The 65205-nt window shown below is 54.1% G+C and overlaps 4 protein-coding genes across 7 annotated transcripts in view; 2 read left to right on the top strand and 2 right to left on the bottom strand.

Annotated features, from left to right (window-relative positions):
• Positions 1–15044, top strand: part of SERBP1 (SERPINE1 mRNA binding protein 1) — a 15669-nt gene extending 625 nt beyond the window's left edge. Inside the window, exons 2-10 of one of the 4 annotated variants that reach the window (XM_041398306.1) lie at positions 2882–3044; positions 4128–4265; positions 4411–4482; positions 5053–5127; positions 6821–6998; positions 10311–10358; positions 12685–12858; positions 13744–13782; positions 14621–15044. In XM_041398306.1, coding sequence (XP_041254240.1) covers positions 2882–3044; positions 4128–4265; positions 4411–4482; positions 5053–5127; positions 6821–6998; positions 10311–10358; positions 12685–12858; positions 13744–13782; positions 14621–14677 — 944 coding nt within the window. In that variant the 3' untranslated portion in view covers positions 14678–15044. Of the gene's footprint in view, positions 1–2881; positions 3045–4127; positions 4266–4386; positions 4483–5052; positions 5128–6820; positions 6999–10310; positions 10359–12684; positions 12859–13743; positions 13783–14620 lie in introns of all 4 variants that reach the window. The other 3 variants (XM_041398305.1, XM_041398308.1, XM_041398307.1) reach the window with 3 other exon arrangements.
• Positions 15045–19912: 4868 nt separating this feature from the next.
• On the bottom strand, positions 19913–35077 carry IL12RB2 (interleukin 12 receptor subunit beta 2). The gene is made up of 16 exons (XM_041398331.1): positions 35046–35077; positions 31886–31951; positions 30675–30983; positions 30218–30332; positions 29664–29839; positions 29341–29480; positions 28541–28685; positions 26854–26933; positions 24610–24826; positions 23560–23760; positions 22915–23016; positions 22682–22837; positions 21663–21800; positions 21300–21387; positions 20581–20671; positions 19913–20332 (listed from the first exon to the last, which is right to left on the bottom strand). The coding sequence occupies exons 2-16, from the start codon at positions 31941–31943 to the stop codon at positions 19913–19915; spliced, it is 2436 nt and encodes an 811-aa protein (XP_041254265.1). The 5' UTR covers positions 31944–31951; positions 35046–35077.
• Positions 35078–40100: 5023 nt separating this feature from the next.
• On the bottom strand, positions 40101–54199 carry IL23R (interleukin 23 receptor). The gene is made up of 13 exons (XM_041398310.1): positions 54103–54199; positions 52860–53147; positions 52662–52785; positions 51731–51909; positions 51241–51428; positions 50566–50725; positions 49362–49444; positions 48923–49136; positions 46922–47119; positions 42968–43018; positions 42358–42454; positions 41870–41960; positions 40101–40697 (listed from the first exon to the last, which is right to left on the bottom strand). Exons 1-13 carry the CDS (start codon positions 54197–54199, stop codon positions 40101–40103), a joined length of 2367 nt encoding a protein of 788 aa, XP_041254244.1.
• An 8133-nt stretch (positions 54200–62332) lies between these two features.
• Positions 62333–64365, top strand: LOC121332653 (UDP-N-acetylglucosamine/UDP-glucose/GDP-mannose transporter-like). Its single transcript, XM_041398332.1, has 4 exons — positions 62333–62527; positions 62901–62934; positions 63004–63090; positions 64240–64365. Exons 1-4 carry the CDS (start codon positions 62424–62426, stop codon positions 64309–64311), a joined length of 297 nt encoding a protein of 98 aa, XP_041254266.1. The 5' UTR covers positions 62333–62423; the 3' UTR covers positions 64312–64365.
• The last annotated feature ends 840 nt before the right edge of the window (positions 64366–65205 follow it).

Raw genomic sequence — 65205 nt, 5'->3', positions numbered from 1 at the left:
CGGCCGGCCCCACGTGCCCCGCGGCTCGGCCCGCGCAAAATGGAGTCGGGCGTGCGGGGCGGCCGGAGCTGCCTCGGTGCCGGCGGGAGGGAGAGGGGATGGGAAATGCCGGCGGTGAAGAGGATCGTGGAGGGGCTCGTGTTGGAAGGGGTCTGAAAGGGGCCATCCCGGTTCCATCCCTGCCACACGGCACCTTCCGCTGGCCCAGGCTGCTCCCAGCCCCGTCCAGCCTGGCCTTGGATACTGCCGGGGATCCAGGGGCAGCCACAGCTGCTCTGGACACCCTGTGCCACGGCCTTCCCACTCACCCTCGGAACAATTCCTGCCCAATGTCCCATCTAAACCGGCGCATGGAATCCTAGAATGGTTCCGGTTGGAAAGGCTCTTCTTGTTCACCCCCTGCCATGGGCAGGGACACCTCCCACTAGGCCAGGTTGCTCCGAGCCCCGTCCAGCCTTGTGTCTTGAACTTGACTCGTGTTTCAGGGGCTCCGATGGATTTGACAGGATATCTGGAAGTTCCTGGGCTTTCCAAGATCTCTTTGGGTCATTTTCTAGGGGAACAGCATTGATAGCCATCCTCTTGTTTTCATCTATATTTAAATAATCACTTACATGAATTCTTAGTTTCTCTAAATTTTTACGACATCTTCCATGAAAAACTTCGGAAAAGAAAACAAAAAAAAGAAAGTATAAAGAGACTGAAGAGCACGCTTTGGGAATTAGGAGGCCGGGGCCCCACATGGACAGGGAGGGATGTGGGCACATGGCGTCCCGTGCGGGCAGCAGCTCCACCGCGCCCAAACTTCAGCGCTCGGCAGGTGGGTCACAGCTCGGGTTCAAAGGAATCCTTGGGAAAAAAAAACCCATCAGTGTGGTCACAGCAGGTGACGTGGGAGCAAGGGAATAACAGGTTAACTGCAATTTTAACAAGCTTTTCACAGAGCACGGTGCTACGTGAGAGCATCTTAGTGCTTCCTCATTTATGTTACAAAGTGGTTCTGATTCTCCACTGGTTTATGCTGCTGAAGAAAGAAATAATTTTAGTATGTTATTTGTTTTGGAAAGTGGGTGTTATAAATGTTATTCGAAAGCACCTTGAGAGAAGACAAATTTAGGAACGATGTTAGAAGTGCTCTTAGCTTGTGGACCTGGTGCTCATTAAGGCCAGGAGTGTTTTCTGTCTGAGGGGTGCAGTGGTTTGCCGGCAGTCCCAGCTGGCCAGACCGGTGTCCTCTGGAAGCCTTAGGAGGTGCAGGATTGCCCCACGAGGTAGCCCGGGACATGGCAGAGCCTTTGGCACCACAGCAGGGCTTTGGGCAGCCCCTCTTCACCTTCCGATTTTCACATCTTGTTTTCAAGAGCAGTGCGAAAAATAACTATTTTCGTGGTTTGGTATGGTAGTGAAACAGAGAAAGTCTGGGCTGCTGTTGTAGCAGTGTGGTAAACAAAGTCAATTCCCAGTTTGAAAATGTCTATTTTTGTGCGTGGCTGTGTTTGCAGTTCTGGCATCATAAAGGTGCTCGATGCCAGGGTTTGTTTCCTGTGTGAATGTATTTTAAGCTATTCCACTACTCCGTAAGGCTGCAAGTGATTTGCCTGCTGAATTAGCAGTTCAAAGCTTGGTGATGCTGAGAAATAACTCGTATTTTGGGTTAGGCTTCAGCAGGAACCGGGTTTTTTCTGAGTGCAGGGCGTTGAACTCGAAATTCAAAAGCCGTGGCTGTTCCATTCCAGTTCTGCAGCATGCCTGCTCCTCTCCCTGCTTCTCCTGCTCCCACTGGAGAGTCCTTCTCCCAGTGCAGGCTGCTGGTTTAACCCCTTGTTTCCTCAGGGAGTCGGGAATGCTTGGGGAGCTCTGTGTGCCATGCAAACTTCATGTTAAACACAGCTTGGAAGGTGAGGGAGACATTGTTCATCTGGGTGTGTTGGCTTGGATATCATTACAACTGCAACTTCTGTAGCCCCACCCAAATTTGACATTGCTTGCTAGGCAGGAACTCAGTTCTTAAAAAAATAATTTAAAATCAGCTTTGACTTTAAAAGCTGGTTCGTTAATTTTGGAGCCAGTGTTTTGGCAAGAAAATGGTATAAGAAAAGTGTTTGTCCTCATCTTTTAAAGAAGAGTAAACAAGGCCTTTCACATGAGTGGAAAAGAAAACTGTGTTAGATCTTTGAGAGGGCTTGGTAGGGAAGAGAATGCCCACGGGAGGTTTTTTATTTGCAATAAAAACCCTTTTAGGAGGCCTAGGCAGGGAGGAAGAGCGCTGGGCAGCTCGGTGGCACTGTGCACTCCTAAGCTGTTTTAAGAAGTGCACCAGAGGAGAATCTTTGTCAGGGAATGTTGGACTGGGGGGATCCCTGTGGATGAGGACCCCAGCTAGTCACTGACCAGTACCTGCAGGTGACACCTGTCCAGTACAGGTGGTGGCACTGCTGCCCACAAGAGTTTCCAAGAACAGAATCACAGGATCATTTAGGGTGGAAAACACCTCCAAGATCACAAGGTCCAGCTGTTAGAACAGCACAGGATTGACTGTCTTAGGGGCAGTGAGGTGATGCTCACTTCTTTTGGGTGTTTTTCAAATGAAACCCACTTGTTTGACCTGAAAAGCACCTTTCAGTGAAAAAAAATAGTAATAAAATCCTGCTTACCTTGATCTTTGTTTGAAAGTTGACCCTATAGTTTCATTAGGAATCACCTGAGTTTTCAGTCAAACCCAATTTGAAATCCTGGGTAAAAAAGGGACTGAGAAGAGTCAGGTGGAAGTGGGGGTGCTCAGTTTGTGCAGCAATAAAACGTCTCTTCCCGCTTGTTTGGGGGCTGGTATCTGTCCCGGAGCACTCCACATTCCGTTGATGTGCCTGGCCTGATGTTGCAGGGATAAGGAGGATTGGCAGGAGGCCTGATCAGCAGCAGCAGCAGCAGCAGCAGGGCGAAGGCAAACCCATCGACAGGAGACCCGAGCGACGACCTCCCCGCGAGCGCCGCTTCGAGAAGCCCGCCGAGGAGAAGGGCGAGGGAGGAGAGTTCTCTGTGGATAAGTAAGAGTTCTGTCTTGCTGAGAAACAGCTTTCCTAGCTTTGTCAGGCAGGGCTGTCCTGCCTTCTGCCGCTCAGGTAAAAAAGCTGATTGAATCAAGATGGAATTCCTGCCGTGCGGACGACAACAATTCTCTTTTCCGTGGTTTTGTTTGCGAGCTTAAGTTACAGGCTGGGAGCGATGTGCATGAACAGGTTCATAGGTGTAACTGAATGGTGGTTTAAATCAAGATGCCACCATATTTCTCTATATCCATGGCAGATGGCTCAGGAAGGGAAGCCAAGCATAGCTGTTTCCTGCAGGATGAGATTTGTTTGCTGTTACAGCTGTGGCTTTAATTTGCACAGCTGACTTAAAGCCAGCAAAAGTTTGTCCATGTAGGTGTTTGCACCCTCGCTGGAATGGCTTCAGGCCTGGAAGTGGTGGAGCCATCTTAGATCTATGTGAAATTTAAACTGTCTTGAGTATTGTGAGGCAGACAAAATTTGAGTAATGTTCAAATATTAATGTTTTAACTGCCAAAGTTAAAATCCTTCTTAAAAGTAGGTTGGATAAAAGTGAGTTTAGTTGAAGTTTTAGCATCAGTTAATTGTGTAAAGGAATTAATGCCAGAAGACACAAACAAGCAACAACCCTGAGTATCTGTTTCCAGATTCTAAAATCATGGAACCACAGGATGGTTTGGGTTGGAAGGGACCTTAAAGGTGATCTGGTTCCAGCCCTTACCACGGGCAGAGACACCTTCCACTGTCCCAGGTTACTCCAAGCCCTTCCAACCTGGCCTGGCACACTTCCAGGGATGGGGGAGTGTCTTTTTTGGAATTAGAGCCTGAACCCAGCTACAAACTAATTACCAAAGGAAAAACAAGTAAATAAAGTTCTCAGAGAGGACAAGAGCCATGAAACACGCTGTACATTTTTGAAGGCGAATCACTTGACCCAGCTTACAAACAGCAATTCCCAAAGCAAAACCAAGTGAATAAAATCCCTCAGGGAGGACAAGAGCAGGAAACGCTGTGTGTTTTTGGGGCGGGTCCCCAAAAACACACAGCATTTGTGGCTGACGTGCGGCTGTTCCACGGCAGACCCATCCTGGAGCGACCCATGCGTGGACGTGGCGGCCTGGGCCGGGGCCGCGGCCGCGGGCGCGGGATGGGCCGAGGAGACGGCTTTGACTCTCGCGGCAAGCGGGAATTTGACAGACACAGCGGCAGCGATAGATCGTGAGTCTTCACCTTTTCCTGTCCCTTGTGGCTCTCCTCTACTGCTCTGCCCCCCACCCCCCGTTTCAAATTGATCTTTTGAATTTCTCTGGACACTATAATGTTAACTCAGTTTTGTTAGTTCTGTTTCACATTCACATTTCAGCGGCCTAAAGCACGAGGACAAGCGCGGCGGCAGCGGCTCGCACAACTGGGGAACCGTCAAAGACGAGCTAACGTTAGTATCCTGTCGCTGCTCAGAAAACCATTAGCACTATGTTAATCAGCCCTAATTAAGGCTTGCAGAACACCCAGATTTAGCTGCCTTTTTTGCCTTTGATCTCCATGGTTTTTGCCACGCTTCTGCAGAGTTTAAAACCCCAGCGATTTCTTGTAGCATAAGAATAGCTTCACTGTTCAACCAGGGTTCTGGGGAAGTTTGGGAGGGAGGTCTTGTGCTGGTTTGGTAACAATTCTTGGTTAAAATGAAACTGTTCTACTTTTAGTAAATTTTGACGAGGATAAGCATGCATTTGTATTACAAAAATTCAGCTGTCCCACTGAAATCTGTTTTTAATGCCCAAATCCATTTTGCGTTGGGACAGTGGGAGCCTTTCAGGAGGGGTAGTAGGAAGCATTGGGGAAAACCATTAGTGAAGTGAAAAGCATGGAGTTTAAAAGGCACAGAGAGCACGAATCCTTACTGAAACAGTAAATCCACCGCAGATCTCGATTGTTAATCTTACATAGCTTTAAAGAGGGATGAAGTTGTAAAAAAGGCCCAACTCCCAACGTTATGTAATTGCAGTGAATTGGATCAGTCAGCTGTAACCGAGGAAACGCCAGAGGGAGAGGAGCATCCGCCTGCTGATTCTGAAAACAAGTGAGTACCACCCCTCCCCGTGCTCCTGGGCTGCTTCAGAGGTGCTGCTGTATTCCCTTCAACCTCTGCTATTCCCACTTCTGTTTGGCCAAACTCACATTATCAGTACATCATCCACGGTGCTGCTGAATGAGTCTCCTTAAAAACTTTGTGTCTGGAAATTGTTGTCTTTAAACCATTCCACAGTGTCCTGCAGGCTCCTTCAGATTTATTTATTAATAATAATTTCAAATACACTTTGTGTCTTGGGATTGCAACTTCAGATTCCAAACCCAAAAGCGTCTGTGCTCAGACTAGGTAGAAAGCACCGAGCAGAAGTGCCAGTGGAAGGCAACTTTTTAAACTTAATTTTCCAGAACAGCCTTGGAGACTGTGTGACTGAACTGCAGGAGAAAGGTTGTATCTTTCATTCTCAGGCAGTTTTCAAAGTTACCTGGCTCTCTTCCCACAGTTTGGACACTGTTACAGAAAGAACCAGGCACTGGATGAATGAAAGAGTAACCAGAGAAGCAGAGGGGGCCTTACTGATACTGAGTTGATGTAAAAATACAGTACAAATTTTTATGGTAGCCTAGTGTGACTAATGTTGTATTTTAATACAACATTAAAGGAGTAGGCTTTGTAGATGACTCAAAAAATGGCAAACAGAATTTTGAAATTCTTGTTCCTAATGATTCCTAATGTGTTTGCCATGGCTCCGTTGCCTTACTGAAAAGTTTCTCTATATAAAAAAGCATCTCCACATGGGTAACTTTTTAATTGTTTGGTTCTTTGTGGATCTTTGCTCTCAGTGTTTCAGCAGAACTGTTGGATGTTTCACTGCAGTAAAATCTTTGGCTTGAACAAAACAATTTCTGATTACATCCCATGTCAAAAATCATTCTCTCCTGCACAGTGAGAAAAAGTTGAAATACAGTTATTTTGACATAAAACCTTTGCATTATGGTTCAAAATTAATGGCTGCCAAATGAAAACCTTTGAAATTGAGGCTTTCATGATCTTTTTGCTGCATACACAGCATTGGTTTCCTATAAATCAGAAATTCAGTTGCATGAACACACTGAACAATGACCAGAGGCTTCCAGTGTCTGGAATATGATCTGTTACTGAGCACCGTGGTTGTGTGTTTTATTTAAAAATAGCCTTTGGCACAAGGTACATGTGCTCTATCTCACAAATAAGGTGTGTGATGTTACTTTTTCAAATTAGCTGGAAGTAAAACTTGTTTGAATATTTGTCTTTGATTCAAAAGAGGAAGCAAATTATCCAAAGCTGCTTAAATTCTGGTTTTTAAAATACTAAAAAGCTTGAAAGCTGTGGGAAGAACGAGTTCTCACTGCCTTGACTTGAATGATACGAGAGATGTATTTCAGAAAGAGTGGAAGGAGCTCCAAACAAGTCATGCCAGAAGTTGGGCTTTCAGATTTGGAAATAAAATTGACAGTAATGTGGAGATTTGATGGCATGGGTCAGTTTTAATTGTAACATTTTGCTGTGCTCAGAGGTGGCTGGGTGTAATTTTTTTGGCACTCCCTCTAAAGGAGATGAATTTTCCTGTGGTGGAAGTGAGTGTTCGTATTTTCACCTCTTAACTGCTAAATCCTTGACAAAATTCAGTCAGCAAATGATTTTGGAATTGCATCCAGAGTGTAAACCCTTAGTTGTGACCATAATCTGCATGAATTGACCACAGAGAGAATGAGGTTGAAGAAGTCAAGGAAGAAGGCCCCAAGGAGATGACCCTGGATGAGTGGAAAGCCATTCAAAGCAAGGATCGTGCAAAAGTCGAGTTCAACATCCGCAAACCGAACGAGGGAGCTGATGGGCAGTGGAAAAAGGGATTTGTGCTCCACAAGTCAAAGAGTGAGGAGGTAAAGTGCCTTTCCGTGCTTGGAGTGTCCACTTTGTCAAGGTTTTGTTGTTGGTGAGCGTTTTTTAGAGTGGAAGCTCCATTCTGGGAGATGCTGACCTGTAGTTGGAAGTTCAGAAAGTGGGAACAGCATTTTTTTAAATTTGAACTTCATTCTTGTTCGTTTGAGCAACATTCTTTTAGCAGCATTGAACTTCTGCAGGAGCACAAGTGGCCATTCTGACTGTGGTTGGGTTCAGGAGCTGAGCTGTGCCCTCAGCTTTGTAAGAATTGCCTCTTGGTGAGAATTTTAGGGGAATGTTGTCAAGTTTGCTTTCTAAAAAAGGCAGCTTGTGTTATTTAGCATCTGTTCTGCAGTACACGGGTTCATGGTGCTTGCTAAGTGATGTCAGCTTGAAGGAAGATTGGTCATGCCTCAGAGACCTTAAACCCAAAGTGTGCATCTGAAATTCGTGGTGTGGGTGTCTCCTCACTTAGTGCTGTGACACAGACAAGCTCTTGGGAAGGCAGTTGGAATGATTTATGTGCTCCAGTGACACTCAGCTTAGCTGCTGTAGAATTGTTTTAAATTTGTAGTTTTCTCATTTCAGGCATTGCATAATGTTCATTATTCTGTTCCAAGAGTGGCAAGGGGAGATGCACCAGGGAGGGAAGTGCTGAGAGTTGGTTTTGTAATGCAGGGCTGTGCTAATCTTTGGTTCTAATCTTTGTTTTTAGCTACTCTGTAATATGTTAAGTAGCTCACTTAAGAGATTGCTGGCAGCAACTTTGTATACTGATGGTGCTGAGTCCTCTGAAGTGACTGGATAGTGTGTAATACTCTGCTTGCTCTCCTAAAATCTATTCCTGCTCTTCCACACCTTGCTGGTTTCTATCCTGGGAGCTGGGATGTAATCCAGGGTGGGGGGCACTGCTCAGTGCTGCAGTGAAAGTTCCATTTCTGTGTGACTGAGCTCCCAGCAAGGGAGGATGACTTGGTGACAGACCAGCCTGTCCTTGCTGTGTGGGGCAGGGCAGTTCTTGAAGTCACTGCATGGCTGTGTCCCCTCTGAGCTGTTCCCTGAAGTGTTCATCAGATGCTGCTTTCTCTGGCTTGGGTAGAACAGGGAATTTGAGCTGCATTTAATGTTGCTGTGTGATGAAAGAATGTATTAAGCAGAAGTATTTATGTACTTTACCAGGATTTACTGAACCTGTAGTTCTTTGAATTCCCTCAGTCTCTCTGAATCAGATTTATTTGACATTTGCTCATCTGAGGGCACTTTTTAAAATGTATGAGCATATATGATAGCAAAGGTGATGCTGTTTGTGAGAGATTTAGAGGATAGAAAGATCCTGACTGTATTTTCCTTTTGAAAACTGAATCAGTTAACTCAAAAAAAAAAAAGAAAAAAAAACCAACAAACAACCAAGCAAAAAACAATAACAAAAAATCTGAACAAAACCTGTGAATAATCAAATTACTGCCATGGAAGACCCGACATAATTAGTAGATTGTTCTGTTTAAGAGGTGAACTTCTCAAATAAACAAGTTGGATATTTTTAGCACCATCACATAAGAAGGTAACAGCCTCTTGCTGCGTAAGCATGAAAGTGAGGCATTAACAAATCTGCCTTCAAATTGAGCTGCTTTTAGCCTGCTTTATTGTCCATCCAGCAGATGTGTCTCCCCATCTCCCTCCTTCATTGTTCCCTGATCCCATGGGAAGCAGTGTGGGGATTTTCTCTCAGGATTATAGGAGAATAGCTTTATAATACAGGCGTTAGGAAAGCTTCCACTGCAGCTCCTTTGTGAGCAGCTTTAGAAGGCAACATGTTTTAAAAAACCACCAATCACCTGCTGTTTCCTCTCTTTGTCCTCTTGGATGTACTTAGGAGTCAAGAAATTAAGGTTTCTCTGATTCTTATTGCTAAGAAGGAGATGATGTGTGGAAGTGATTTGGTTTAAGTTAAATTGTGGTTTTTAGCCCCAAATCTTCTGTACTCTTAGGGCTGAAAAACCCTGTGTGCCCCAATAGATCTCTCAGAAATGTGAAGTGTTGTGATGAGCACCTGCATTCTTGTAGCTTGGGAACTCCTTGGAGAATGCCCCAGGAGTCTGGGAAAAGGGAGAATGAGGGTCTGATGCTGCTCTTCCTTGGGAAGGAGCTGTCCCCCTTGTCCTCCTGCTTGTCCTCCTGGCTGAGTGCTGAAATGCTCGGCCCTGCCTGAGGTCTGTCCTCCTGTTCCCCTTTACTCTGCAGGTACTGGGGGAATGGACTCTCAGTTCTGTCTCAGCTCTTGCTGCTGTAATCTGACATCCAGGGCCAGCAGCAGCCCTGCTCCAAGGAGCCTCTTCCCAGGACACAGGGTTATGCCGTGGAACAGAGTTCCTCTTTTTCTCTGCAGCTGCTTTAGTGCCTTGAGTCTTCTTCAGAATCCAGGACTCCTGGAAAAACGGGTACCCAGTAGATCCCTGTCCCTGCTGTGGCTCTTCAGATCTCCTCACTAATCCAGTCCCTTCCTTAGAGGAGGTTGCAGTGGGAGATTAGGAAATGTATTTTGGAAAAGAATGATTCATCTCCTCAGAGCTGGGAGGAATGACTCTTGAATGAAGGCTCTGCAGGAGGATTTCCATGAACAGTGATTCCACCATCCCAGCTCTTCCATCTCCGTGCCTGACGTGCGGCCGTGCTGGACACCAGCCTGCATGTGTGGTCTCTGCCAGGGCTTCCAGCAGCTCCTGGGCAACTTTCTGCTGTCCATCCACCTGAGCTTTTTGTGGGCATCCACATCCATCCACCTGAGCTTTTTGGGTGATGTCCATCTGAGCTTTGTTTTGGTGTCCATCCACCTGAGCTGTTTTCTGGTGTCCATCCACCTGAGCTTTTTGGGTGATGTCCGTCTGAGCTTGGTTTTGGTGTCCACCTGAGCTGTTTTCTGGTGTCCATCCACCTGAGCTTTGTTTTGGTGTCCACCTGAGCTGTTTTCTGGTGTCCATCCCTCTGAGCTTTGTTTTGGTGTCCACATGAGCTGTTTTCTGGTGTCCATCCCTCTGAGCTTTGTTTTGGTGTCCATCTGAGCTGGTTTTGGGTGTCCATCTGAGCTTTCTCTTGTCTCCACACTTGGCACATCCACCCTGTGCTGTCTCTGGCTGCTTGCACAGCTGCTCCCTCCTCCCAGCGCTGCTCCATGTGCTCAGTGCCATCTGTACCAGCAGCTCCTGTGACCTGATTACCTGTTGTTCCTGTATGTAGTTGAGTCTCATTTCTTCCTTTTGTTTTCTCCCTTTGTTCCTTTTGTCACTTTGGCGTGGACACACAACTGTCAGCAGACAAAGGCGATGACAGAAATGCAGGGGAGTCTGCTGGATTCAAATGAGGTACTGACCCTTTCTCTGTCACTGGTGATACCTGGTGTTAACATCAGCCCCTTCAGCAGGGAACGTTTGGATATTAAAACCCACCAAAAGAGAGGATTTTACTGAACGTGGAGCTTTTCTGTCCATGCCTGTTGTCTCACTGTGCGCCGTCCAGCAGCCAGCATGGTTGTAGTCCCCTTGCTCCTCATCCTGCTGATTTCAAACCTTATCATGACAGCTTCTATCATGAGTATCTATTTTTTTTGTTGCTGCTGGTTTTCCATCTCTCACTGTCTGCTTTGGCTCTCTTGGTAGTTTGTTCTTAATTTTTGACAGCCTTCCCCAAGACCCTTAAGTGCAGCACTGCCTTTGAGAAGTGATCACTTAGTAAATCAGAGCTGTTGAGTCACCAATACATAGAAATTTAATGTTTCCCAGGATTTTTCAGGATAAGCAACTTGTTCAGCATGTCTGACTTATCACCCAGTGATGGAAGAGGCTGAGGAGAATGTGCCAAGTCTTTAGCTGGAGTTTTAAATGACCTTTAATTACTTTGGATAAAGGAATCATCAGGTTACATAGGGAATTTGCAATTTGTTGGTTCAGCGGTTATACCAAAGTCAGGTTGTGGAAATGCAGTGACTTTTGGTCAACTGCAGTGATTTGTTTTTAAATAAAAACAGCTTAGGGGATGGAAGTGCACAGAAATACTGCACAAATCCACTGATCCCACCACTCAGAAAAGGGAATTATCAGATGGCTACCAGTAGCTGGAGATAGAATCTCAGTAGCCTGCAGTGATAAAAACTGCAGATAAACAATGAAATAGTAAGAAGGGAATTTAAGACATCTCTAAGAGATATTTTATAGAGTGTTGGTGTTAGGTTTGAGTAGAGCCATGTCAGGCTGAGGCGTGGCATCCTTTTCTTTTGTTGAGACAAACTTCCTAAGTTTGGCAAAGAAATTTCCGAGGGAAGGAAAAATAAAATCAGGAGTGAAGTAGGAACCAGCTGTTCTGTGGGATACATCCCAGTGGAATGTGTTGGAAATAAAGCAGCATGGAAGGGATATATTGAATCCAACTGGGAATGGAGGGAGAGGACAAAGGGGAATGGCAGGGATGGATGGGATATTGGGAAGGACCCATGGAATCCCTGGCAGCAGCTTTGGCTCTAGCCCTCTCCATCCCTTGGCAGCCTTGTGAAGGCTCCACAAATGGTAATTAAAGATCACAGGGCTTAATTGCACAATGTGTTGCCTTTGAAAGTCCGAATGTTGTGTAACTACCGCAGAAAAGTCAGTTGGAGTTGGGAAGCTTGAACCTGCACGTGGCATTTGTGCAGGAAAACAGGAAATTGATGGGTGCTGTGCCAGGAGTTGGGGGGTTCTAGGGAAGGAAAGTGTTGGATGTTGTCATGTTTCCAAAACACCGTGGTTGAGCTGTAATAGGCAGGTTTTTGCATTCTTTGTATTATCCTGGATGCCAAAAACTGGCTTGCACGTGGTAAAAAAATATTTGTGTAAAATAGGAGAAATATCTGCTTTAAAAACACCTGGTGGGGTTCAGAGTGTAACTGAAATTTTCCAAGGCTGCTGCTGTTGGTAACTCCTGGGAGCATCCCTTGCTCCTGCAAGGTTCAGGTTTCACCAAGTGCACTGGGAACAAACCAGTAAGGGAATATTATGGCAAAGGTGCTGAGATCCACATTTTCCAGTGTCACTGGTGAGACTGGTTGTGTTTTAGCTCCTCCAGCTCCTTGTGTTTGAGCTTTTTGTGCCTCATGTGCTGTTGCAGGGAATGCAGAGCAGTGAGGGATTCTCAGTGTTTGTCAAGGGCTGAAACAGAAAAAGTGTAAATCCTCAGGGAACAAAATCAGCCTGGGTGACCAAGAGTGGAAAAAGAATGGAAGGAATTGGTGGAACCAGGACACAAAACGAGAATTGCTACAGCAGGAGAATCTGTACTGGCTTGGTAACAGTCAGTCTGGTCTGGGATTAAGGACATGTTGCTCTGATGGAATTTTGGGAAGGATTTCCCCTGGAAAGGGAGGTCAGGCATTGGAAGGAGCTGTCCAGAGAGGTTTGGAGTGCCCATCCCTGCGGGTGTCCAGGGAAGGACTGGCCACGGGCTGGTGCCAAGGAGGGGATTGGGCCCAGGCTGGACTCAATCCTGCAGGACTTTTCCAACCTCAGTGATTTTGTGAGCTCATAAATTACCTTGGAAAGGCAAAATACTTCGGTTGCTAAGAAATTCCAGGTTTCCCGAGGGACAGCCAGGAGCGGAGGGCGGGTTGCGTGGCAGGGGCTGTGCTGGGAGGATTTTGCTGACGAGAACTGCCGGTTGCAGGCTCACGCTGAGGACTCGGTCATGGATCACCACTTCCGCAAGCCCGCCAACGACATCACATCCCAGCTGGAGATCAACTTCGGAGACCTGGGCCGCCCCGGGCGCGGCGGCAGAGGGGGCCGGGGGGGCCGGGGCCGCGGGGGCAGGGCCAGCCGTGGGGGCAGGACCGACAAGGTGAGCGCCACCCCCTCTCGCTTCCCGCCCATTCCCATCCTTTGGCATCCTCCTTTTCCCTGGGGGGGATGCTCTGGCAGCAAGCGGCGTGTTTTAAACCCAGGTGAAAATCCTGCTGGGCGGAGCTGACTTTAAACCAGGCTGTTAGGACAGAAGGGTGAAGGTTTGAGCAGTGCTGTCACCAAAAAGGGAGGGTGGGTTTTAAAAAGTGTCTTTGTGTCTAAACCTGAAGAATGACTTTCCAGTGTGGACAGATCTGAATGTACCACGAGCTGCCTGAGGTGCTGCCAGAGCAGAACCACAAGTGCTGGTTATTTTCAGCCACAGCCAGGACACTCTGTGTGCATTGTCACCTGCTGGGGGTGAAGGACTGGTTGTACAGCTGCATGTCACATCTTGAACCTGAGGAATTCAGATTTTCCAGCTGGAAATAAGGCTCTTACTGGTCTTTCTCTAACCTCCAGTAATGTTTTTCCCTTCCTTGGTGCTAAGGCACCGGGGGAATACCCTGAAAAAATATTGTTTGGGAGACAATATGTGAAGTTGAAGCACTGCAGTGTAGCTACAGTTAAGATTTGATTTATTATGAATCACGTACTTGCCTTAAAGGCATCAGTCAGATTGTGAGCTCAGTCTGTGTGCTGTGGTTTTCTTCACACAGATTTGCTTGGTTTTGTCCCTTCTAGCAGGCACAAACTTCACAAATTTTAGTTCTTTAGTTGGGAAGCTCTCTCCTGACAACAGTATCAGAATATTTTAAGGGATTGAAATGAAGCAGTGGTGGTTTGGTCTGAGTTGTTTCACTAATACCCTTCAAGAATGCTGCCATGAAGTAATTCCAAGCTTTCCCACACCTGACTTTGTGTTGCTTTTGTTTCCTTGCAGTTGGTCAAGGAGTTTGATGTGATCCACACGCCCAACCAGGTGGGTGAGCTCTGCATGAGCATTCCCTGGGATCAGGGACCAAAACTTCCCTCCTTTTTCTGGCTGTTCCTGCTCTTGTGTGCTGAGCAACTGGAGGTGCTGAGCCTGTAGCTTAAGCCCTGCTGTTACTTTTTAATTCTGGTTTGTGGCCTGTGGAGTCTTAGGCAAGGCAGAGACTCTGCAGCTACAGGTGTTGATGCAACTCTCATTTTAAATATATTTGTTGATAAATTAATACCATGAAGTTCCACTATCTTGGCTCCTCCCATTCTTCTCCAAAGACCAAGTGAAGAGTATGAAATTCTTAATTTCTGCTCTGGTTTTTAGATGTGGTGTAGAGCCTTTCAAAAATCTCTGTTGGGAACTACTGAGGAGATCCTTGGCTAATGCGTGAATTTTTAGGGCTAAAAATTTGGCACAAAAATCACTTTAATCAACGTCTGGTTTCTGAGTGGGAAAAACTAAACATGAAAAACTTAATTTGTGCTCCAGAAAGGGCTTTTTCTGTAACATTTCAGTTGTGTCCCTCAGTAAGGATTGGTCCTCAGGGAAGGATCAGCCCATGGCAGGAGGTTGGAATTCCATGGTCTTTGAGGTGCCTTCCACCCCAGACCATTCTGAGATCTGTTTAAAAAGACAATTGTGCAGTAATGATGCAGTAATTTGCCTACAGTTCCTTTCCAGATTTAAAAAAAAAACAAAACCAGTGTGAGAGGCTTTGTAATCTTTGGAATAAATAAAAAAAGGGTTGTTTTTGTAGTGATTCCTCCAGCCCCAAGGTGCTGCCACCTCTGCCTCCAGGCAATAACTCTGTGATGTTTTGATGTTTGTCTTTCAGTCAAGTGCTTCTGCTCCTGACGTGGATGACCCAGAGGCTTTCCCAGCTCTGTCCTAAACTGGATGTCATAAAGCCAACCCTGCCCTGGTCGGGCCTTCCTCTCCGAGGCTTGCATGCTTAAGGATCCTAAAACAACTAAGAAATTGAAAAAAAAAACAAAACAAAACAAAAAAAAAGACTGTCATTCATACCATTCACACCTAAAGACTGAATTTTATCTGTTTTGAAAATGAACTTCTCTCGCTACACAGAAGCAACAATATGGTAGTCAAGTTTTGTATTTAGAAATGTAATGGTAGCAGGGATGTTTTCATAATTTTTTCAGAGATTATGCATTCTTCATGGATACTTTTTTGTATTGCTGCTTGAAAATATGCGTTTCCAAACTTGAAATATAGGTGTGAACAGTGTGTACCAGTTAAAAGCTTTCCCTTCATTTGTGTTCTTTTTTTTTTTTTTAATTTAAAGTCACGATTTTAGATTTTCCCCCTTCCCCCCCCCCCAAACTCCAAATTAGGTTTTAAGTATTGCACACTACTTCAGTTTCCTTAATTCCTCTTTGGCAGATTTTTCTCAGCCCATGGAATCTGTGGAATATTAATTTGGCAGACTGTTAGTGCTGTATGGAATGAACTCCTGGAGTACTTAAGTTTTAATGCTTCACTTCCAACATGGAAAACCAGTCATTTCTTCATCTCTGTTGGGTAGTTTGTTTACACAAAATCTTTCTAGAAAATTGAAAGCAGATACTTGAAATCAAGATTCAAAGCACATTGGTTTATGATTCAATAGCTGTGTATGGATCCAGCAATGGGTAACTGGTCTGAAAACCAGGTTTTTAAAATTCCTGTATCCCACCTTGCACTCCCCCTCTGGACCTTTATTTCCTCCTCCTTCCCTTCAACAGAACAAGATACTTTTTTTGGCAACAAAAAAAAGAGTTTTTTAATTACCTTTGCTTTTTGTTTGAAAGGATACCCTGAGATTGGGGGAATTCCTGTTGTTGGAGCTGGGATACCCTGAAATATAGGGAATTCCTGTCCTTGGAGCTGGGATTCCATGAGAATGGGGGAATTCCTGTCCTTGGAGCTGGGATTCCATGAGAATGGGGGAATTCCTGTCCTTGCAGCTGGGATTCCAGGAGTGTGGAGTAATTCTTATCCTTGGAACTGGGATTCCATGAGAATGGGGGAATTCCTGTCCTTGGAGGTGGGATTCCATGAGAATGGGAGGATTCCTGTCCTTGGAGCTGGGATTCCATGAGTGTGGGGAAATTGTTGGAGCTGGGAGTGGGGGGAAGGTGGCAGCTGTGGCTCTGGAAGCCCAGGTGGATCCCAGGTGGGATGTGGGATTGCCACACAGGTGCAGCAGTATTCCCAGCATTCCCAGCACTGCTCCAGGTGTTCCCAGGAAGGAGCTGGGCTGGCTCAGGAGGGAGTTGTGGCCCATGGCTTTGAGCTGGGACAATGGCAATCTGTGCATGGGGTACCAAAAATCCACCCCAAAACCTCAGCGCTTCACCTCTCCATCCAAAGGCTGCTCTGGCTCAGTGCAGTGCTCAGGATCTGCTTGGGACATCACCAAGGAATGCTTTTCCAGAGAATGATTGTAAGAAATTCCTTCTCCCTCAAAATCCACCATAGGTTCAGTTTCTTCCCCGTGTTTCCCTTCAGTGCACAAGAAGAGTTGAGTGAAGGGCTAGTAGAGGATCTTGTAGGGGTTTTATCAGCATTTGTTAGGAGAATAGGAACAAATCTCCTTTTATTCCATGTTTTCCTCTTTGGCTAGCTAAGAACATATTTGTGGTTTCGTAGGTAGGCAGAAAACTAAAGGTAACACCCTATTTTTATAAAAACTGTGCAGGACAGGCAGGAAGTGTTGGAGACCTTGGAGTGTGGAACACCAGCCTGCTCAGCTGGGTGTTGGCAGCTGCCTTTGCTTTTCCTGAGCTGTTTCCCACAAGAGCTCCTGTTGTGACCCACTGTGAGTACCAGGGATCAGTTCCCTCACCTGGATTTCAGCCCCAGGCAGGAGAAGGAGGCAGATTTTCCCTCAGAGAGTGGGAAATCCCTTGGTTCTGCTCTCCTGACTGTGCTCTCAGTGTGGGGCTGTTGTAGGAGCAGAGCTGTTCCTTTTCCCATTGTCTGGTGGGATGTGCTGCACTTCAGCCTCAGGGACAGCCTGGATAACACCAACCACGTGGAACAAACCTTTCCCTGGAACACAGCCCTTCCTTGATCCAAACTGCTGTTCCAGTTGCCACCCAGGTGATTTTGCTGGCTGGGTTTTCCCTTTCCCTGCTCTAGAGCATTCCCAAATGGCACCTAGAGTGATTTTTCAACACAGCTTGTAATTTAAAATTGGTCCTTCTGCTGTTCTGCCAGATGTAAATTCGCCTCTTTCAGTCCATTTGTGTCAGGAACTAAAACTGTGAACATTTATCTTTAATATTGGTGGGTGTTAACTGAAATAAAGGTTTATTTTCATGCTCTTTAAAAAAAAAATGTCCTGGAAACCACATGGAAATGAAGCCACTGAGGTTCATAGTGGCTCCTCTAGGGTCTGTCCCAGGAAGTCCAGCTTGCATTCCCTTTCCCAGGATGGATTTTGCCTTGGAAAAGCATCTCCCAAGTAGGTTATTTATGATTAATGAGCTTGCTTTTAGTAACATTTTCTGTCCTCTTGCTTGCTCCTGCTGTCACACCAAATCTGGGGGACTGCAGCTTTTAAATTCTGATCCTTTGGAAAAGAGAGCAGAGAAAGTTGGAGGTGTGGAGCAGATTGGCTTTGGAGTGAGCCAAGGGCAAGGTTTGAGCAGGGGAGTTGATCTCAGCTGGGATGGTGGGAGGGAGCAGGGGGGAGTGATTGCTCAATTCCAAGAGTTAGCTGTGTGGGAAAGGACATGGATTCTGCTGGAATGTTGGGAATCAGTGGGAATGTGTGGTGGCAGCAGTTGGAGGAGCTGAGCCCACCCCTGCCTGGTAACTGTGCCCACAGGGGTGGCTTTGCAAAGACAGAGCTGTGGTTTAATAAACCCAGCGCTGACAGCCAGCTGTGCCCCTTCCAGCTGTGCCCCTTCCAGCTGTGCCAGCTGCTGCTTTCCCAGAGTCATTCCAAGGAGCAGGCACTCTGGGCTGCTCTGCCTCTGCCAGGTTCCATGCTCGGGGTGTCCCCAGGACAGCCACACCTGGTGTTCCTGCTGGAAAGGGTGTCCTGAGGGGGGACTCAGCTGGGATGCTCAGGCTGGATGGAGTTCCAGGACTCTGGTCCTTGTCTCTTGGAGCAAGGCTGCACATGAAACCCCACACTGTGAGTGATTTGGAGATCTATGGGGCAAGGAGAAAATTCATTCCAATGTTCTCTTATCCTTAGGTTGAGGTAGAAAACCAAGATGCAGAAAAAGATGAATGGCAAAATAGTGCTTTATCAAAAAAAAACCCAAAAAACCAAAAACAACCAAAAAGCCAAACCCTTTTTGGCATCTGATGTGCCTTCCTAGCTCAGTTTGGTTTGCAGAGCTGGCTGGAGGGGCTGAGTTGTGCTCAGGCAGAATCCTCTTAGCAGGGTGGTTCCCAGGCAGGGTGTGGAGAACAGGCAGCAGGTTTGGGTTTTTTGGATGTGTGACCCAGTTCTGAGGGAGATGTTTTCCTTTGCTGTCACCCAGCCAGGTGACACAGGTGGCACCAGAGCTCAGAAGCCCAAAGCGCAGTGGCTGAGCTGATATTTGGCAATACCCAAATCTGCACTTGAATGGTGGCAGCAGCAGCTCGTGTCCCTGCTTGGGGACACAGAGGATGCTCCAGGTAAGTTCATACCTGGGCTGCTCCATCTCTAACTGCAACGTTTCAGCTTTATTTAATTTTTAATTGTACTGTGTAAAGCTGGAGCGTGACCAGAGAAAACAACAGGAAGCCAAGTTCAGATTTCCAACATTTTATTTATATACACACATCTGGTAAACAAAGTCATTAAATGTGTAACACCCTTGCAGCCTGTAATTAGAACACTCCAATAAATCACTTAAATTCCTCTTGACAATCCATTTGGCTGAGTACAGATCCTACCTGCTGCTTTTAGTTCTGGAGAGGAATTTTCCTGTCCTGAACTGAGGCAGGGAAGGGGCTCTGGTGCTGTGTCCCTCGTGGGTCTGGTGACACTGGGGACTCTGTGACTTGGTGCCAGGGGAGGAACAGGAGGTGCTGAGCTGTTCCATCCTTCCCTTTTGCAGTTCCTTGCTCTTTCTGGTGGAAATGGTGATTTCCATCTCTGATCCTGGGCTGGGCCGTGGGACAGGGCTTGAGGCAGCCCAGGCTGCAGGAAGAGCTCCCAAAATCCCCAAAATCCAGCTCTGGCATCCCCAGCTGTGCTTCTGATGGCAGAGGAGCAGCCACGTCCACTGGTGAGGTGTGATTGGGAAGGGTTTTGTCACTCGGAGGTGTCACAAGTGAGGGACTGCACTGGCTGTGCTGAAACACTGAAATATTTCGTAAATGCTAAAATCCAGGCTAGGCTCACATCAAAACACTGAAATACTCTGTAAGGTGCCAAAATCCAGGCTGAGCTCACATTGAAACACCAAAATACTCTGTGAAGTGCCAAAATCCTGGCTGAGCTCACATTGAAACACCAAAATATTCTGTAAAGTGCCAAAATCCTGGCTGAGCTCACATTGAAACACCAAAATACTCTGTGAAGTGCCAAAATCCTGGCTGAGCTCACATCGAAACACCAAAATATTCTGTAAAGTGCCAAAATCCTGGCTGAGCTCACATTGAAACACCAAAATACTCTGTGAAGTGCCAAGATCCAGGCTGAGCTCACATCGAAACACCGAAATATTCTGTAAGGTGCCAAAATTCCTGCCGGGCTCACATTGAAACACCAAAATACTCTGTGAAGTGCCAAAATCCTGGCTGAGCTCACATCGAAACACCAAAATACTCTGTAAAGTGCCAAAATCCTGGCTGAGCTCACATTGAAACACCAAAATATTCTGTGAAATGCCAAAATCCTGGCTGAGCTCACATCGAAACACCGAAATATTCTGTAAGGTGCCAAAATCCTGGCTGAGCTCACATCGAAACACCAAAATACTCTGCAAAGTGCCAAAATTCCTGCCGGGCTCACATCGAAACACCGAAATACTCTGCAAAGTGCCAAAATCCTGGCTGAGCTCACATCGAAACACCAAAATATTCTGTAAGGCGCCAAAATTCCTGCCGGGCTCACATCGAAACACCGAAATACTCTGCAAAGTGCCAAAATTCTTGCCGGGCTGACATCGCCCCCTGCCTACCTCGGGAAGGAGCTGCCGCTGAGTTTCACTCGATCCAGAGTCAGGCTCCCTTGGCAGCAGAGGGCGGGAGGCAGGAATGCGCTTGGGAAGACCGAGAGGGCGCTGGGCTCGGGGGCAGGCTCGGGCTCGGGGGCCAGGCTGCCGGGGCTGGAGATGTACTCGGCCGGGGGGATTACGGCTCCGGGGGCTCCATCGGGCTCCATCGCCTCCGCCACCAGCCTCTGGTACAGCTCCGGGAGCTGCTGCTGCTCCTCCGAGCTCTCCCGTGCCCGGTCTCCGTGCATCCCGCTGCCCACCACCGGCTTGTCCCCGGGTTTGGGGGGCTCGGCGTGAGCCGGGGTTTCCTCCACCGGGCTGGTTTCGGGCTCCTCGAAGCCGCCGGGCAGGAAGGGGCTGAAGGGAGCGCTCAGCTCCGCCTGCGGGGGGACACGGAGTGAATCCCGGCACGGAGCTCCCGGGACTCGCTCCCCACATCCTGAGGGAGATCTCGCCTTCTTCTGGGCTTTAATTCGCCCAGCGCGCCCCGCAGTCTCCTCCAGCGGAGATTATCTGCTGCCAGAGATTGCTGGATTTGCTGCTTTAGGAGATTACAGGCTCGCGTGGCTCCAATTGCTTCTTTTTAATGAAGGTTGTGGGATTAGAAGGAAAAACCCCTCTGATTTACCTTGGCAGCCGCTAAGCTCTTGGCCCACGTGGCGTTGGCAGGGTCGGGAATGGCTTTGCTCTGCCACTGCGGCAGGAGGAGGGACAGGAACCTGCAGGGGGGATAAATGCAATTAAAAATGTCAATGGTGGGACCTGCAGCAGCCTTGTGCTCCTTGGGTGTGGAATTAACCCAGGTGTGATTGTGGATCCGCCCTCAGAGGGACCTGCAGAGCTCTTGGCTGGCTGGGGATAATTCCCAGGGATTGCTCCCCTTCAGTTTGGTTTCAAGAGCTGGTTAAAAATTCACAGCATCTATGAACTGCAGCTGTATTTTAAGCTCAGGGCCTGTGTTTATTATCATTCATGTACTCTGAAACCTTCTTTTTGAACAATCCTCACTGCTCCATGCTCGTGAAGGGGCATGACCATCTTGTAGGACATGGGAAAATGGTTTTAAACTAAAGAGGGTCAATTTAGATTAGATGGGAGTAAAGATTCTTAAAAAGCACTGGCACAGGGTGCCCAAAGCAGCTGTGGCTGCCCCTGGATCCCTGGCAGTGCCCAAGGCCAGGCTGGACACTGGGGCTGGAGCACCTGGGACAGTGGAAGTGTCCCTGCCATGGCAGGGGTGGCACTGGGTGGGATTTAAGACCTCTTTCAACCCAAACCATTGTGGGATTTAATCCCTCCTGGTAGCCATCCCGGATTTGTTGGGACACAGCTGGTGGATCCACTCACACTCTCCTTGCTGGAGGCACGGAACAAAGGCAGGCTGAGAGGACGAAGAAGCTGCCGACGAGCACCAGAGTCAGCCAGCCCCCAGCACCTGCAATGCACAGCAGCCACCACTCAGCTCCATCAAAAAGATTTTAAAAAAACCCCAAATCTTTCTGTGCTTCATGAATAAACCACCCTTCACCACAGAGGAAACAGCACAGCACTGGGAGCTTGAAGGCAAAGAAAGAGATTCCACATCCCAAACCCAGCAAATCTTCAGCACCTCAGCACCGAGAGATCTCAGAGAGCTCGAGTGACTGCAGAGGAGCAGGAAAGCATTCCAGAGGGCGGGAGAGGGGATCCGAGGGCAAGCAGCTCCCTTACTCTCCAGGCAGACGCTGTCGCTGTTGCCCCGGGGCCCCTCCCCGGCCGCGGTCGCCGCTGTCATCCAGAGCTCGTGGGGCTCGCCGGGCTCCAGGTGAGCGAGGTGCAGCCAGCGAGGAGCCTTCCCGGCGGGAACGGCTGGGGAAAACCAGGGAAATGGGGAGCCTGGCACGGCATCTGCTGCCTGCAGCTGGGACCGGGCTCCGAGGGAACGTAGGAGGGGGAGGAGGAGGAAGAGGAGGGGGAAAAAGAGGAGGAGGAGGAATAAGGAAAGAGAAAATGAAGAAGAATAAGAGGGGAGAAGAGGAGGAAGAAGAGGATTAAGGGAAAAGGAAAGGAAGATGAGTGAGAGAAAAAAAGAGGAAGACAAGCGGAGGAATAGGAAGAAGAAGAGGAGGAATAAGGATAAAGAAAATGAAGAATAAGAGGGAAGAAGAGGAGGAAGAAGAGGATTAAGGGAAAAGAAAAGGAAGAATAAGAGGGGAAAAGAGAAGGAAGAAGAGGATTAAGGGAAAAGGAAGATGAGTAAGAAAAAAGAGGAAGACAAATAGGAGGAGGAATAGGAAGAAGAGGAGGAAGAAGAAGAGGAGGAGTAAAAGAAAAGGAAGAAGAATCAGATGAAAAAGGAGGAAGAAGAAGAGGAGGAGGAAAAGAAAAGGAAGAAGAATAAGATGAAAAAGGAGGAAGAAGAAGAAGAGGAAGAAGAGGAATAAAGAAAAAGAAAAGGAAGATGAGTAAGAGAAAAAAAGAAGAGGAAGAGGAGTAAGAGGAAGAATAGGGAGAAGAAGAGGAAGAAAGAAGAATAAGAATAAGAAGAAGAGGAGAAGGAAGAAAAATGAGAGAAGATGAGGAAGATAAGGAAGAAAAAGATAAAGAGGAATAAGAAGAGGAGGAAGAAGAATAGGAGGAGCAGTGAGAAGCAGGGATAAATCTGATCATTTCAGACTGAAAGTGACCCCACAGGAGACCTTCAGCAAGGACAGGGGAGCAGGGGCAGCAATTCCAGCCCGGACACCCACCATGGAGCTGGGGCTGGGCCTGCCCATCCTTCCTGAGCAGGTAGATGTGGTACCCAGTGATGCAGCCCCGCTGCTGGGGGGCTGGGATCTCCTCCCAGGAAACCAGCACACCACTGGCCCAGGGGGTTGTGAACATCTGGGGCCCAGCTGATGGGGCTGCAAGACACAGGAGCGGTGTTAGAGCTGAGCTTAAAAAGCCTTGCAGACAGCTGGACAGCATTCCTGGGGTTTACCTTGGGCTGTGGAGTTTCCCCTGACTGATGCAGCCTGCCCAGCTCTGTCCTGATAAAGTGCAGACACGTGGATCTGATAGCAGACGTTGTCCCTGATGTGCTCTGGGGGGAGAAATCACAGCTGCAGAGCTGTGGATTTGCAGGCAGGGCAGAAATATTGCAGCAGCTGCTTAAATCTGAGATAACTCTTGTGATTATTCATAGATCTTTCATAAAGAAGGGAAAGAAATTTTCTCCGATCTGCTGAGCCTGGCAGAGCCTTACTGGGCTTTAAACTGAAAATTGATGGCTTCCCACTGCCAGAGGAAAGGGACAAATGGGATATTGGGAAGGAATTGTTCCCTGGGAGGGTGGGCAGGCCCTGGCACAGAGAAGCCCAAAGAAGCTGTGGTGCCCCTGCATCGCTGGCAGTGATTTTAGTAAAAATTATAGAAATACATAGAATATAGAATCTATAGAAATTATAAAAATAGAGAATCCCAGACTGGTTTGGGTTGGGAGGGACCTTAAATCCCACCCATTGCCACCCCTGCCATGGCAGGGACACCTCCCACCACCCCAGGCTGCTCCAAACCCGGCCCGGAGCACAAATTCCCACCTGACTTGTTGCTAAGACCATTTTCCACCCACCCGGGGTGGCCTTACCTGCTATCACAGTGGACAGGAGGGACGGGGGCAGCTTCACCCAGCCGTGCTGGGGCTGCAGGCGTGGCTCCCTCCAGGGCTCTGCCCACTCCACCAGGTAGCCCCCCAGGGGCACGGCGCCTGCGGCAGGGGGGCTCCAGCTCACCAGGATGCTGCTGTTACCCAGGCCCACGGCAGAGACCCGCTGGGGAGGGGGCAGATCTTGCAGGGGAGAACAAAACAAGGTTCTTGAGGCCTCGGTCAAACCTTTGGGACGTGGGGTTTGCTGGGTCTCGCCCACTCTGGCGCCGTGGGGAGGATAAAATGAATTGCAGTGATAAAGAGAAGGTGCTGATGGGAGGGTGAGGGTTTGCTGGCAGGAACAGTGACATTCCTGGCTTTTCTCATGGGTGGGACACCCACAGCTCGGCCTGGCTGTGCCATCCCAAGCTGGCAGAGCACGCCCCAACAACCTGCCCCGGTGGAAGCTCGAGGATGTGGAGCTGCTGCAGAGATTCCAGAGGAGGAACCGGGATATCCCAAGGGCTGGAGCCCCTCTGGCTGCGAGAGCAGGGGCTGCTCCCCTGCAGGAACCGCAGGGAAAAGCAGATCTGCAGATCCCTGCAGTTCACTGAGGGGAGCACAAGGTGGAGGGACCACAACACCTGCAGGTGTGTCAGGACAGGCACATGAGCCTCACCTGGGCTGCCCAGGTGTGTCAGAATGGGCACAGGAGCTTACTTGGGCTGCCCAGGTGTGTCAGGACGGGCACAGGGGCTTACCTGGGCTGCCTGGGGGTGTCAGGACAGGCACAGGAGCGTACCTGGGCTGCCCAGGTGTGTCAGCACGGGCACAGGGGCTTACCTGCACTGCCCAAGTGTGTCAGGATGGGCAGAGGGTCTTACCTGGGCTGCCCAGGTGTGTCAGGACAGGCACATGAGCCTCACCTGCACTGCCCAGGTGTGTCAGCACGGGCACAGAGGCTTACCTGGGCTGCCCAGGTGTGTCAGGATGGGCACAGAGGCTTACCTGGGCTGCCCAGGTGTGTCAGGACGGGCACATGAGCCTCACCTGGGCTGCCCAGGTGTGTCAGCAGGGCCGCAGGGCTGGAGCTGCCCCGCGCGTTGTGCGCGGTCACCGTGACCCTGTGGGCCGCCCTGGGGGTGACCCTGGAGAAGCTGGTCTGCGTGGTCCGGTGGGATTGTGCCCGGAGCTTCCCCTGCTCCAGCGCTTCCAAGGTGACGGTGTAGCCCAGGATTGTCCCCCCTGCCTCGGAGCGGCTCAGCGCCTGCGGGGACAGCGCGAGCGTCACCGGCTGTGGGCAAGGTGCTGCCAGCTGGGAACGCCGGGCAGGGACCGGGGACAGGACACAGGGAATGGCTCTGCAGGGACACAGGGCAGGGCTGGATGGGGTGTTGGGAATGAGGAGTTGCTCCTGGCAGGGTGGGCAGCCCTGGCACTGTGGCTGCCCCTGGATCTCTGGCAGTGCCCAAGGCCAGGCTGGACACTGGGGCTGGAGCACCTGGGACAGTGGGAGGTGTCCGTTGCTCCTGGAAGGGTGGGCAGGCCCTGGCACTGTGGCTGCCCCTGGATCTCTGGCAGTGCCCAAGGCCAGGCTGGACACTGGGGCTGGAGCACCTGGGACAGTGGGAGGTGTCCCTGCCAGGGCAGGGGTGGCACTGGGTGGGATTTAAGGTCCGTCCCAACCCAACCCCAAATTTCAGGATTTATTTTTGCCACCCAATCCCAGTTTTGCTGTGAGATGCTGACTGCCCCAGCAGCAGCACAGCTGGGGACACTGAAGCCCTTCCTGCCCTGAAGATGAATTCTCACTTTTTTTTTCCCCCCCTACTGAAAGCCACACTTTTCACAAAGGAGGGGGAAAAAGGTGATCAACTGCTCAGCTGGATTTGCCAAAATGAGCAGGTTTTGCTTGGGAGAAAAACCTTGGATTTTACTTAAAGCCACCATAAAGAATTATTGAAATGGAACCACTCAGAACACACATCTCTGACAGCCTGTGGAACACCACACCCTGGTTTTAGCTCCCCTCTGGGTGCCTGCAGTTGTACTCTCAGTTTCAGTTTCCTGATGTTTCTGTGACATTAATTCATTCGTTCGGCTGATTTTTGTCAGAACGAAACAATGCACAAAGCACAAACCAAAATGTTCGCCGTGCTTTGGCAGCAGCCCGGGACTGAGGCAGCACTGGAAACCTGCTGAAATTGAATTTCCAACCCTTTTCTGGGTGTTTGTCTGAGAACAAGAGCACAGCCTTGGTAGGAAGTGGTCCTGAGTGTCAGCCTGGCTTGGGAGCTGCAGTGAAACCTCTAAATGCAGTTTGTCACCCCGTTTTGTGAATGATGCTGCAGGAAGCCACTGCTGATAAAGAAAGTGCTGCAAGATAAAGGTCTGCAAGCCACAGTGGCTGAAGCCACAACGTCTGGGCCCACAGAATTTCATGAGAATTTCTGCTTTCACTTGCAGCCTGCTGTAGTGGGGGGAACACAGTGAATTTTTTTTTTTTAACCCACTTCTGGTGGGTTTTAAACTAAATTCTGTGTGGAATGTTCCCTGGGGGATCCCCGCCCCCGGCTCTGCCCAGCAGATCCTGAAAATGCTTCCAGCTGGGGAATCTGGAGAGGGGCTGGGGATAAAGGGATGGGGGGCAGGACACGGGGAATGGCTTCCCACTGCCAGGGGGGCAGGGATGGATGGGAGATTGGGAATTAGGAATTGTTCCCTGGGATGTGAGAAGGGGTTGGATAGAATTCCCAGAGCAGCTGCGGCCGCTCCTGGATCCCTGGAATGGCCAAGGCCAGGCTGGAGAGGGCTTGGAGACAGTGGGAGGTGTCCCTGCCATGGAACAGGATGACATTCAGGATCCCTCCCAATCCAAATAATTCTGGCATTCCAGAATTTCTGGCATTCCAGAAATTGCAGGTAGAAAAATGCTGATGAGTAAGAGGAGGAATAGGGAGGGGACCCTTGGTCTGTGTCCCTGTCCCTGGGAACTGGTGAAACCTTTGTGCTCTGCCAGGGTTCAGTCCTTCCCTGCCAGCCTAAAAATCACCATTTCTCCTCTCTCCTGGCTCTGGTTTCATTTCCCCTCTCAGCTGGCTGCGTTTTGCAGCCTCTGCTGGGCTATCCTGGGTTTCAAGGTGTGGCTGGGCTGTGGATTCTATCCCCATCTGTCAGAGCTGGGGCAGTTCTCTCCTGTTCTTTGGGCAGTTTTCTTGATTTCTCCCACAGCCAATCCTCCCTCCAGGAGATCTCTGCTGTTAATGGGCCGCCAGGGGGATTCAGTGCACTCACCTTCCAGAACAGGGAGAGGTTCTGGTGCCCCGAGTCCAGCTCCTGCTGCCGGTACCAGACATCCAGGGTTCCCGTTGGCACTGGAGGGAAGGAAAAGCAGAGCAGTGGCAGTGGCTGGGGTTTGGAGCCAGCAAACGAGGTAAAACCCCTGAGAAAATTCAAATTTAATCTTTGAAATGCCCCTGGAGTGCTGCAGGGTGTGATAACCCAGGTTTGCTGCTGTTTGGTTGCTTTGAGGGTGGCAGCACGAGGAGAAGAAGCCATAAACCGCCCAGGTTTGCTGTTGTTTGGCTGTTTGAGGGTGGCAGCACGAGGAGAAGAAGCCATAAACCCAGGGAGAAGAGTTTGGATGTGCTGGTGGCTTTGTCCTGACCTCAGTAATCTGGATGGCTCCCAAGGGAAGCCACACATCAAAGCACAGCATTAGCTCCTGTCTTTGCATAAATTTGAGGCCTCTGAAGGTCCTTGGGCTCGGCTCCATCAATCCTAGAACAACAGGCAGCCTGGGATGAGGGCACGTGGGGATGTGTGGGATTTTCCTGTCTGATAAATGCCTTCAACAGCTTCTCTGAGGCAGCTTAAACCCCTGGCTCCTTCCACAGTTCTGACTGGAAACTCTTGGTGTTTTGAGCAAACCTCCCAAAACGACATCAAAGGGAAGGTCTGGCTGGTGGATGAGCTCCCAAAATCCAGCACCAGAGGTGAAGGGGTCAGGAAAGCTGGGGTGACAGAGGATGGCAGAGCTTTGCTCCTCAAGGACCAGCTCATCAATTCCAATTAACAGCAGGAGCAGGGGCAGCTGATGGCAGCCCAGGGCTGAGCACAGCCACAAATCCCTGCAGGTCAGCATTTGGGGAGCAGCTTGTCCTGGAGTGGCTGCAGGGCACAACTGCAACAGGAACAAGGAGCAGAAATAAACCCAGAGCACTGGCTGCGAGCTCAGAGCAGAAAAATCCCATCCTGGCATTGCATCTGCTGCCCTCCAGCCTGGCTTTGAAAGCCTGTGGACCACGTGAACGAGGGTTTTGGCAGCTGGCACAAAAAGGAGCAGGAACAGGAATTTCTCCTCGGAAAGGTTTAATTTTGGGAGACAGCTCGTGGGGAAGCTCAGCAGAGCAGCGAAGATGCACCCAGAGCTGCTTGTCTGCAGCCTCCCCTTGCTCTGAGGGCACAAAGATCAGCCAAAAACCCCAGGGCGGGTTGGGGGGGATGGCCACAAGCTCAGGGTGCAACAAAAAGGGGAGAAAACTGTTGAGAGGAAGGTGGGGGAGGCAGGGAAAGGTTCACACCTCCCAAATCAATCAATGCCTCTTACAGAAAGTGCTGCTGTCACGGGGAAAGGGGAAATGGGTGACTCAGAACAGCCCCAGCCCCAGTAATTCACAAAAAGGAGCAGCCAAAGCCAAGCAGGAGAGCACAGAACCACAGAATGACAAGGGTTGCACGGCACCTTAAAGAGCATCTCACCCCAACCCCCAAATCCTTCTCAGGGAGCTCTGGAGATTCCTCTTTTGGAACATCTTCACCGTTCTCTCGTTAAAAACGCAATTTTCTTACAGAAACTTCTCCCCCTTGGCTCGGGGGCTGGGTCTGGAGCTCAGCCCAGCAGCCCAGCAGCAGTTTGGCCCCTGAGCTGGGCTTTGCTGTGGGTGCAGAGCCCCGAGCGGGGCTCAGGGCAGGTCTTTACCTGCGGCTGGGGTGCTGCCCTGGCTGCTGCTCCAGTCGCTCCAGAGCCCTCGGCCGGGCAGCATCCTGCAGCTCAGCTGGAACTCGTGGGCTGTGTCGGGCTCCAGCCCCTGCAGATGGTGTTTCTCCCTGCTGGGGCTCTCCACCTTCAGTGGGGATGAAGAAATCGGTATTAAACTCCCGAGGAAACAAGGGCTGCAGGGGCTGAGTTACAAACTCAGCCACAGATTTAAAATCAGCAGAGAAAACCCTGAGCTGAGGCAGCCTCAGAGACTCAAGGGATGATGCAAGGAAATCATCAGCCCTGCAGGGTTTTGTCTGAAAAATCCCTCATTTCTTACGTGCCCACAGCAAAATCTGTGTTGGGGTGATGTGCTCAGCTCCCAGCAAAGCGTCCTTTTTGCCACTTGCAGTGAAAACTTCATGGAACCATGGAATGTTTGGGTTGGGAGGGACCTTAAATCCCCCCCAGTGCCACCCTGCCATGGCAGGGACACCTCCCACTGTCCCAGGTGCTCCAGCCCCAGTGTCCAGCCTGGCCTTGGGCACTGCCAGGGATCCAGGGGCAGCCACAGCTGCTCTGGGAATTCCAGCCCAGCCTCTCCCCAGGGAACAATTCCCAGTATCCCATCTAAATCTACCTTCTTTCACCTTCCAGCCGTTCCCTGTGTCCTGTCCCTCCATCCCTTGTCCCCAGCCCCTCTGCAGCTCTCCCGGCGCCCCTCTGTGCCCTGCCAGGGGCTCTGAGCTCTGCCCAGGTCTCTCTCCTGCCCACGAGTCCCTGAATCCCAGCAGGATTACCGTGCTCCAGCCGTGCCTGCCGAGGGGACGATACCTCAGCCTGCAGTGCTGTGCCTGTGCCCCGCGGTGCCGCTGAATGGTGCAGCTGGTGGCAGAGGAGTCATCGAATTCCACCGAAAATTCGGGAGGGTGCGGCTTCACTGGCACCAAAACAGGGGAACAAACAGGGCTCAGAGAGGGGGTTAGGTGGAAAACAGGATTACTGCTTCAGGCTGGGTGGGTGATTTTCCCAAGAGGTTTAATGTTTTTCCAAGAGGTCCTGAATATTTTCAGGTCTCCCCCAAGGTCTGGGGCTGGCTGAGAGGGGGGCAGTGGTGCCTCACCTATGTCTATCAGCATGAAGGTGAGCGGCTGGGAAGAGGCATTTCCCAGCTGGTTGGAGGCAGAAACCACCACGGTGTAATTGGAGTCAAAATCCAGGCTGCTCAGAGCCCCAGAGCCGAAAACCTGGCCGGGAGTTTCTTCTGGAAAGGAAAAGACATCGGTCCCGTTGGAGAGCCTGGAGCAGGAGGAAAGGATTGGTTGGATTTTCTGAGGAGGAAAGGTGAGCCCTGGGGGTGGGGGGTGTCCTGGTTTAGGGATCACACCAGGACATGGGGACAGGGACAATCCTGGGGCTGTGGGGTGTCCTGGTTTAGGGATCACCCCTGGCCATGGGGACAGGGAAAGCCCTGGGGCTGTGGGGTGTCCTGGTTTAGGGATCACCCCTGGCCATGGGGACAGGGACAGCCCTGGGGGTGTGGGGACAAGGTTCCCTTTCCAAAGGGATGGATTGGCACAGCCTCTTCACTGAACCCCGAGGGAGCTGCAGGGCATGATGAGAAAGCTGCTGCAGGGGGTAATTAGGCATTAATTGTATTCCCAGCCCGGCGCTTACTCTATCCCGTAGGCAGTGTGCAGGTAGGTGAGCCTGCCTTTGTGCCAGGTGCAGGTGGGATGTCCCCGTGTCCCCTTCTGGATGCAGGACACGTTCCTGGGCTTATCTGGAGGACCTGAAACAGAAATTCCTGTCAGTCCTGACATCCATGACCTTCCAGGGTCCTTCAGTCCAACGTTCCCAGCCAGCCTGGCTCTGTGGCTCTCCCCCAGAGGTGTGGGAAGGAGATTTTGAGGGGATGCAGGGCAGGGAGGGCGGTGTTTGCTCTGGGCAGACAGCTTTGTCGAGCCTCTCTCCCTTCAGGAGTAACACAGCTGCGCAATTCCAGCCGGGAATATTCCCAGTGGGAAGAGCAGTCCCGGACACAGCAGTGCCCAACAGGCTTCCCTCTCCCACAGGAGAGCCGTAAGAAGCAATTAAGACCTTTAGGCGGTAATTAAGCAGGGCTTTTCCTTACTCCCACACTGGATATCGATGCCGCAGATGAGTTTTCTCCTGTCCCCACAGATGCACCTGCAGGTGAAGTTGTGCCTGCCGTGGGCAGTCACCAGGAAGGTTTTGCTCACCGAGCCCCCCTGGGCTCGGATTTGCTCGGAGCTGTTGAGGAAAATCGCTGCCCAGCACCAGCGCCGTGGGGCTGCCAGCTGGCAGGACAGGGTGACCTTGGTGCCACCAGGGATGGCACAGCAGGGGCTGGCTGTCACCTTCCCTCTGTCACAGACCTCTGAGGCTCTGCTGGCGCTCACCGGCCCCTTCCTGCAGGGTCCTGCAAGGGAAAGGGAAAGCAGCCTCAGCAGGAGCCCCTGAACCGGCTGCAGGACGGGCAAGAGCCGCCCCAGGTGTTTGGTGAGAAATTCCGGGCTCTGCACATGAACTTGTGGGATCTGGCTGGGATCAGCAGCCACGGCATCGCCCCCAGTCCCCAAAAACCCAGGGAGCCCCAGGAACAAAGTGCCAGAACCCTCCTTTTGCTGGGATTGGAAAGGTGTCTGTGTCAGCAGGGCTGTGGCAGGAGGTGCAGGAAGGACCTGGAGCTGCTGCAGGGCTGGAGCCGGGCTGGGAGAGCTGGGAATGTTCACCTGGAGAGGGGAAGGATCCAGGGAGAGCTCAGAGCCCCTGGCAGGGCCTGGAGGGGCTCCAGGAGAGCTGGAGAGGGACTGGGGACAAGGCCTGGAGGGACAGGACACAGGGAATGGCTCCCACTGCCAGAGGGCAGGGATGGATGGGACACTGGGAATTGGGAATTGTTCCTGGCAGGGTGGGGAGGGGCTGGGCTGGAATTCCCAGAGCAGCTGTGGCTGCCCCTGGATCCCTGGCAGTGCCCAAGGCCAGGCTGGACACTGGGGCTGGAGTACCTGGGACTGTGGGAGGTGTCTCTGCCATGGCAGGATGGGCTTTAAGGTCCTTCCACCCCAACCCCAAATTCTGGGATTTTGTGATTTTTCTCCTGTTCATGAGCTCTGCCTGTCCCTCTGCCTTTTCTCACAAAGCCAACGGCTCTGCCTGGAGCTGAAAACCAAACAAAGTCCCTGCATCACTTATTAACCCCAGGAAGGAAGAGGTTCACTGGCTCTTGGGGTAGAAGCTGGAAAAACCCCACCCTAATTAGGCTGAGTGATAATTACTCCTCCGAGAGAGAATTGCTGTGTAGGAAGAAGCCTCTCTTACCTGCTGTGAGCTGCAGCACCAACCAAAGTGCCGAGGGCACGATCCGTGGAAGTGGCATTTTTGTGCCTGGAGAGAGAGGAATTCCTGTTACCAGCTCCGAAAAACGGGAATATTATGTATACAGATCTTTGTGGGTTTTTTTTTTTTTTCTGCTTTACTCCTCTCTACTTTACTGTAAAGTAGAAAAAAGATTTTTTTTTTTCCCCCCCAGAAAATCCCAAATGCTCAGTTTGTGAGACCTTTCCAGTGAACATTCCCTGGTTTTGTTGGGATCCAGAGGCTGTGCTGCTCAGCCTTGCAGCGGTGCCTCAGCTCAGCCAGGTCCTGCTCATGCGGTGCCTTTTGTAGGTGATTCGCGAGTGCCAGGATGAGCAATCTCAGCAGCTTCTTCAGGGAAATGCTCTGCCTTCCACTAAGCCTGGGGGCTGTGTCAACAACAGCCTGCCAACAGCTGCTGCTGACAGCGGTGCCCAAAATACCCGAGGAAAACAAACAGCCTCAAAACCAGCCTCAAACCAGTTTAAAATCCAGCCTCAAAATCCAGCCTCAAAACCAGTTTAAAATCCAGCCTCAAACCAGTTTAAAATCCAGCTTAAAATCCAGCTTAAGATCCAGCCTAAAATCCAGCCTCAAAAACAGTTTAAAATCCAGCCTAAAACCAGTTTAAAATCCAGCCTAAAATCCAGCCTCAAAATCCAGCCTAAGATCCAGCCTCAAAACCAGTTTAAAATCCAGCTCAAAATCCAGCCTCAAAATCCAGCCTCAAAACCAGTTTAAAATCCAACCTCAAAACCCAGCCTCAAAATCCAGCCTCGAAACCAGTTCAAAATCCAGCCTAAAATCCAGCCTAAAATCCAACCTCAAAACCAGTTGAAAATCCAGCCTAAAACCCAGTTTAAAATCCAGCCTAAAACCCAGTTTAAAATCCAGCCTAAAATCCAGCCTCGCTTCAAAGCCTTTGGTCAGAGGACGTGAGCCGTGATGGGAGTAAAGGATGAGGAACTGCTGAGGAGCCACGCCAGCTCAGAGCCAAGAAAAAGGGAAATTAATGGGAAATTCGGGGAAATTAACAGGGGGAAATTAATGAGAACCCCCCAGGTGGCACAGCAGGGAGGGAAATCAGCAGTGCTGGTTGGGGGGCACTGAAATCCCCCAGGGCATGGCACTGAGACCCGCAGGAGCTGGCTGTGGGTGCTCCTGTCCCCAAAATGCCATCCCGGATGTGCCTCGGGCTGTCCCCGCTCCTTTCAGCGCCGCTTCTCGCTCCAAAACCTCTGTGTGCTTCCCAGGAACTGACGGGAACGGGCTGGGCAGCGGAGGAGAGAGGAACACCTCGGTCATTTCGGGTAGAAAAACCCCATATTTGTGCCCCGGATCTCACACATCCCCGGTTGCTGACGCTGGCCGGGTTTTTGGGGAAGCTCTGTGGGGACAGTGGCACCCCGGGTCATCCAAAGCTCGGGACTGTCCCACCGAGGCTGGGGCTGTTCCCAAAGCTGCCAGGAGTGGGGAAGGAATCAGAGCTGCGGGAAAATCCCCGGGCATTCCCAAAGATGCCAGGAGTGGGGAAGGAATCAGAGCTGCGGGAAAATCCCCGGGCAGGAAAATCCCGGGGCGGCAGCATCCCAGGGCAAAGGAAATCCCAGGTAAGGAACATCCCAAGGCAAAGGAAATCTCAGGTAAGGAACATCCCAGGGCAAAGAAAATCACGGGTAAGGAACATCCCAGGGCAAAGCAAATCCCGGGTAAGGAACATCCCAGGTAAGGAACATCCCAGGGCAAAGGAAATCCCAGGGCAAAGCAAAACCCGGGTAAGGAACATCCCAGGGCAAAGCAAATCCCGGGGCGGGAAAATCCTGGGACAAGAGCGTCTCACAGTAGAGAAAATTCCAAGTTAGAAGCATCCCAGGGCAGGAGAATCCCAAAACACTGAACATCCCAGAACAGCAGCATCCAAGAGCAGGAATATCCCAGGGCAGGAACATCCCTAAGGAATGAAAATCCCAGAGCAGGAGAATCCCAAAACATTGAACATCCCAGAACAGCAGCATCCAAAAGCAATGAGAATCCCAGGGCAATGAAAATCTCAGAGCAGGAGCATCCCAAAGCAATGAAAATCCCAGGGCAGGAGCATCCCAAAGCAATGAAAATCCCGGGACAGGAGGATCCCGGGGCAGTGACAATCCCAGGATCCCGGGGCAGTGACAATCCCGGGACAGGAGGATCCCGGGGCAGTGACAATCCCAGGGCAGCAGCATCCCGCGGGATGCCGCCTTTCCTCGGCACGGGGGGATCCCCAGCCCCGGGAGGCTCGGGGGGCTCCCGGACATCCCCGGTGTCCCGGCCGGAGTTACCGACCCCGAGCCCCTCGGGGGGCTGCCCGGCCCGGGGGATGCTCGGGACGGGAGAGGAAGGGAAAAGAAAAGAAAGGGAAAAAGGGAAGAGGAAGAGGAGAGGAGATAAAAAACAGAATTTTTGCTCAGAGCGAGGGGCTCGTCAGAGGCACAGCCGCTCTCATTTTAGCCTCTCTGCAAGATGATATTCGGCACCCCCCGGTGCCCCGGCCGGGGTTACCGACCCCGAGCCCCTCGGGGGGCTGCCCGGCCCGGGGGATGCTCGGGACGGGAGAGGAAGGGAAAAGAAAAGAAAGGGAAAAAGGGAAGAGGAAGAGGAGAGGAGATAAAAAACAGAATTTTTGCTCAGAGCGAGGGGCTCGTCAGAGGCACAGCCGCTCTCATTTTAGCCTCTCTGCAAGATGATATTTTCTTTCTCTCATATTTTCCAGCACCCCCACAACCACTGCCGCATTTAACAGAGTTTTAAATGAATTAATGTCTTGCTGCTGCTGTTCCTTCTCTTCTCAGGCCATCAGCGACAAAAACTCAGTTTTTCTGCCTGGTTGTGCTCAGTTTTTCTTCCCTCAGCACGGGTATGCCAGGGCAGCTCTAGCAATGAGGGGACACAACATGCGCAGCCTCCGGGAACCCCAAATTTTCCCTTGGAGCATCCAGCTGCTTTTCCTCCCCCCAAAAACCAGGAGCAACATTTGGGCTCCTTTCCAGAGCCGCCAATAATTATCATTAATTTACTGGGGGGGGGGGGGGGGAAAGGGGGGGGTAAAAACCCCAAAAAATCCCCAATACCAACAGCTCCTTTTTACCTCCTGTTTCCCCTCTGCCTTCATCGGTTCCCGTGACGCTTCCCGTTTTCCAGCGCCTTCCCTGCGGGCGCAGCCCGGTCCCTGCGGGTCCGTGCGCTCCCGGGAATGTTCGGGGCGGGCTCCGCTGCCCGGGGCCCTTCGGGGGAGGATGCTGATGGATGGATTTGTGTTCTGTGACAGCACGAGGAAATCACCTCCACTCCACCGCCTGCTTCCTTTTTGCTTCTGTTTTTTTTTCTTATTTCCTTTTTCTTCTCCTTTTTAAAAGCTTTTTTTTTTTTTTTTCCTGTAAATTGTCTTTCCTTTCCTTTATATTTTTGTTTTCCATTTTTCTTTTTTTCCCTTTATCTTATCTTCTTTCATATTTTTTCTTTACCTTTGTCTTGTTTTCATTTTTCTACTTTCTTTCTTTCTCTATTACTTTTTCTTTCTCCATTTTATTTTTCTTCTTTTTCTTTGTCCTTTTTCCTTTCCTTTTTTCCCCTTTTCCTTTTCCCTTTTTTCTTTTCCCCTTTTTATATTTTTTATATTTTTTATCCTTTTTATCTTATATTCTTTATCATATTTTTTCTTTATCATCTTTTTTATTATCTTTTTTCTTTATAATCTTTTTTCTTTATCATTTTTTATATTTTTTCCCTTTCTTCTTTATACTTTTCTCATCTTTTCCCCTTTCTTTTTTGTCTTTAAAAAAAAAATCTTTTCCCTTTTCTTTTTATCTTTTCTATATTTTTTATCTTTTTTATCTTTTCCCCTATCTTTTTTCTCCCTTTTCCTTTCCTGCTTTCCCCTCTCCTATAACTTTAAGCACTGGACTCTGCTTTTTCCTATGATTCACTGAACTCTGAAAAACCAGGAAGGCACAGAGGGGCACGGGGCAAATCTCACCGGTGTCCAGCCTGGCCTTGGGCACTGCCAGGGATCCAGGGGCAGCCACAGCTGTTCCAGGCCTGCCCACCCTGCCAGGAACAATTCCCAATTCCCAATCTCCCATCCATCCCTGCCCTCTGGCAGTGGGAGCCATTCCCTGTGTCCTGTCCCTCCAGGCCTTGTCCCCAGTCCCTCTCCAGCTCTCCTGGAGCCCCTCCAGGCCCTGCCAGGGGCTCTGAGCTCTCCTGGATCCTTCTCCTCTCCAGGTGAGCACCCCCAGCTCTCCCAGCCTGGCTCCAGAGGGGCTCCAGCAGCTCCAGGGGCTCCATAACTTCCCTCTGGTGTCCCTCTCTGCTTCCCTGGAGCCCCTGGAGCTGAGCTGGCCCCAGCTGCAGCAGCAGAAGGAGCCATCCCTCCCTGTGGGTGGCTGTCCCTCAGCAGTGGCTCGGTGTTCCCCATCCCTTTGTGAGTGTGCTGTCCCCAGCAGGATGGAATGAGTGACTCAGCCTGGAAAATCCCATTGCTCTGCCCCCCCCCGAGCTGCCAGCCCTGCCGAGGGAGGGCCCAAGGAGGGTTTGGGTCCAGCAGCGCTGCTCTGGGAGATCCGGTGGTGCACAGAACACACCCACAGCTCCCTCCTCCAGAGGCTCAGCCCGTGGGCTTGTCCCTGATCCTGGGGCAAGATCCACCCCTCTCTGCTGAGGGAATGCTGGGCTGGTTTGGGGAGCAGCAATCCCAGGGTCTGCCCTGTTCCTCCACTCACCTCTGCCACTCACTGCGTGTTCTCTGCGTGCAGCCCTGCTCCTCCATCCCAGCCCTGCTCCCGCGGCCCTCCCGCTGCCATCCTGGTGGGATTTGCCCTGGGAAGGTGGCACTGGGGGCTGGCACTGGTGAGAGCCAGCCACAGCCTCACCCCTCACATCCTGTGCTCTGAAACACCAGCCTGGTGTCAGTCTGTGCCACTGAGCTCAGCCCTGGCCAGGGCTGCTCACCCTCCTGCAAACCCCACGGAGGCTCAGGGATGGGAGAGGCTCCCCCAGATCCCATCATTTTTTAAGGATTATCCCCAGTTTTGTAGTGAGGCTGCCCCAGCAGCTGCTGGCCTTGCCCTGGCACGTTTTCAGGAGGGTTCTGCTGAACCAGGCACTTCTCTGCAGCTTTGCACCAGCCTTGGTCACAATCTGGGCTTTGATCTCCGCTCTGTGTGCTCAGAAATCCCCCAAGGCCTGGGGTGTTACTGAGCTCTGTGACACCTCCCAGCCTGAAATCCAATTTTAGCCCCTGCAGCGCCTTTATCTGTCACCCCATCTCTCCACAATTTACTGACAGCCAGACCCTGGCAGGGCTTCCAGCACGGCTGGGGCTGCACAGCAGAGGAGACTCAGGGCAGGTTCCCATCCTCTCCTGGTCCTGCTGCTCTTCCCAAAGGCTTTGAGAGGCTTTTGGCCTTTGGTGCTGAGGCTTTGCCAGCTGCACTAACCCAGACTGTAGATGAGGAGCAAGTGAAGGTCACGCTGGTGACTAAGCTGAGCCCAAACCCAGCTCTGTGCTGCCAACCTCAAACCAGAATGAATTCCACGTCCTCCTGCATGGCAGTGGCACCAAGGGTTTAAAACTGCAGCTCAGATGCAGGTTTAATACACCATTTATTGTGTGTTAAATTTATTCATCGTTTCTTCAGTCTCGTTTCAGGTTAAATCCCTTCTGAGCTGACTTTTTGGAGAGGTGAACAAGTCCCACGGGAGAGTCTGGCTGATCTCTGGGGTGGTGGGATCTCCTTGCACCTTGGGCTCCCCTTGTGAGACACCCCCTGCCCTGCAGGGCTGCAGTTCAGAGCAGGGCTGGGTGGCTCTCTCTGCTCTCTCTGTTCTCTCTGAATTCTCTGAATTCTCTGCTCTCTCTGTTCCCTCTGCTCTCTCTGCTCTCTGAACTCTGCTCTCTCTGCTCTCTCTGCTCTCTCTGTTCTCTCTGAATTCTCTGCTCTCTCTGAATTCTCTGTTCTCTCTGCTCTCTCTGTTTTTTCTGCTCTCTCTGCTCTCTGAACTCTCTGCTCTCTCTGCTCTCCCACCCCCTGAACTGCCTGCACCCCATTCCTTGCTCCTTTTCACTTGTTCCCTCCTTCCCTTCATGTAAAAACCTTTCTTTGTCAGAACTTTGGTGGTGATGGGACAGCACCGTGGTGCGTCTCTGGGGGTCCTGAAAACCGTGGAGCTCATTCCTGAGCCGATAAACAAGTGGGAATCTCTGCCACTGGATCCGACTGCCAACGGTAAAACCAAGCTGAAAACAGGGGATAGAAAACCCTGATATCAAAAATTAGGGGGTTTGTAATATTTGAGAGAAGGAGGGAACCCTGAGAAGTTAAAACAAATGGGAGTGACTCTGTGACGGGCTTCATGGGATGCCCCATTCCTGGGAGTGTTCCAGGCCAGGCTGGATGGGGCTTGAGCAGCCTGGGATGGTGTTTGGGATCACAGAATCCCAGAATGTTTTGGGTTTACCTTAAATCCCACCCAGTGGCACCCCTGCCATGGCAGGGACACCTCCCTCTGTCCCAGCCCCAGTGTCCAGCCTGGCCTTGGGCACTGCCAGGGATCCAGGGGCAGCCACCGCTGCTCTGGGCACCTGTGAAATATTTCCTTTAGCGGAAATATTCCCTTTATTAGCAGAAATATTTCCTTTATTAGCAGAAATATTTCCTGCATCTCCCAGGGATCAGTGGGAGGGTGGCACTGGTGGCTCTCTGGTATCCATCCGTGATGGGAGCTGGGAATTCTCCATCCCTGCCCTGCTGCTGGGAGAACTGGGAGAACAGGAGCTGTGCTCCTCTGCCCATGGGGATTTGCAGGATTCCCGGGGCTGGAAATCCACCCAGCAGCTCCTGAAGGGCAGGACCAGCCCTGTTTGCTGGCTGGAGGAGCATTCCCCCCCGAGCTTTGGCAGCTCAGGTGAAAGAGCACCACGAGTTTCAGGATGTGGACGCTGAAAAAAAACAAAACTTCCCCCCCTCCTCACGTTTGGGCTGCTCAGAGTCGTGTGGTGTTCTTGTACAATTTCCTTCCTGCGCAGGCAGCACTTTCTAATTTAGTTTTGGGCTCCCTGCCGTGCCACACTCCCATTTCTGTGTTGGTTTGCTGCTTCTGAGGGAGAATCCTCCCCTCCTTGGCAGGGCACTGCCCCTCTGGAAGCAGTGACAGATTCCTGGGGCAGGGAGGAACAGGCACGGCACACACGAGGGGGGTTTGGAAGGGTTGAGGACAAACAACAAAATTAATCCACTTGTGCAACAGCTGATGGAGAAATGCTCACAGTGCCTAGGAACAACTGGAAAAAAAAATAAATTGGGAATATTTTGTAAGTCCCAGAACACCTGGAAACGGTTTCAGGGCTGCTGAAGGAAGGAGGCTGCTGTGTTTCACCTCCTGGGTGCCCAGAGATCCAAATCCATGCTGGATAAATCCCATTTTCCTGTGCCACACTGCCCTTCCCAGCCAGGCTGGGGGTGACAGGGTGCTGTGAGATGACAAATCCCTCGCCCAAAGGGAAGGGTTTGGCCAGTGATCAATGTTTTGTCACTGTTTTTAGATCAGCCTGGCAGCAGGTGGAGGTTTGTTCTCACCTGAGTGGGTTTTTATTGGAAATGGGAGGAAAATGAAATACAGAAAATATTCCATGTTCTTGGTACCAGTGTGACACATAAATCCTCCTTGGCGTGGTATCTGTTCATGAGGAGCAGTCCCAAAATATTTTCCACATCTCTGCCAGGATGTCTGAGGGATTTTTTTTAATCCATTTTAACTGCAATTAACTCCAGGAATGAAGTGCTCCAAACTTTTGGGAATGAAGTGCTCCAAACTTTTGGGAATGAAGTGCTCCAAACTTTTGGGAATGAAGTGCTCCAAACTTTTGGCCTTAACGAGAGGATGATGCTGGGCAGTAATTGAAGATATTGCATCCTGCAGGAATCTCCTGCTTGGCATTCCAGGAATCCAAGCTTTATGGGTTTTTTTTTGCTTCTGCCAGTGTGAGGTAAGGTTAAAACTGGGATTTGCCAGCCCAGGATTCCCAGGCAGCCACAAGATCCTGCAGTGGAGTAAGCGAGCAACATTCCACTCGGGAGTTTTGCTCCGGCTCTCCCATCGGCAATCCCGGTGCTGACACCGCCTCGGCCGCTGCTCCAGGGCTTTATCCCCAATTCCAGCCGCTCTCAGAGCAGCCCTGCCATGCTCTGTGGGAGGCAGGGTCCCTGTTGGTGGCTCTCAGGCAGGACAGCAGCTCCTCGGGGACCAGCATCTGCTCGGGGCCATCGCCGGGCAGCTCCCAGCGCTGCTCCGGGACGGATCCGTGTCCGGCCTGCCCCGGGAATTCCAGGCTGCTGTTGAGCACCAGGTTGATCTTGTCCAGCAGGCACAGCTGGGGTGTCCCTCCCTGCTGCTCCCACAGCTTTGGGACGGGGCTGCTGTAGTCCAGGCGGGACATTCCCACCTCTGCTTGCGGGATGGCCGCGGGCGGCTGCGTCTGGTGGATCCCGGCAGCCACGTATCCCAAAGCGTTCCCGCCGGAGAGCTGGGGCTTGTAGGCACCCAACTGCTCTGGGGACAGGCTGCTGGGGACCACCACGGTCCTTGGGACATCCCTGGGCTCGGGCACCTCCGCCCTGGCCTCGCTGTCCAGGCTCTGGTGCCGCTCCTGCGCCGGCACCTCCTGGACATCCGAGAGTGCGGGGTCAGCGGAGGCCAGGAAGGGCTCCTGGAGGATGGAGCTGGGGAAATCTGCCTTGTCCTGGGGAAAAACGAGGGCTGAGGCAGCAGGGTTTGGTAACAGGAGAGCTCTCATTAGGGCTTGGAGCAGCCTGGGCCCAGGGAGGGAATGGGATGAGATGTGAGGTCCCTCCCGGCCCCGGGCAGCTGTGGCCATGGAATACAGGAAATGTGGAATTCAGGTTTAACAGAATACAGAAAATGTGGAATTCAGGTTTAACAGAGTACAGGAAATGTGGAATTTAGGTTTAACAGAATACAGAAAATGTGGAATTCAGATTTAAGAGAATACAGAAAATGTGGAATTCAGGTTTAACAGAGTACAGGAAATGTGGAATTCAGATTTAAGAGAATACAGAAAATGTGGAATTCAGGTTTAACAGAATACAGAAAATGTGGAATTCAGGTTTAACAGAGTACAGGAAATGTGGAATTCAGGTTTAATGGAGTACAGGAAATGTGGAATTCAGGTTTAAAGGAATACAGAAAATGTGGAATTCAGGTTTCACAGAGTACAGGAAATGTGGAATTTAGGTTTAACAGAATACAGAAAATATGGAATTCAGGTTTAACAGAGTACAGAAAATGTGGAATTCAGGTTTAAGGGAATACAGAAAATGTGGAATTCAGGTTTAAAGGAATACAGAAAACGTGGAATTCAGGTTTCACAGAGTACAGAAAATATGGAATTCAGGTTTAACAGAGTACAGAAAATGTGGAATTCAGGTTTAAGGGAATACAGAAAATGTGGAATTCAGATTTAATGGAATACAGAAAATGTGGAATTCAGGTTTAAGGGAATACAGAAAATGTGGAATTCAGGTTTAAGGGGATACAGAGATTCCAGCCTGGGAAATGATTCCTGAGCAGTTCCCAGCACCTCAGAACTGAAGCCTCTCCCCATCCCTGCTCCTCACAGCAGCTGCCCTCTCCCAGCTAGGAGGGAATATTACCAGAGGAGGTGGTCTCAACTCATGCCAGGGGAGCTTAACTTGGACTTTTAGGGAAAATTTCTTTGTGGAAAGGGCTGTCCAGCCCTGGCACAGGAGTAGAGTCCTCCTCCCTGCAGGAATTTAAAATTGGGGCAGTGCTGGTTGGACTCGATGTTCTCAGAGGGATTTCCCACCCTGAATAATTCAGTAAAGCCAGGCTTTAATGAGGGGAAGCAAAGCCAGGAGATCACTGTGCCCTCACCTGCAGTGACTTCACCACGCTGCTGTTCTCCACGTGGGGAAAGTCCTCAAGCAGCCACTTGGGCAGCAGGGACACCAGGGCGGCCTTAACCCTTCACAAAAGGCAAAAACAAACCCCAAACGTTACTCCAGTGGGTCATTCAGATATTCCTCATGCAGGATGAAACTGTCTGGGTGGGAAGGACACATGAAAAACACCCAGCCTTGGAAGCTCTGGGTTTCCTCTTCTTTAATTTCACAAATTTCATGTTTATTTGACTTTTTCAGTTGGTCTTTGCCTTACTGTAGAGCACCAAAAGTCTTTTCATATAACAGCCTGATAAATGCGTGACATTGCCCTCAGGCTGAGGTGAAAAGGACTCTGTCATTGGTTTTAAAACATCCCAGAATAAATTTTATATTTCTTCTATATATATATATTAAAAAAAAAAAGAGTAAAAACTTATGAATTGGAAATAAGAAAAGAAGATAAGGAGGAGCAAGGAATACCTTTTCCTGACTGATTTTTTAAACATCACAATTGCAAAGAGAACGGATGATCCGAGCACGCTGAGGCTCAGTCCCAGGAAAACTCGGATGTCATCATCTGCAGGAGGAGGGACAGGGAGGAGGTCATGGCCTGGGTGCTGCAGTCACTCACCGTTTCCTGCCCCAGCTCAGAAATGCTGATGTGAATTCCTCAGCCCGGGCTGGTTTTGCTTTTGGTTTAAGAGCTGCAGGGATCGTGACCTTTACAAGCAGAGCATCCCCAAACGGTGGAACTGCTGAAACACATCCCTGGTTCTGGCTGCAGGGTGGAATCAGCCCCTTGCATAGGTTAATTTGATATTTCCCTGGTTTTGGCCCTCCCCCTTGGACTGGGCATCGTATTTTAACCTCGTTGGGAAGTGGAACTCAAAGCTTGCAGTCTGTGGGTGCTGCTCACACCCGAGAGCACACAGCCTTCCCTGAATGTGGGGAAAACCTCCTTTTTCAGCTCTGACCACCCCCAAAGCATCTGACAGCTCCCAATTCCCGCTGCCAGGAGCTGCTCGGGTTAAACCTCCCGCTGGTGGCCAGGAGAAAGCCTGGCTTAGCAAGGCAGGGCTGCCCTCCTTACCCTGGGACGGCTCGCTGTAGGCGCTGCCCAGGAGCGGCTCCTCCGCAGGGGCTGCAACAGAGAGGGGAGGGGGATGTCTGTGGTGCCTTTAGAGGGCTCTGGGTGACACAAAACCTGCCTTGGTTCTGTCTTTTTAGGAAAATAAGCAGTGGTGTAACGAGAAGAGTTAAGCTCCCTGAAGTCACGAGTGACTCCAGCTCTGCTGGGCTCTCCAGTGTCCCCACAATTAAAGGTGGTGCTGGTCAGCTCCTGTCCCCACCTACAGAACCTCTTCCCACCACATCCCTCCCTCCCCTCAGCACCCAAAACAAGGATTAATCCCCCTGGGGAGATCCATCATTTTTCACAAGCATTCCCAGGCTGTTTAACGGGTTTTCCAGAGAAGTTGTGGATCCCTGGCAGTGCCAGGCTGGAGCAGCCTGGGATGGTGGGAGGTGTCCCTGCCATGGCAGGGGTGGCACTGGCTGGGCTTTGAGTCCCTCCCAACCCAAACCAGTCTGGGATTCTGTGATTCCCAAAGTGCCTGCACCCCTCGGGAATGAATTTCCTGATTATTTCCATGCAGTGAGGGAAGGTCTGCAGCTGAGGGCCCTGCCATGGCAAGAAGCCTCTTTGAGCTGACATAAGCAGCCAGCTTTGATCCTGGCCAATTCAGCAATTCCCTCGGGATCCCTTGTCCTGGATTTGGTGCCATGGAGGAGAGCCCTGCTCCGAGGACAGCACCCAGCAGCCAGGGCCAACCACGGGGCACCCGGCCAGGAATGTCTGCTCCCATTTCTTGGGAAGAGCTGCCCTTCTCCAGTTGCTTCTGCAGAAGCCCAGGAGAAGTCCCTGAGCAGCTGCACAGGACCCACCCCAGGTGACATCGGTGCCAGGAGCTGAGGACACCCTCGGGTGTCCCCTCAGGTGTCACCTGCAGGTACTCCTGGCTCTGACAGCCCCTGATGGCCCTGCCAGCCCCACCTGGCCCCTCCACCCACCCTGCCCAGGGCGGGCTCTGTTTAAGCCCAGCCCTGGCCCTCAGCCCCACCTGGGCTGTGCTGGGGCAGCTCTGGGGGCTCAGACCCAGCTCTGGTGTCTCAGACCCTCCTCTGGGGGCTCAGACCCTGCTCTAGTGTCTCAGACCCAGCTCTGGGGGCTCAGACCCGGCTCTGGGGGCTCAGACCCTGCTCTGGGGGCTCAGACCCAGCTCTGGAGCTCAGACCCAGCTCTGGGGGCTCAGACCCAGCTCTGGAGTCACAGACCCAGCTCTGGGGGCTCAGACCCAGCTCTGGGGTCTCAGACCCTGCTCTGGTGTCTCAGATCCTCCTTTGGGGGCTCAGACCCGGCTCTGTTGGCTCAGACCCGGCTCTGGGGTCTCAGACCCTGCTCTGGTGTCTCAGACCCCTCTCTGGTGTCACAGCTTGGCCTCTCCCTCGAGGCCCTGCCCAGCTCTGGAGGGTGCCCAAAGCCGCCCCCGGTGATGGAGAGGAGCTTTTCCTCCCCTGAACCCTTCCCAGCACTGAGGCTGCCTGGCCCAGCTGCACATGTCCCTTCCAAGCGCTCTGTGATTCCCACTGCAGGTGGGAAGGGCAGGCTGGCTCTGCTCTCTGGAAAAGATCTATTTTCCTTTTATATTTTGCCTTTTTTTTTTTTAATATCTGCTGTATTTTGGTTTATGCGTGACATCTTATTGTGAGCTCTGCATGTGCAACCTCACTTTTCTGCCATGGAAAGGGACAACAACTCCACTGAAGGAAAATGAGGTTCGTGGGTGTTCTGGGTCTGTGCAGGGAGCAAAGACCAGCTAGAGATGGATTTTACATAAATACATTGATTACATGTATTAAATTTGGGGTTTACACAAATACATTGATTAAATGTATTAAATTTGGGTTTTACACAAATACATTGCTTAAATGTCACTTTTCTGCCATGGAAAGGGACAACAACTCCACTGAAGGAAAATGAGGTTCGTGGGTGTTCTGGGTCTGTGCAGGGAGCAAAGACCAGCTAGAGATGGATTTTACATAAATACATTGATTACATGTATTAAATTTGGGGTTTACACAAATACATTGATTAAATGTATTAAATTTGGGTTTTACACAAATACATTGATTAAATGTGTTAAATACATTGATTAAATATATTAAATTTGGGGTTTACACAAATATATTGATTAAATGTGTTAAATACACTGATTAAATGTATTGAATTTGGGGTTTACACAAAGACATTGACTAAGTGTATTAAATACACTAAATGTATTAAATACATTGATTAAATGTATTAAATTTGGAGTTTACACAAATACATTGACTAAGTGTATTAAATACACTAAATGTATTAAATACATTGATTAAATGCATTAAATTTGGAGTTTACACAAATACATTGACTAAGTGTATTAAATACACTAAATGTATTAAATACATTGATTAAATGTATTAAATTTGGAGTTTTACACAAATACATTGATTAAATGTATTAAATACATAGATTAAATGTATTAATTTGGGGTTTACACAAATACACTGACTAAGTGCATTAAATACATTGATGAAATGTATTAAACACACCGATTAAATGCATTAAATTAGGGTTTTACACAAATACATTGACGGAATGCGTTTTATCTTTCCGTGCCCTGCTCGGGGCAGGGTTTGCCCCCTCCCCAGCCCGGGGGATGCCCCAGGTGAGGAGCAGCACCTTTTCCCCGGCAGCTTTTCCCCGGCTTTCCCCCCCAGGCTCACCTGGGCGGGGGGCGCTGATCCCGCCGGGATACACCGCGTACAGCCGCACGCTCGGGAGAGCCGCTGCCCCTGCCGGGAGAGGACAGGTTTACCTCCCAAAAAATGGGATTTTGCCTGCGGGGAGGCTCTGGGCTGGGCCAGGGGAGGGTTACCCAGTGCTGAGAGCGGCTGGGGTGGCCCCTGTGGGTCTGGGGTCGTTCCTGGCCCACCAGCTCAATTTTAATTCATTTTTTTTTCCCTCCCCATCCCCTCCCTCCCCTGTGAGCGTCACCCAGGGACCCCAATCCTGCCCTCAAATCTCCAACTGCTGCCCTCCTCCTCCTCCTCCTCCCCTAAGGGCTCTTCATGGCCCCACTCCCCAAAAACAAGTGGGCAGGGGCTCACACTCAAATGAAGGTGCCTTTATAGTCTGATTTGGAATTACAATCTAATTGGGATTGATAGTCTGGTTTGGATTTATGCTCTAATTGGGATTGATAGCCTGATTTGGATTTATAATCTAATTGGGATTGATAGTCTGATTTGGATTTATAATCTAATGGGGATTGATAGTCTGACTGGATTTATGCTCTAATTGGGATTGATAGTCTGATTTGGATTTATAATCTAATTCTGGTTTATAGTCTGATTTGGATTTATAATCTAATTGAAACTGATAGTGTGATTTGGATTTATAATCTAGTTTGGATTGATAGTCTGATCTGGATTTATGATCTAATTGGGATTGATAGTCTCATTTGGATTTATACTCTAGTTTGGATTGATACTCTGATTTGGATTTATAGTCTAATTTGGATTTATAATCTGATTCTGGTTTATAATCTGATTTGGATTTATAATCTAATTGGAACTGATAGTGTGATTTGGATTTATAATCTAGTTTGGATTGATAGTCTGATTTGGATTTATAATCTAATTGGGATTGATAGTCTGATTTGGATTTATGCTCCAGTTGGGATTGATAGTCTGATTTGGATTGATAGTCTAATTTGGATTTATAATCTGATTCTGGTTTATAGTCTGATTTGGATTTATAATCTAATTGGAACTGATAGTCTGATTTGGATTTATAATCTAATTCTGGTTTATAGTTCGGAATCTAATTTGGATTAATAATCTGGTTTGGATTTCTAATCTAGTTGGGATTCACACTCTGCTTTGGGTTGATAAGGTGCTGAGGAGCTGTGCCAGGCAGAAGAGGGGGTCCTGGGTGTCCTACCTTGGATGTAGGTGTGCGTTTCCCGGTGTGGGATTCTCTCCCAGCAGAACTGCTCCCGCTGGCCGTGCTGGGGGCTGGAGAGCCACTCCAGGATGAACCAGAGCGGGGGGCTCTGGCTGGGCTGGGGGGGCTGCCACTGAACCAGGACCCTGCTCTGCTGCTCAGGCTTCACCTCCACGGCCTCTGGGGCTGGGAATTCTGTGGAGAAAGAGGGAAAGGGCTGTCAGCCCAAACTCATCCTTGGAGACCGGGAAGGGTCAGCCCAGCCCAGGGCAAATGTGGCTTTCCTGGAAGGTTTTGAAAACTGAAGGGTGAACAGGGGATTATAGAATATGGTGGGTTTATAGCTAAACAGAAAGATTTATACACATATTCTATCTTTATGTATTGATCTGTATTTCATAGAATCATTTCGGTTGAAAAAGACCTTAAAGATCAAGGCCACCACTGCCCTGTGTCTCCAGGTGCCACATCCATGTGGCTTTTGAATCCCTCCTGGGATGGGGACTCCACCCCTGCCCTGGGCAGCTGTGCCAGGGCTGGAGAATCTTTCCAGGAGGAATATTCCCAAAATCCACCCTGAGCTGCCCTGGCCCAGCCTGGGGCCGTTCCCTCTGCTCCTGTCCCTGTTCCTGGAGCACAGCCCGACCCCCCCGGCTGTCCCCTCCTGGCAGGAGCTGTGCAGAGCCACAAGGGCCCCCTGAGCCTCCTGTGCTCCAGGCTGAGCCCCTTCCCAGCTCCTCAGGGATTCTCCAGCCCCTTCCCAGCTCCCTCAGGGATTCTCCAGCCCCTTCCCAGCTCCCTCAGGGATTCTCCAGCCCCTTCCCAGCTCCCTCAGGGATTCTCCAGCCCCTTCCCAGCTCCCTCAGGGATTCTCCAGCCCCTTCCCAGCTCCCTCAGGGATTCTCCAGCCCCTTCCCGACTCATTCCCTGCCCTGGGCACGCTCCAGCCCCTCACTGTCCTTCATGGGGGACAGTCCCTGCCCTGGGGCTGTGCCCACGCTGTGGCTGGCACAGCCCAGGTGCCCCTGGCCCTCCTGGCCAGCTGTGCTCATCCCCAGCCAGATGTGGAGCTCTGTGCCTGCGAATCCCAAGCCCACACCATCGGCTCTGTCACGTCCCTGAAATGCTTCAGCTGCCCCTGCTTACCAGAAACCTGCACGGTTCTGATAAACATCACAGCTTAGAGAGGTTTTTCCACCTTGTTTCTCTTCAGTTTCTTTTTAGTCATGTGTTTGTCCTCTGCTTGAATGGGACTTTCCCCTCCCATTGCTCATTCAGAGACGTTTTTCAGAACTAGCAAAGTGTGGTTGTAGGGAAAAACCACAGCCCAGGGCACAGGGACATAAGGTGGTCCTAAAAGGATTTAAAAGGGGTTTTTTTCCCCCCTTCTTTTTCAGTTTGTAGGGACCCAGCTCACAGTGGGGGCTGGCAGAGGCTGCAGGAGCTGCTCTGGAGCAGGGGAGCAGCCTGGCACCCTTTGCTTTGCCAGACAACACGGGCAGGGCAAATTTAAAAATAAGTTTGTTGCTGCAGCTTTAGGAGATAGATTCCAGAGCCTGAAGGGGCTCCAGGAGAGCTGGAGAGGGACTGGGGACAAGGCCTGGGGGGACAGGACACAGGGAATGGCTTCCACTGCCAGAGGGCAGGGATGGATGGGAGATTGGGAATTGGGAATTGTTCCCTGGCAGGGTGGGGAGGGGCTGGGATGGAATTCCCAGAGCAGCTGTGGCTGCCCCTGGATCCCTGGCAGTGCCCAAGGCCAGGCTGGATGGGAGGTGGGAAGTATCCCTGTCCACGGGACAATGAAATGAGCCGGGCTTTGAGGTCTCTCTCAACCCAAACCACTTCAGAATTCCATGATGCCACATCCAGCTGGGGAGCATCTCCAGGGGCCTCGTCTGGAGGACTCTGCGCCCCCGGTGGCGCGGGCAGAGCCGTGCCAGGGCGCGTCCCCGCACCCCGGGCACGATGCTCTCCGTCCCCGTGGTTGCCCCGTACCTTCCTGCTCTGCAGCCCGGTTCAGGGGGATGCTGGCCGGGCTGGAGACCCCTTTGGCGTTGCGGGCGGTGACCAGGAGGCTGCGGGCTCCGGGCGGCACCAGCACGGCGCACTCGGTGCCGGCGGTGCGGCACAGCGGCCGCGCTCCCGCCGCGCTCCCGGCGCTCACGGCGTAGCCCAGGATCCGCCCGCGGGCATCCCGCGGGGCCAGCGGCTGCGGGGCACAGCGACAGGGGTCTGGGCATGGCCGGGACACCCGCACCGCTGTGCCCCGCCTGGTGGGGTTTTTTAGGGATGGGGGGATTTGGCTCCGAGCCGGGCCGGCGTTTTCCTGGCGTCGCCGCGGCCGAAGGGCTCCTCGGGGAGGGCGGCACCGGCGGCCGCTCGGGGAGGAGCAGCGGAGCCGAAACCCCGCGGAGGCTGCCCCGACCCGCCTTACCTTGATCAAGACCGTCACCTCGCGGCTGCCGTCGGGCAGCGCCCGGCCCAGGCGGCGCCACACGGCGGGAGCGGCGGCGGGGGCTCGTGACACACCGGAGTGACACCGTGACACACCGGAGGGTACGCCGGGAGTGACACCGTGACACCGGGAGTGACACCTCGAGGGGGACACCGTGACACACCGGAGGGCACCCTGGGAGTGACACCGTGACACCGGGAGTGACACCTCGAGGGGGACACCGTGACACACCGGAGGGCACCCTGGGAGTGACACCGTGACACCGGGAGTGACACCTCGAGGGGGACACCGTGACACACCGGAGGGCACCCTGGGAGTGACACCGTGACACCGGGAGTGACACCTCGAGGGGGACACCGTGACACACCGGAGGGCACCCTGGGAGTGACACCGTGACACCGGGAGTGACACCTCGACGGGGACACCGTGACACACCAGAGGGTACACCGGGAGTGACACCGTGACACTCCGGGAGTGACACCGTGACACACCGGAGGGACACCGTGACACACCGGAGGGTACGCCGGGAGTGACACCGTGACACCGGGAGTGACACCTCGAGGGGGACACCGTGACACACCGGAGGGCACACCGGAGGGACACCGTGACACACCGGGAGTGACCCCGTGACACACCGGAGGGACACCTCTAGGGGGGACCCCGTGACACACCGGGGGTGACACACCAGGGGTGACACACCGGGGGGCCCCGGGGCTCGCGCACAGCCGCAGCCCCCCAGGAAGCCCCTCCCGCCCGGGCTGCCAGAGGAGAGGGCGCAGACGGAGAGCAGCGGGGGCGCTGCTGTTTGCGGTGAGAGCATCCCCCGTTCCCCGCTGGGCTCCCCGGGATAGCCCAGCCGGCCGTGCCAGGCTCGTGCCCAGGCCAGCAGCTGGCATGGATGCGCGGAGCTGCCTCAGGGTGACCGCGATTTGTCGCGACACCTCGGCTGATGTGATTTTTCCACGCAGGGCAGCGAGCAAGGCACTAAGGATGCTGGAATCTGCTCGGTGGGAAAAGCCCGCTGGGAACATCCAGCCCAACCACCCCCGGCACTGCCGAGGCCACCACTGCCCCGTGTCCCCAAGTGCCACATCCGCAGGCACTTTGAACCCCCTCCAGGGCGGGGACAGCTGTGGCAGGGCTGGCAAATGCCACTCGCGGGTGTCACCGGCGCTGAGCCCACCTGCCTCGGGGGTGCGGTACAGGAAGGGGGGGCTCCAGGCGCTCCAGGGGCTGTGGGCGGTGCCGAGCCGGCACCTGGCCTGGAACACGAACTCGGTGTCGCTCTGCAGCTCGTGCTGCCAGCGGGGACCCTCCTGTGGCACCTTGTCACACATCTCCACCTGCGAGGGAAGCAGGGCGCTGGGGGAGCGCGGCCCGGCGGGTCCCCAGTGCCACCCCCGGGCACGGGGCATGGGCACGACCCGCCCTGTCCCCTCCAGTGCCACCCTGCGGGGCACAGCCAGAGCCATGTGTCACCACGGGGGTTTTGGGGCTCCTGTGGCAGCGGGGGTCAGGCTCAGCCCTGGCAGCACTCGGGGGTGTTCCCATCCCTGCCCCAGGGTGGTTTTGTCTGGGGTGTGCGCTGAGCATCCCCCAGGATTTTGTGCCCTGTCCTCGCAGAGCGGAACGTTTGGAAATATTTGGAATTCCGTCTTTTTGCTCAAAAAGCTGAGCTAACCCTGCCCACGAGGCCCTCTGCTGTCCCAGATGGCACCAGCTCTGCTGCCCCCCGAGCGGGCCCTGCCTGGGGGTGCCCGTTGGACCAGCACAGAGCAAAGGGGTGAGTTTGGGATGACCCCAAATATTCCCGTTGCCCGCGGGGTCTCCAGCGGGAGCGGGACTGGCATCTCCTCACCGGGGACAGGTAGGGGGGTTTGGGGGGTCCCGGGGGGCTCACATGCCACGTCGGGGTGCCCGTGGCCCTGTGCCTCTCCTCGCAGTGCACGCTCCTCAGCCGGGTCCGGCTCCTCCAGCGGGTGGTGGTGATGGCAGGGGACGTGTCCGTGGTCTTGGCGCCGACGGCCACGGGCAGAGCGGGCACCACTGTGGGGACAGGAGGGAAGGGAGGGGAGGGGGCTCTCCTTGGGCTCGGGGTGTCCCCACAGGGACACTGCAGGGCAGAGTGGCCACGCACAGCCCCAGCATGCTGTGCTGCTCACGGGGGGATGCAGGGAGGGAGGGATGATGGAGGGAGGGAGGGAGGGATGTGGAGGGATAATGGAGGAAGGATCGATGGATGGATGAGGGATGGAGAGATGGATGGATGGATGGATGGATGGATGGATGGATGGATGGATGGACAGACGGAAGGACAGACGGATGGACAGACGGCCAGGCGGCCGTACCGAGCTCCTGCAGGCGGAGGCGCCGCGGGGCCGAGCGGGCAGTGCCCAGCGCGTTGCTGGCCTGCACCCACACCGAGTAGTGGCTGTCATTGTGCAGCTCTCTCAGCAGCACAGGTGAGTCTGCAGGGAAGGTCTTTTCTTCCTCATCCTCCTCATCCTCCTCATCCTGTGCCACCGCCCTGGAAGCAGAATGCCCATCCCAGCACCTGTCGTGCCCATCCCAGCGTCTCCCCCCTCCACTGGCACGGCCACCCTGGCTCCTGAGGTGTCACAGCTCGTGGCCAGGGCATGGCCATCCCCAAACCCAGACACTGTCACCCCTAAAGCAAGCTGGACAGTCACTCCCTTCCCTGACACTGCTGCTGGGGATTTGTATTTTCACAGTGGGAAGGGAACTCCTTCCTTCCTTTCTGGCTGCACGCTTCAGTTTGTTCCCAAATTTAGGCAGGAGCTTTGTCCCTTCTCCTCACAAAGCTTCCGTCTGATGGGATTTAATATCCTTAAAACTGAGTCAGGAGGACTGAGAGCCTGCCAGGCTGGAACCATGGGTGCATCCTGGGCTGGGCTGTGACATGCCAGGTGGCACCGTGGGGACCTTGGTGGCAGGAGCATCCCCGGGTGGGGCTGTGGCACACCGTGCAGCAGCCAGCGCCTCTGCTTCAGCTTCAGGCTGGGCTTTGGCCTTTGGGCAGGGCTGGGTTCACCCCCTTTGTCTCGGAGGGAGCCCCTCAGCTGGAAGCCGCGGGGGCACGGTGGATGCCAGCCGGGCACTGCCCCTGCCCTGCCGAGCGCAGCCTGCGGTTCAGCCTGCGGCTCTCGGGCAGGAGGTGACAAAACGTGAGCTGTAGGAAGTGGAACTGGGGCACGGCAGCCCCACTGTCACCGGGGCTGCCACCGGGGCTGTCGCCGGGTGCCACCCCCGGGGGCTCACCTGCGCAGGTGGAGGCTGTGCCGGGTGGGCAGGTGCGTGACCCGTCCCGGCTCCCAGCCGCACTCCAGGCGCTCCGAGCCCTCGGCGATGGCGCAGCTCAGGTTGCCGGGGGGGTCCGGGGGGTCTGCGGGGGCGAGGCCGGGTGAGGGCACGGCCCCCCCGGCTCCGCGGGGCTCGCCAGGGGCTGGGGGCACTCACAGCCCGCCCGGAGCTCCGTGCCGCACACCAGGCGGTCGCTGTGGGGACAGCGGGAGAAGCAGGCGACAATAGCGAAGGGCATCTGGAAGCGGCGCAGCCGGAGCAGCACGGCGCCGCCGGGCAGGGCCAGCGGGGTCCCCGGGGGGCGGCTGTAGTTGAGGAGGATGAGGAGCTGCTGCGAGGGGCAGCCCAGCCAGGAGCGGCAGCCGACGGCGATGTCGGAGCCCAGGAGCACCACGGGCGCGGGCTCGATCCACACGCGCCCCTTGCACTCGAAGCTCGCAGCACCTGCCAGAGAGGGTGGGCTCGGGGCTGTCCCGGGACAGCAGAGGGTGGGCTCGGGGCTGTCCCTGGACAGCAGAGGGTGGGCTCGGGGCTGTCCCGGGACAGCAGAGGGTGGGCTCGGGGCTGTCCCGGGACAGCAGCGGGTGGGCTCCGGGGCTGTCCCGGGACAGCAGAGGGTGGGCTCGGGGGGCTGTCCCGGGACAGCAGGGCTCGGCAGGGAGCTGCTCTGCCCCCTGGGATGCAGCCGCAGCACAGCCCGCCCTGCTCACTTTCAATCCCACGGGATGCGGGTAAAAGGGGGGCAGGAGTGATGCCGGGGAGAAGCTGCTCCCCCTGAGGGTGGGCAGGCGCTGGCACGGGGTGTCCAGAGGAGCTGTGGCTGCCCCTGGGTCCCAAAGCCAGGCTGGGTGGGATTGGGACACTCTGTCCCTGCTGGGATGAACCCCCCACCGCTTCCCCCGCTGACTCATCCCGGCAGTCAGAAACGGCCCGTTTCGCCGGTTTCACCGATTTCAGGTTTTGCTCTAATGTTTAAATGACTGCAGGGAAATAACCTGCGCTCTGAGAGCTCTGATCCCCAAGATTAGGGCGGCGGGGGCGCTGCCCTTCCCTATCAGATGAAGCTCTGCAGCAGCCCCGGCTCTCAGGCGCTATCGGCTCCATCTGCCCTTCCTGGAAAGGGCAGGGCTGTGCTCGGGGCTGCAGGGGCAGAGCCGGGCACAGGGGCTGCAGGGGGCTGGGAATGGCCCCGGCAGCCTGGGATTGTCCCCGGAGGGATTGTCCCCGTTCCAAGGATTGGAGAGGGAAGGAGAAGAAGCTGCAGGGCACGGGACGCCCCCCCTGCAATGCTCCCCCTCAACCCCACAGCTCTGTAATGGTCCTGTTCCCACCCCAAATCCCCCGCGGCTCCAGGGCGTGGCTCGGGTGCCATCCTGGTGGCCCTGTCGCCGTCACTCACCTGGGCACAGGCAGCAGAGCAGGACGGGCAGCACCAAAGCCTGGCCGGCCCCCGCCATGGGCTGGGCTGCGGCATAGTCTGGGGGGTAAAAAAACATGGAGCGAACCCTGCCGGGAGCGGGGAAGGCAGCGTGGGGTTGTGGCAGGGAGATCTGAGCAGCCCTGCCTTGGAGAAGGGGGGATTGGGGGGCAGGGGGTGCTGCCCCTCTGCCCAGAGCCCCCCGAGTGCTGCCTGCAGGGCTGGGCTCCCTCGGGGACAGGAGAGATGAGGACACCCTGGAATGAGGGTCAGGAGAGCCTGGAAGTGTGGAAAGGCTGGGGAGCTGCTCAGCCTGGAGAGGAGGGGGCTCAAGGGGGATCCTTGGGGTGGATGTCTGGTGGGGGAGTAAAGGTGAGGGAGCCAAACTCCTCCTGGAGTGGCCCAGGGACAGGACACGAGGCAACGGGGTCAGGAAATCAGGAAATTCTAGCTAAACATAAAAAAAAAGAAAGCTCTTTAAAGGTGGCCAGAGTGGGGCTGCTGCCCTGAGAGCTTGTCCTGCAGCCTCCATCCCTAGGGATGCTCAGACATGGTTTTATGGGATGGAAACTCCCTGTTTCCATAACATCTTTCCCACAGGTCCTGCCCAGGCTGAGCCAGGCTCTTCCCAGCAGTGAGCCCCTTGAGACAGCCCCAAAATCCCAGGCCAGCCCTTCCCACCCAGCCCAAGGAGTCACCCGCGTTCCTGCATCCCACAGTTGCTCAGATTTCCCCCTGCTCCCTTTGCCTCTCTCCACAGCCTCTTTGGGAGAATTCCCACAAACCAGGAAAGAGTTCCCAGCCTCGCCAGCCTCGTGGGGCTGGATGTGGGGCTGGAAGGGCTCTGCAGCATGCACGGCACAGGCTGCTGGGGAGCAGGGAGATGCAGCTCCCAGGGGAAACTGCTCCTTTCCAAGAGAAACATCCTCCTGGAAGCATCCCTCTGGAGCTGGGGTGGCTCCTGCATCCCCACAGGTCCCTCTGGGGTCACAGAGCAGACCCTGAACCAGCCCTGCACCCCCATTCTCCTGCCCGGGGCTGAGCACCCAGCCAAGCCCACGCTCCCTCGTTTCCCTGCCCCGTGCAATACCTGCTGTCAGGAACGGCAAGTTTCCCTGGAGGGAGGCCAGAGTCCTCAGTGAAAGCTTCAAAATGCTGTTTTTCAGCCCAAACCAGGCCAGCAGCAGCAGCAGCAGTGAGTGCCTTGGTGCTTCTCGTGCGGGGTGAGGTGACCTGGTTTGGTTTTAGGGCTGATCAAGCATTCGTCGTGGGTGAGTCAAACTTCAAGTGCCTCCCAATTACCTGACCTACAAAGAGAGGCTGTGGGTTCCCAAGTGCCCACGAGCCTTCTGCAAGCCAGGGCAAATGAAAAAAAAAAAAAAAAATGCAGTGGGGGTCCTATGAGAAGAGCTGGAAACTCTAAATCTGCCCAGCTCTGCGAGGGTGGCCGGCTTTGCCTCCTCTGGAATCACGTTTGTGTTTTTATTCCAGTTCAGAGGCGTCTGCAGGCTCCACAGCCAGAGGAACGAGGCCGTTTGGAGATGCTGGGCTTTGAGCTCGTCTCTGGTGAAGCCTCCTGGTGCATTGGGGCTGAAGAAATGGGAATTCAGCAGAGAAGGGAGAAGCCGCTCCGCGGTGCCACCCCAAATCCCACGGAACCTTCCCCAGGGGCCGTGCCAGGAGCGGATAAACGCAGGAGCAGCGGGTGAGGAGCAGCAGCTGGGGCGTTTTGGGGTTAAGTGCAGGGGGCTGGGAGCCGGGAAAAGCAGGGAATCTTTACCTGGGCAGTCCTGGGGACGTGCGGCACCGGGAGCAGCAGCAGCAGCAGCAGCAGCGGGGGTTGCCCTGCACAGAGCAGCCGAGTTTCCCTCCCGGTCTGAGTCAGCCCTTGGGAAAACCCAGCATCCCTCCGAGCAGCAGCCTCGGGGCAAGGGGCACCCCGAAGATCTGGCAGGATTTGGGCTCAGCCTGGTGGAGCTGAGCCCACCCCCAGGGGGCTGCTCAGGTCGCCCTGGGAGCACAGCAGGGTCCTGGGCTCTGCCAGGAAAATAACTTTTCAGGGAAAAAACTTTTCCTGCCGATCCCAGAGGCGTGCAGTGCAAAGTCCTTAAGGAACGGGGTTGATTTCACCAGCGCTGAGTGTCACCCCCTCGGTGGCACCCCCTGTCACCCCCTCGGTGCCCGTGCTGTCCCCAGCTCACCCAAGGACGCTGCAGGCAGCGTCCCTGGCAGATCCCAGGGATGCTCCAGGGATGCTCCAGGGATGCTCCGGGGCTCTGCAGCCCCGGCTCCCTCTGCTGCTCCCACAGCCCGGCTCTGCAGAGCCCGGCGCTTCCTTCCTCGTGCCTCTTAAAGAGTTAAACCTCAAAAAACAGTGTTAACCTCATCAGACACAGCAACCACAGGAAACCCCGCACTGCTCCCGCTCTGCCTCGCGGGAGGAAATGTCAGGGAGCAGAATTCACCCCCCCGGGGAAAGGCAGAGCCTCCCGCCCTGGCTGCTCAGGGTTTTGGCTGATCCACGGGGATTTTTTTTGTGGGAGGGAGAGCGGGAGCCTGCGGGCACGGCGGGGGGAAAAGCCTCGCTGGGTGCTGTGGTTATGTAATGTGTGTAAAGCACGTAATGTATGTAATGTATATAACATATATAATGTGTGTCATGTGCCCGTGGGGAGGTAGGAACGCCTGGGTTGGTGTGGTTACACACACCCCGAGCAGGACCGCGGGGGTTTAGTGGGAATTTCAGCTTTGGGATGTCCCAAATTTGGGAGTGTTCAGTGCCCGGGGCACACAGCTGGGCTGCACGGCCAGCGCGCACATCTGGAGCCAGGGCAGCACATCTGGGGGAGGACGGGCACACCCGGGCCCAGGTGGCACATCTGGAGCCAGGGCAGCACATCTGGGGGAGGACGGGCACACCCGGGCCCAGGTGGCACATCTGGAGCCAGGGCAGCACATCTGGAGGGGGCACAGTGGATGCCAGGACCGCTGTCAGGGCCCTGGGAGCCGCGGGTTCCTGCATTCCCGTCCCGTTTGTGTCCTTATCTCCTCCTGAGCACCGGAGCAGCAGCTCGGAGCTCCCTGGGCTCACAGCCGGCTCCTTCCCGCAGCTTTCTCCTTCCCCTGCTCAGGAATCTCGGCTGCTGGCGCCTTCCCTGGGGGGCAGCCACACTGCCCCGGCTTTCCACCCCCGTGCCTGGGGCTCTGTGCTTTGTTTGGCATTCCTCAGAGCCCGGTGAGGGAAACTGAGGCAGGGTGAGTTGGGTTTGGGAGAATCTCCTCCCTGTGGGGCTGGGGGGGCCCAGAGCAGCCTTGGCTGCCCGGGATGCTGCAGTGTGCGAGGCCGGGCTGGGACAAGGTGGGACAGGGTGAGGTTTGTGCTCCCCTCCAGCCCAAACCATTCCAGGACTCTGTGACCCTCTGTCCAGAGGTAGAAACCATTCTGGTGCCCTGCAGAGAGTCCCTGCCAAGAGAGAAAATCCCCCCAAAAACGGCCCCCAAAATTCCACAAGAATTTTGGGGGGAACTTTTGGGTAGATTTGGGAATTTTTGGGGGAAAATTCGGGAATTTGGAGGAGTTTTTGGGGTACTACTGTAATACTTGTGGACTTTTTCTTGAAATTTGGGGAAAAATCTGGGAGTTTTGGGGAAAATCTGGGAGTTTTGAGGAATTTTTTGGGGCAATGTCAGGCTTGGCCCCTCCCCCTGGCCTCGGCCTCGCCTGTGAGTCCCAAAATTCGAGAATTTGGGGATTTTTGGGGAGATTTGGGGATTTTGGGAATTCTGGGGGGAAATTCAGGTGGTTGGGAGGGGGGGAATTTGGGAAGTTTAGAGAGAATTTTGGGAGAAATTTGGGGAAAAAAATTGGAATTTGGGGGTGGGAATTATGGGAGTTTTGGGGAAAATTGAGAGAGTTAGGGAATGTTCTGGGAGTTTTGGGGCAAAACTTGTGGATTTTTGGGGGGGAAATCTGGAAATTTGGGGGGAATTCTGGAATTTTGGGGGATTTTTTGAGAATTGCTTGGGGGTTTTAGATTTGGGAATTTTGGGGGGGTTCCCTGCAGGTCCTCGCAGCACAGAGGGAATGTGCCTTGGGATGGTGCCTTGGGATCCCAGCCTGGCACGGGGCTGGGCTCAGTGCCCCCAGCAGAGCCCAGGTTTGGGGATCCCTCTCCTGGGACACGATGGGACACAGATGGGACACAGTGGGGACACAGGTGGGGCACAGTGGGGACACAGTGGGGACACAGGAGGGACACGGGGGGCACAGTGGGGACACAGTGGGACACAGGTGGGACACGATGGGACACAGTGGGACCCGGTGGGGCACAGTGGGACACCGGGGGACACAGTGGGACACGATGGGACACAGTGGGGCACAGGAGGGACACGGGGGGCACAGTGGGGACACAGTGGGACACAGGTGGGACACAGATGGGGCACAGGAGGGACACGGGGGCACAGTGGGGACACAGTGGGACACAGTGGGACAGAGGGGGGCACAGTGGGACACAGTGGGGACACAGGTAGGACAGTGGGGCACAGATGGGACACAGATGGGGCACAGGGGGGACACAGTGGGGCACAGTGGGACAGAGGGGGGCACAGTGGGACACAGATGGGACACAGTGGGACACAGTGGGACAGAGGGGGGCACAGGTGGGACACAGGTGGGGCACAGTGGGACACAGTGGGACACAGTGGGACACAGTGGGACACAGTGGGACACAGTGGGACACAGTGGGACACAGTGGGACACAGTGGGACACAGTGGGACACAGTGGGACACAGTGGGACACAGTGGGACACAGTGGGACACAGTGGGACACAGTGGGACAGAGGGGGGCACAGTGGGACACAGATGGGGCACCGGGGGACACAGTGGGGCACAGGTGGGACACAGTGGGGCACAGGTGGGGCACAGTGGGACACAGATGAGACACAGTGGGACACAGGAGGGACACGGGGGGCACATTGGGGACACAGTGGGGGCACAGATGGGGCACAGTGGGACACAGGTGGGACAGTGGGGCACAGATGGGGCACAGTGGGGCACGGTGGGGCACAGATGGGACACGGGGGACAGGACACAGGTGGGACACGGTGGGGCACAGGTGGGACACGGTGGGGCACAGGTGGGACACGGTGGGGCACAGGTGGGACACGGTGGGGCACAGGTGGGACACGGTGGGGCACAGGTGGGACACGGTGGGGCACAGGTGGGACACGGTGGGGCACAGGTGGGACACGGTGGGGCACAGGTGGGACACGGTGGGGCACAGGTGGGACACGGTGGGGCACAGGTGGGACACGGTGGGGCACAGTGGGGCACAGGTGGGACACAGTGGGACACAGATGAGACACAGTGGGACACAGGAGGGACACGGGGGGCACAGTGGGACACAGTGGGGCACAGGCTCGGAGCCTTCTCGCCCTGCTGGCAGCTGCGAGGGGACACCCGGATCTTTGATCTTAAAGCTGCCGCGGTGGCACCGGAGCCGGGGCTGAGGACACTCCTGTCCCCACGGCGGCTCCTGTCCCCACGGCGGGGGTTCCCGGGGACAGGGACATGCCCGAGGGACAGGGATGAGCGCTGCTTGCGTCAGTGCCCTGGCACGGCTGCAGGCAGGATTGGGTTCCTCTCGGCGCTGGAGCAGGGAACGTTCCCAAGGCTCGGGACAGCCCGGGAACCAGGAAGGTGATGCCAATGTCAAAGGGGGTTTGGCTGTGATTTTTGGCTGGGGTAAAAGGGCACCCGAGATAGGGAGAAGTTGCTCCCGGACTTTAAAGCCACTTTGTCCTTCCTGTGAGCCGTGCCAGGGAACAGCCCCTGCTCCTTCCCTGCTCTCAGGGCAGCAGCGCGGGCATGAATCAGCCGGGAAAAGCAAAATTTGGGAAGGGTTTGCTTTTCCCAGCCAGGGGAGCGTGCCGGGGCCGGCGCAGCTCCTGCCCCACCGTGCCCCACACGGTGGGGCACAGTGGGGCACAGGTGGGACATAGATGGGGCACAGGTGGGACACGGTGGGGCACAGTGGGGCACAGTGGGGCACAGTGGGACACAGTGGGACACAGATGGGGCACCGGGGGACACAGTGGGGCACAGGTGGGACACAGTGGGACACAGATGAGACACAGTGGGACACAGGAGGGACACGGGGGGCACAGTGGGGCACAGGAGGGACACGGGGGGCACAGTGGGACACAGATGGGACACAGTGAGACACAGTGGGGCACAGAGAAGGCTCGGAGCCTTCTCGCCCTGCTGGCAGCTGCGAGGGGACACCCGGATCTTTGATCTTAAAGCTGCCGCGGTGGCACCGGAGCCGGGGCTGAGGACACTCCTGTCCCCACGGCGGCTCCTGTCCCCACGGCGGGGGTTCCCGGGGACAGGGACATGCCCGAGGGACAGGGATGAGCGCTGCTTGCGTCAGTGCCCTGGCACGGCTGCAGGCAGGATTGGGTTCCTCTCGGCGCTGGAGCAGGGAACGTTCCCAAGGCTCGGGACAGCCCGGGAACCAGGAAGGTGATGCCAATGTCAAAGGGGGTTTGGCTGTGATTTTTGGCTGGGGTAAAAGGGCACCCGAGATAGGGAGAAGTTGCTCCCGGACTTTAAAGCCACTTTGTCCTTCCTGTGAGCCGTGCCAGGGAACAGCCCCTGCTCCTTCCCTGCTCTCAGGGCAGCAGCGCGGGCATGAATCAGCCGGGAAAAGCAAAATTTGGGAAGGGTTTGCTTTTCCCAGCCAGGGGAGCGTGCCGGGGCCGGCGCAGCTCCTGCCCCACCGTGCCCCATCCCCTCCGGAGGCTGCAGGCTGTGCCCAGGCAGGTCATGGCAGCGAGGAAATTGGGAACAACCCATCCCAAAAGGGGCTGTAAACACAGCCACGGCCACGGGCGGTGAATGTCCCGCTGCTGCCTTCCCTCCTCGCTTCGGGAGTGATCCCCAAAGCGGCCCTGGAGGGGTTTAAAGGACAGGGACGGGGGTGGCCCTGGCAGCGCTGGCAGGGTTGGACAGGATGCTCTGTGAGGGCTTTTCCCACCTGAATCACCCAAGGTTTTATGGAATTGCTGCTATTCCCAAGCTGAGCTGATCCCCCATCCCCATTCCCCCCCAGCACCGGCGCAGCGCTCCCGTGGCTGCTCCTTTGTCCCTCCGGCCGTGTGCTGTCCCCTCGGGACACGGTGGGGACCGAGCTGTGCCCAGCGGGATCCGCTCCCCGCCTGGGACCGGGCACAGGGAGCGGATTCCCCGCGGTGACACCGAGGTGTGCGTGCCACCCTTGTCCCCCAGCCCTCGATCTCCTCTGCGTCCCGTAGGGCGGAGGCGTTTTTGTGCTCCGAGCCGCCTCGTTTTGGGATTTTTCCACTTGGCAGAGCATAGCCCCGAGGGGGAGATTTAATCTCTGAAAGGGAAGGGCCGGTGCCAAAATCCTGCCAGCGGGGTCACCCGAGGGCAGCAGCGGGCAGGGGCCGCCGTGCCAGGGCAGCGGTGCCAGCACGGCCCTGACCCCCCTCTGCCCACACAGGGGACACGCCTTTGGTGTCCCCTGGTCCCTGCAGTGCCCCCGGGCAGTGCCACCCCGTGTGTCACCTCACCCACGTCCCCTTCCCCTCCTCATGCCCCCCACGCCAGACCCGGGGGTTCCCCTCACCAATGCTGCCCATGCCAACCCCGTCCCACCCCCATCAATGCCCCCATCCCAGCCCCTGTGCCACCACCCCACCCATCACTGTCCCCATCCCATACCCCTGTGCCATGTCCCCATCCCTGTCCCACCCCAGCGCCATGCCCCCATCCCTGTCCCCCTGTGTCCTCATCCCTGTCCCCTGTGCCATGTCTCCATCCCTGTCTCTCTCCCTGTCCCACCGTGTCCCCATCCCTGTCCCCATCCCCTATATAATATCCCCACCCCTGAACCCTGTCCCCATCCCTGTCCCCATCCCTGTCCCCCATCTTTGTCCCCATCCCTGTCCCCATCCTCTATACCATATCCCCATCCCCTATACCGTGTCCCCCACCCCTAAACCATGTCCCCATCCCTGTCCCCATCCCCTATCCCTGTCCCCATCCCCTATCCCTGTCCCACCCCCATCCCTGTCCCCATCCCTGTCCCCCATCCTTGTCCCCCATCCCTGTCCCCATCCTCTATACCATATCCCCACTCCTGAACCCTGTCCCCATCCCTGTCCCCCCGTGTCCCCATCACAACAGACGCCCCGCGGCCGCTGCCGGGGGGGGCCCCGAGGGGGCGGCCGAGGGGGGAGCCCCCGCCGGAGCCCCCGCGCCCGGCGATGCGGAGCGGGGCATGGCGGCCCCGCCGCTCTGCCTGCGCCTGCTGGCCGCCGCCTTCTACGGCCTCAGCTCCTTCCTCATCGTCGTCGTCAACAAGAGCGTCCTCACCACCTACGGGTACGGCCGCGCCGGCGGGACCCGGATCGGGACCCCCCCACCCAGGATCAGGAAACTCCCGAGACCAGGACCCCCCCCACCCCGGGATCGGGAATCCCTCCGGATCGGGACCCCCCACCCTGGGATCGGGAGTTCCCCGGGGATCAGGACCCCCCACCCCGGGATCGGGAATCCCCCCTGGGATCGGCGTGGGGACCCCCATGGGATGGGGATCGGGACCCCGCCATTCCCCCCTGCCCCGGGTCCTTCCCAGCCCTCGGCACCCCCCGCCGCCCCCCGCCCCATGCGGCCCCGGGTGTCCCGCGGTGTCCCCGCGGCTTTGTGAGGGACCCCCGGTGTGGGACCCCCCCCGATCTGTGCTCTCCCCCCGCAGGTTCCCGTCCTCGCTGTGCGTGGGGCTGGGCCAGGTGAGTGGCACCCCCCGCGTCCCGCACGCCGTGTTCGGGGGGCCGCGGGTGACCCCTGCTCTCTTGCAGATGGTGGCCACGGTGGCCGTGCTCTGGGCAGGGAAGGCGCTGCGGGTGGTCAAGTTCCCTGACCTGGACAGACACATCCCCCGGCGGGTGAGACCCCTCCCCAAGCACCTGAATCCCCTCCCCAAGCACCCAAATCCCCTCCCCGGGCACCCCAATCCCCTCCCCAAGCACCTGAATCCCCTCCTCGGGCATGTGAATCCCCTTCCCAAGCACCCGAATCCCCTCCTCGGGCACCCAAATCCCCTCCTCGGGCACCCAAATCCCCTCCTCGGGCATGTGAATCCCCTTCCCAAGCACCCGAATCCCCTCCTCGGGCACCCAAATCCCCTCCTCGGGCACCCAAATCCCCTCCTCGGGCACCCAAATCCCCTTCCCAAGCACCCAAATCCCCTCCTTGGGCACATGAATCCCCTTCCCAAGCACCCAAATCCCCTCCTCGGGCACCCGAACCCCCTCCTCGGGCACCCGAATCCCCTCCTCGGGCATGTGAATCCCCTTCCCAAGCACCCGAATCCCCTCCTCGGGCACGTGAATCCCCGTCCCAAGCACACGAATCCCCTCCCCAGCACCCAAATCCCCTCCTCGGGCACCCGAATCCCCTCCTCGGGCATGTGAATCCCCTTCCCAAGCACCCGAATCCCCTTCCCGGCACCCAAATCCCCTCCTCGGGCATGTGAATCCCCTTCCCAAGCACCCAAATCCCCTCCTCGGGCACCCAAATCCCCTTCTCGGGCACCCAAATCCCCTCCTCGGGCGCCCGAATCCCCTTCCCAAGCACCCGAATCCCCTCCTCGGGCACCCGAATCCCCTCCTCGGACACCCGAATCCCCTTCCCGGCACTCAAATCCCCTCCTCGGGCATGTGATCCCCTCATAGGGCACCCAAATCCCCTCCTCGGGCACCCGAATCCCCTTCCCAAGCACCCAAATCCCCTTCCCAAGTACCCGAATTCCCTAACCCTAACCCAGCTCCCCTCCCCGGGCTCCTTTCCCAGCCCCGGGGTCCCTGTCCCACCAGGGGCTCTTTGGGAATGCCGTGCCCGTTCCCGGGGTCCTGCAGCTCCGGGACACGTGTGTGAGTGCGTGTGTAAGTGTGTGAGTGTGTGTAAGTCTGTGAATGTGTGTGTGTGTGGAGGTTTCCATGGCGGGAGGGAATAATTCCACTCTGTTTTTGTCCCCCGAGGCTGCTCGGGGAGCTCCCGGCTGGCTCCCACAGCCTCATCCCTCTCCTTTCCAGACATTTCCTCTACCTCTCCTGTACTTCGGGAACCAGATCACAGGACTGTTCAGCACAAAGAAACTGAAGTAGGGAAGGGTTTCCCGGGGCTTTCCAGGGTTGCCGGGGAGCCCTTCGGGCCCGCGGGCCCGGGGCTGTGGCAGGAGCGCTCGGGGCCCTGCCTTCCCTTCCTTCCTTCCTTCCTTCCCTCCCTGCCCACGCCGGGATGTGCCACGTGCGTGTTCCCAAATGCTCCCCGCGGGCAGGGAGGGACACGGGGCTGGCCCTCATCCCCGGGGTGGGCTCTGGGGGTGTCCCTGGGGTCCCCCATCCCCACAGCCTCAGATCTAAGGGGGTGTGGGAGCAGTGCCGTTCCCATAAGGGAATTCCCACCTAAGGGCAGGGGCAGGTTGATCCCGTATCCCTGCTGTGATCCCACATCCCTGCTCTGATCCCACATGCCTGATGTGATCCCATATCCCTGTTTTGATCCCACATCCCTGCTCCGATCCCATATCCCTATTTTCATCCCACATCCCTGCTCTGATCCCATATCCCTGCTCTGATCCCACATGCCTGATGTGATCCCATATTCATATTCTGATCCCATGTCCCTGCTGTGATCCCATATCCCTGTTCTGATCCCATATCCCTGCTGTGATCCAATATCCCTATTTTGATCCCACATCCCTGCTCCGATCCCATATCCCTGCTGTGATCCCTTATCCCTGCTGTGATCCCATATCCCTGCTGTGATCCCGTATCCCTGCTGTGATCCCATATCCCTGCTCTGATCCCACATGCCTGATGTGATCCCATATTCATATTCTGATCCCATATTCCTATTCTGATCCCATATCCCTGCTGTGATCCAATATCCCTATTTTGATCCCACATCCCTGCTCCGATCCCATATCCTTATTCTGATCCCATATCCCTATTCTGATCCCATATCCCTATTCTGATCCCACATCCCCGCTCCCATCC

The sequence above is a fragment of the Onychostruthus taczanowskii genome, unplaced genomic scaffold, assembly GCF_017590055.1.
Source record: "Onychostruthus taczanowskii isolate IOZ18803 unplaced genomic scaffold, ASM1759005v1 scaffold144, whole genome shotgun sequence".
Classification (NCBI taxonomy): domain Eukaryota; kingdom Metazoa; phylum Chordata; class Aves; order Passeriformes; family Passeridae; genus Onychostruthus; species Onychostruthus taczanowskii.
This window is presented reverse-complemented; position numbering and strand designations above follow the sequence as displayed.

Excerpts from the sequence above, each read along its gene's own strand:
- IL23R (XM_041398310.1), bottom strand. The coding sequence starts at position 54,199 with ATGTTTTTTTACCCCCCAGACTATGCCGCAGCCCAGCCCATGGCGGGG. Across the intron at positions 51,910-52,661 it reads CACAGCCTCCACCTGCGCAG|GGCGGTGGCACAGGATGAGG; the intron begins GTGAGCCCCCGG and ends TTCTGCTTCCAG. Across the intron at positions 50,726-51,240 it reads AACCCCCCTACCTGTCCCCG|GTGGAGATGTGTGACAAGGT; the intron begins GTGAGGAGATGC and ends CTTCCCTCGCAG.
- LOC121332653 (XM_041398332.1), top strand. The coding sequence starts at position 62,424 with ATGGCGGCCCCGCCGCTCTGCCTGCGCCTGCTGGCCGCCGCCTTCTAC. Across the intron at positions 62,528-62,900 it reads AGCGTCCTCACCACCTACGG|GTTCCCGTCCTCGCTGTGCG; the intron begins GTACGGCCGCGC and ends CTCCCCCCGCAG. Across the intron at positions 63,091-64,239 it reads ACAGACACATCCCCCGGCGG|ACATTTCCTCTACCTCTCCT; the intron begins GTGAGACCCCTC and ends TCTCCTTTCCAG.
- IL12RB2 (XM_041398331.1), bottom strand. The coding sequence starts at position 31,943 with ATGCCACTTCCACGGATCGTGCCCTCGGCACTTTGGTTGGTGCTGCAG. Across the intron at positions 22,838-22,914 it reads GGGAAACTCCACAGCCCAAG|CCCCATCAGCTGGGCCCCAG; the intron begins GTAAACCCCAGG and ends TGTGTCTTGCAG. Across the intron at positions 21,388-21,662 it reads CGACAGCGTCTGCCTGGAGA|GTGCTGGGGGCTGGCTGACT; the intron begins GTAAGGGAGCTG and ends TGTGCATTGCAG.